General features: G+C 37.1%; 1 protein-coding gene across 1 annotated transcript in view; it reads right to left on the reverse strand.

Annotated features, from left to right (window-relative positions):
• Positions 1–84, reverse strand: part of LOC145102180 (pyrophosphate--fructose 6-phosphate 1-phosphotransferase subunit beta-like) — a 4,601-nt gene extending 4,517 nt beyond the window's left edge. Inside the window, exon 1 of the mRNA XM_079039559.1 lies at positions 1–84. This exon is cut by the window's left edge and continues 225 nt beyond it. The gene's annotated coding sequence lies outside the window, so the exon portion shown is untranslated.
• Between the last annotated feature and the right edge of the window lie 72,005 nt (positions 85–72,089).

Raw genomic sequence — 72,089 nt, forward strand, 5'->3', positions numbered from 1 at the left:
GAAAGAGAGAAAATCACAGATCTTTCGGCGCTGTGTTTTTCGGTTGTTGTGCCTCAAATATAGTGAGAGAGGAGTTGGTGGAGATGAAGAAGGGCAAACATGTCTTTGGACTTGGAGTCTCCGCCCCCCTACGAAAAGAACGCGAGGGGTATCTTTAGAATATTCTAGAACTCGAAGGGTAACAAGTGTATTTTCTTTGAATATCCATGTGCGTGAATGTATCTTGATTTTAGTTATTAGATTCTACATTTGTGTATTATATAAAGAATGTCAATGTTAATGCCTTTTTAAATATCATTTTAGGTATTAGGTGGGGTTAGGTGTGAGAACTATGTATTATTTAAAAAAGTTAAATATTAAGGCATAAATAGGCATAAATTTTTATATTTTTTTTAAATGAGTAAATTATACAAATAGTCTTTATGCCTACAAATATTTCTACTTATTAACATTAGGACACGTGTTATCATTCAAATATTCAATTTAATCAGATTTGATACTAATATACTTTTAATGAGATAGTTAAAAAAATATGGAAATATACATTTGTAATAATGTTAGTGGGTAGAAATATTTATAGGCATAAAAAAGTATGAAGCAGTTTAATTTATCTAAATATAATATAAATGATTAATAAGTGAATAATTTAATCTATAATAACAAACAACATAAAGACTATGAAAATCGTAATTAAGTAATTATCGATCATAAAGCTACAAACTACAAACAGTTGTTTTTAAAATATATGGATTGTTTTGTCCTTAAATTTATCATTGTTATTTTAAATTAATATGTAAAATAATTTTAAAGCATGTGTAATGTTCTTTAACCCAAGATTAACGATAAAATAATCATAGTGTATGATGAAATATAAAATTTAATATACTAGAAAAAAAATACAATCATAAATGACAATTTTATTGTTTTATTTAAAATCTGAAAGCAAGATAACATAAGACATACATCAATGGTTTTTGTGTTAAAAAATATTTCTAAACAATATGTGTTTATAGGATTAGCATGTTTATGGGATTTTGTTTGGGCTAGCCATATGTTGAAGGTTCCAGGGGTTATTATCTTAGATCTAACCCCTTCATTATTTTTCATGGCTGAAAGTTGCAAAATTTTCTTAGTTCCAAGCCCCATTCATGCAATAAGTCCCTCATTAAGTCCTTATTAAGCTCTAGAGGACAGTTGTAGCTTGCATGGACATAAAGTTGGAAACTTTAAATGATTATCCAACCTTTGGACATTTGATCTGTGTTTTGGGGCTATATTGGGAGAGTTCAAGGGCTTTATGGATTAAGACTCTCTCTAAAGAGTCTAGGGTTTGGGTTTGCTTCTATTTGGATGGTTTTTAAGGGTAAAGTGGGAAACTTTACCCTTCTAGACATCATTTTGGATGAGATCTGAGATTTGGAGTCCCTAGATTCGATGGTATCAACTTAATGCATTAAGAGGTTGGATTTTTGGCCAAATCGACGAGTTCATTAGTGAACTCGACGAGTTGATGGGATTTTTCTCAATCTGTTCGGGTGATAGAGAAACTCGACGAGTTGAGGGACAAATCAACGATTTGGGTCAACTCAGGACGTTGAATTTGACCTTTGACCTTAGTATTTGACCAAGTTTGGCCTTTGAGGGGATTTGGGGCATTTTGAGTTGTATTTAAGAACTTGTTTCTGTTTTAGGATTGTGTAGAGCGGATATTGGAGCCCCGACCTAGTCAGCTTCCGTGCAATATTGAGGTGAGTCTTCTCACCACACGCATGGGTCGAAAGTACCAAGGCCGACCCATTAATTGATATGAGATGTTTTGTTTTGGAATGTGTAATTGTTTGCTATTTCATTTATGTATGGGTTCATGTAAAGACCATGGGGGAACCCATGGCACTTGGTAAGACCATGGGGGAGCCCATGGCATGAGGATATAAAACCATGGGGGGAGCCCATGGCATTCCATTGAAGACCATGGAGGAAGTCCATGGCAAACTTGTTGTATATGTATGAGCAATTGAGCATGACATTATGTGATTATATGATTTATGTGATTAGGATACTCACTAAGCTTGTGCTTACAGTTTTATTGAATGTTTTAGGTACTTCTATTAATAAGGGTAGGGGCCCGGCTTGATGATGTGGCATGCATTCTCCAGTGTTTTCACATTTAGCTCTTTTTACTATGAATTCAAAAATAATATGGATATGTATTGGGATTTTTGTACTTCTTATGAATGATGTTTATGGAATTAAAAGTTTAAAAAATTTCTAAAAATTAGGATGTTAGAAGTTGGTATCGAAGCCTTAGTTTGAGAGATTCAGGTACACGTCTGAGTGTGTCAGAACTCAAACTGAGAAATGATAACAATTGTTTTTATTTTTAAAAAGAAACCAAAATTAAATTTCTTGAAAACAATCTTTGTAAGAAAAAGGAGAATACAATGCGCATAATCGGCCTAGCTCAAGTAAGTATTCCCAATGTTTTAGTCATGCTATGGTATATATGGAAATATGATTGTATGGATTATTTGCTAAGTGTATGCTTTCAAAGTTGTACATGTTTATAATTGTACAGCCCTTGAATGAGGGAATCTGCCTTATTCATGTTCCTTGTTTAGTTGTGGTTTAGGGTAGAAGCTTTATTTGACAGTCTATGTGATTCTCTTTGTGTATAACTTGCATGCATAGGGCAACCTGCTATGATTAATCTGGATTCTTGGTTTTGTGAGAGTTGAGAATCCTAGGGCAGTCTAGGATCAGAGTTAGTGTTGTGTTTATGAGTTATGATTTGTGATTTGATGACTTAGGGATATTAGGTATGGCCTTGGGGAAGGTACAAGTAGGTATGGAAAGTAGTATTGGGCTCGTACTACTGAAAGCACAGGACTTGTACCCGAAGCAATGACATACCTGGTCGTTCTTAGAATTCCGGTGAGGAGGAATCTCTTTCGAATTCCTTATCTTGGTTTCGGTTGTGGATGGTGATGATCACGCAAGGTTCAGGATCAGGTTCAGGCTCCGGTGCAGAGCCCGTGAACGAGAGGTTGCACGATCTTATCGTAGTCGAGGTTACTCATGGCATCCTTGACGCTACACTGGCGATTTTCGGTACCGTCAAGGAGGGCATCATAGAGATCATGGAGGAGAGGCTCAGGTCCTTCCGAGATGAGATTGCTGCAAGCCAGGATTGGGGCCCGAGCTCCCTCGTTCAGGGAGTTCGAAGTGTGCGGAGCGCCTGAGTTCTTCGGGGTTAGGGATCTCATCTCTAGCCGACGTTGGGTGGAATACATGGAGAATGCCCATCGCACGAGTTTTTGCCCTGATGCGGTAAAGGTGGGATTCGCATCTTGTATGTTGAAGGATCGAGCACGAGACTGGTGGGAGGAGGTGACATGTGAGGTGGGATCAGCATGGGTGGATGCGATGACTTGGGATGAGTTTGTGAGGAGGTTTGATCAGGAGTTTTCACCATCCATCGAGGTGCAGCGTTTGGTGAGAGAGTTCCAGGATTTACAGCAAACTATCGAGACTGTGGCAGAGATCACCGCCAAGTTTCAAGAGATGGCACTTTTGGTTCCGCAGTACGTTGCGGATGAGGAGATGAAGAAGAGTAGGTATCATTCCATGCTGAGAGATGATATCTGGGAGTTTGTGAGTTTCTCCGGGTGCAAGACCCTGATTGAGATGGTGGAGAAGGCCCATGAATGGGATATTGAGTTAGAGCTCCGCACGAAGCGAAAGCCGGAGTAAGTCCAGGTAGTAGTAGGTCAAGCCAAGAAGCCTAAGACCTCCAATCCTCCCAGAAGGGTCATGGACATTGTGCCAAGTGTGGTAAGTCGTACAATGGAGCATGTCGATCAGCGGGCTCAGGATGTTATGCATGTCGCCAGCCGGATCGCATGATTCGGGATTGCCCCATGTAACGCCCGTGTTTCTAGGCTAAGCATTAATGATGATGTAATAGTCTAGGTCAACTATTGTATCTCGTTTTGAAGTAATAAAGATGAATTACTTGAATATTATGTGAATTATATGTTTTTGTGTAATTATATTCTTGTTTGTAAAAATATAATAAAATGTTAGATAAACCTGATATCTATGAAGAAAGTTGTAGTGGTCGAGACAAGGATTCTGGAGATATAAAGAACGCTGAAATTCGAGTTATAACGAAGAAGTTATGACCTGCCGAAGTTTCACGACAAAACCGGCACGACATTGTGAGACGTAAATAGTGAATTTATGATAGAATGCTTTTTAGCCTTAGCGATCTAAACAAAAGTCGTAGTGTTCGTTAAACGAGAGCGTGCATAAAAAGAACGCCCAAATCCGACTTCGTATGAGGAAGTTATAATTTTTCTAAGTTTCGGCTTAGCAGTATGCAGTCCGGAATTCGAATATTAGATCGAACGATTTCTAGCCGACACAACCTAAACGAGAATCGAAGATCTCATTAATAGTAGCGCAACGATAAAAAGACAGATGAAAACGGACGTCGGATGAATGAGTTATGAATTTTTAACGGATTTTTCCTGTCCTGGCCTGTTAAAAATATTTTAAAAATAAATCAAAATTAATCGATGGAGTCTAAACAAAAGTTGTAAAGTGCAGTCCCGCCTACGCGTGGATATAAAGAACGTTGAAAACAGAGCTCGTATGCGAAAGTTATGAATTTTTGAAGTCGGGATGCGAATCTACGAGAGTGATAACGTGGCATGATATCGGCCCTCCCTTGCTCCCCACGGTCTCTTCTTCGGATGGTGAGAACTGGCTTCACATATGCCTCGCGTACAAGGAAACGCCCAGTGTCCGAGGAACGCCCCGCGTACGAATGGAATGTTGCACGAACTCTTTTCTCATGCGGTTCCGAAGCGACCACGTATCCCCACCGAGACTCTGACACGTGTTGTACGAAACACGCAGTACGCACCGCGTAGAGCTATTGTACGCGCAGCGTAGACCTCGGCCTCGACTTATAAAAAGGATGCGAGGGCAACCTCCAAAAATCACACCTTTCCCATTTTCTTTCTCTCTCTACTTTCTCTACTCTCTATTCTTTCTCTAGCCTTCCAAAATAGTTATGTAGTCATATTGGGGATAGATATAGCCTGATCAACAATATTTATTCAAAATATGACCAACATGTGTTTGGGAGTAATCAATGAGGGAAATGGCTCTATAAGGTTACCTCATGTGTTTGGGAGTAATCAATGAGGGAAATGGCTCTAGAAGGTTACCTCGTATCCAAAACTCCTAAGGAACTCAAACATAAATAATAAAAATACTATAGGAGTATTTTTCGAGGACTATCTGAGGTTTACCAAAGATTGGTTGCTCATGGACAATTGGAAGTATAGTGTTAATTTTAGAAGGACCATATTGACATATTCTGAAAGGAGACAACTCTTGTTCAGAAGTGATAGTCAAAATGGGAATGTGTAAATATTTCCATAGGTGGAAGTTATTCATTAAATCTATGTAAGATTAGAAAACTTAATGTAAGAAGGATGTTCAAAGGAATGTACTTTGAATTTGAGACTCCGTTTCCATGGAATTGCTCTCCATCGGAATACTTTGTAACTGTCTATTGCCAAGTCTTTGTGACTTTTGTGCATAGTCATTACAAAAGGATCAATGCATATAAGTTTATAATCTAACAGATTTTCAGTAAATGGCAAAGAATATTGTATTCTTACATTTGCGGTAAGGATTTGGGATTGTGAAATGAGCATCATTGGAATCATGTTCAATTGGTCTATTTCACAAAGTAAGGATCATAGACAAACATAGTGTTCATACTTGGAGTATGGCATAACTATTGTTAGGACAAACGTAGTTTCCATGCTTGGAGCATGACATGACTATTGTTTCAGTTCAAGGATTAAGTTGATTATTTAAAATATTATACAATGAATAATGAGTAATCAATATGGTGTTTAAATAAAAGTTGTTATTACTCTCAAAGGTGCTTGGGGCCATATAGGATTAGTATTATTCTTGTGTTTCACTTTGCATGTTTTGACTTCCCGAATAATTAGGTTATTCAAACTCTCCACAGTCAATCATACTTTGGAAGTAGGTATGAATTAAGACTGTCATGAATTGGGCTTGTAGATGTCTAAAGTGTTTAGACATAGCAAAAGTTGCTGCAACATTCATGAATGCTCCTGGAATGAGATTCGAGTATTGGATTAAACCCCCGCTCATTTGAATCACTTCATGGATTTTATCATGAGTGATCATGAGATGATAATATCTTATATTCTTCAAATCTAGAGATATGATTTATTGACTATGAGTTGGTTATACATTGATTGTACGAAAACGCATCAGTAACTTGATGTTATAAAACGTGCCTTTGTGTATGATTCAACAAGTAGTTAGTACAAGCATATGAGTCGAAGTTTATCCATTTCTTTTTCCATTGGAGGGATAAAAGCGATATATGTGGGCACTTTGATGATTTAGTGTTGACAAACGTAAGTGCTCGGCCGGGCCTGGAATGATTTGAATTTGTTCAATTAGTCGGTCGTCATAAATCGAAAATCAGGAAACAACAAATGGACAGAGAGAATGATTATAATCCATGTCTCAGTCCATATGATATCTAGAATGGAGGAATATATGATCCCTTATCTAATGGACATGTCATTGACTAGGTCAGAGTTCGACAACGGCTTTTAAGAGCTCCGATTGCTAGTCAGGTTTTGGAGTCATACTTGCAATAATATTTTTAGACTTATCCAAGTGGAAGACTGTTGGATTAGATGTCTAAGCCCATAACTATTATTAGTATGTACTCGAACTGAGAGTAGCATGATCCATTTTGGTTGCATATCATCAAGACAATTTGTTAGGATGGACTTTTGGGAGAAAAGGTTATTTATGATTTATTAATATATATTATAAGTTATAATACATATGAAATCATATGTTTTAATTAGTATTGATCAAGAATTAATTTGGAATTAATTTAGTGATCAAAAGAGACTAATTAAATCTATGGGGATTAATTATAGTAATTAGTTATATTTATATGTGTTGGGCTTATGATTCATGTTGGACCAAGTTTATGTATGGACACATAAAGAGTTGGGCCACATGAACCATGGATCATAAAACCCATGGGTGTGGTTTTGGGTTAAACCCATGACCCTTGGAATCCACTATATAAATATGTTGCTTCATGACCAAAAACGTATGCTTCTTTTCTTAGAGAAAAATGGAAGTGTTTTGGTGCATGGAATTCTCTCTCAAATGACTACCTTTGTCCATGATGTGTTGTGACTTCATTTGAGGCTTCCACACTATTGGGGCTAAGCTCTTAAGGCCAAATACATCAAGACTTCAAGCTACATAAAAGGTATGTTACCCTAACTAGTATCTTATATGGTTTATATGAAAATACATGCTAGTTATATGTTTAATGCCTTGGAAACCATTTACATGTATAATTAGTGAAAACATACATCCAAGGTATTTACGGTTGTATGTGCACCATAGGATGCTGTAGTATACATAACCCATCAAGATCATCAATTGCCAAACTTCAAGGATCAATATTGCATGAAAACTTTGCTCCAAATCCACCAAAAAGTCTTAAAAAATGGATGAAAAACCTTTCTTGGTCACGTTATGACACCCTCAGTGTCACGTTGTGGCCTCAATCTAAAGCAATAATTCAAAGATTCGAGTCCTTAATCCAGTAAGTCTCTGTGACAACCCGAAATTTCTACCTTGTACAGTCGAGCACTTCAATAAAAGTCAAACTTACTTCTGCTAACTTTTAGCATAGTTTAGCGTCCGTTTGAGCATTCTGAGCCTTAATACATCAAAGGATTAAGTGAATGAGTGTGTGCGTTGAGCTTGTAACCGGTCAAACAAACCTTGGACCATCAAAAGAGGAGTTCATGGCCAAGCACTTGGGTTTACGGCCGTAAACTCCAAGTGGTCGTGAACCCCCTTGCATATATATGACTTTTGGTCATTTTTCCTTTCATTCTACACATTCTAAGCTAGAGAATTCGAAATTATCTCCCAAGGATCTTCAAGTTTTTCTTCTAATCATCACAAGTGTAAGTAAAATCCTTCCATTCTTTGATTTGTTACATCATTTCTACTTGATTCACCTTTGAATCCACCCACAATTCCATCTTTTATGCTTAGATCTTCAAGATCCTCAAGAACACCAAGAACACTTGTGTGTTTTGGGCCAAAAACTCCCCTTCTTAGCCTTCAAACTGTAAGTCCTTGCCTCCCTTTCATGTTTATAAGTTAGTGTTATGATTTAGGGGCTTGAAAACATCAAAAAATCAAACAACCAAGGGAGTTTACGGCCAAGGCAATCTCCCTTGGTCGTAAACTCTAATAAAGGGTGCATTGTTGCCCACATTCCTTCCTAAGGTTTGGAACTTGGCCTAGAACACCTTCCCCTTGAGCTAAGGACCTTAAACATCGATTTGGCACAAGTCACCATGGGTTTACGGCTGTAAACCCATTAGGGCCGCAAACCCTATGTCGTAAAGTCATGGATAGTTGGTCCTTGGTCCGTAAACTCTAAAACAAAACCATACAACCCTTAGATGCAACCCTATGATCTTATAACACTTGAATCAAGGTGTTTTCCATATTTTAGGGTGTCTTTACTTGTTTAATTAGTGTTATAATCACTAATTAGATACATATATGTGTCTTTATATGTTAAATAGGATCAGTGTGTGTGTGTGTGTTCAAGTCTTCACTTGACATCTAGCACCTTATCCAACACTTTTATCCAAACCACTCACTACAGGTGAGTTCATACCCCTTAATCAACCTTTTAAATGCTTTTATGCGGGGGGGGGGGGGGGGGATACAAGTTGAACATTATAGTTATTAAATCAATCACATGTGATTAATAACTATACAAAATATGGATTTAATATGCTTTAACTATTTTATCAAACAAATGACTTCAAACTGCTTATCAAACTCTTTTACATGTTAAACTCTTTATCAAATTTACTCTTTTATATCAAACCTTTTCTTTTACAGTTTTCAAACTTATAAATTGTTAAAACCATGTCTAATGCATATATAGTTATATAAGTAAGGTTTGAAGGACTTAGGACTGATAACTCACTTTATTTCAGGTCCCTTGTTTGTTTGTGGACTTAGAGTACCTTGTTATTTGTCCGAGTGTTGTTTGATCCTTAGTTATATATTATGTATATATGGATAGATATAAAGTCTTTTATCTCAACTCAATACATTCAGTCATACAAACAAGCCTACTAGTAAACTATAATAGGTATAGTTTAGGGTTATACTGCTCATTTCTTCTAAGTTCAATGAAGCATACAAAGGGTAAGTTCATACATGAGTCAATATATACTTAATATTATGAGAAACTATACAACTATACTATGATGAGAAACCAAGAGAACTTACTATTATGATAAACATTACATATACATTTACAAGTAAACAGAAGGAACATACAACAACATAACAATTAGAATATGAGATTTACTTCTACATGACATGGATTCCACCATTGTCATGTTGGTAACCAGAGTCTCCTGGAGGGAGAGCGGACATTGTGTGTATAGATCTATACGAGACAGACCATCCCGCACCCCGATTGTTAGCTACAGTCCCCAGCCGACCAAGCCAAGGGGTGACAAATGTCATATTTATTTCGACGTCTTTCATCGTCATGTATTACAGTCGTCAATCAGTTTGGTTACAAATCTCACCTTATCTTATAATTCATTGGCTTTAAGATAAGTAGTACTACAGTAGTTTTCACATACAAAACTATAGTTCTATAAAGTTTTCCCTAATACATTTACTTTTAAACGTTTTCACATTTAACGATAATGTATAACCTATGTTTGATAACAATAGTTGGACTTGGGAAAATACATACTATTACAAACAAACAAACCGAACGTTAGGGTCTTGGTAGAAGACTACAATTTATTAGAAAAGATGGGATTTTCTAGGAAGATACGAACATTGTACAAACGGTTTACAAACATTTACATCGAGCACTTTACTATAAGAAAACACTTACAAACTTATACGTTCAAACATTTACAAATATTTTCATACAATCAATGACACTAAATAATTATGAACTCACCAACATTTTATGCTGATACTCTCTTTCAAAATAACTTGTATTCTCAGGGAACCAGTAAGACAGATACACTCATGCAGCTTTTGAAGGACAGAGTGGATTCCAAGACTCGTATTTATTTTTTATTGTACATTTTTGGTGTCATTTAAACTTTACAAAGGAACACACATGTATTTAACTATTATATTAATGCAATGGATGTTGTTGCTTGTTTTACTATTATGCATTGTTATGATACTGTACATGACGTCCTCCACCCTTGAATGTTTCCGCCAATTCGGTTTGGGGGTGTTACAGTCTCCAACTTCAACTTTTCTAGAAGCTTAATGGGACTCCTAAGGTGCATAAAAGTGATTAATTTATAGATATGCATGCCTCATACATGTCCTCAATCCATTCTCGGTCAAAATGGGAATGAAATGGGTCAAAATCCCATGCATGACATCAAAACTATTTATGAGTTCAGATCTGAAATATACAATGTTATTGGCACCTTGGAGAGTAATAAAGTTGCAAACTTTATTCCCAACTCTCATTCAAAACTCATTAAAATGGATGAAAACACCAAATACCATTGGATCCAAAGATGAAATGAAATAAAGCTTGGAACTTTATAACTTACAAATGTCTAGAAGGTAGATGAAAGTTGAGATCATCAATTGCCAAACTTCAAGGATCAATCTTGCATGAAAACTTTGCTCCAAATCCACCAAAAACTCTAAAAAATGGATGACATAGGAGAGAGGAGGCTCAAATCTTGAAAATAGAGGCTAGGTTTTCTCCTAATGGGTTCTAGATATGATGGAGGCTAAGAAAATACACTAATACATGAATCCTTACCTTTAAGTACCTTGAAAACCCTAAAATTTTCGTGAGTTTGGGCTGCACAGTTTTCACCTCAAAACAGCCTGCTTCTCACCTCGTGAGGGCTCTCACATCGTGAGAATATGCTCCTCACCTCATGAGAACGAGTTTTCACCCAAATCTATCCCAGCTTCAAACAATCATAACTTGTTCGTTTCAACTCTGTTTTAGACGATCTTTATATGCACAGAAATGTATTGACGAGCATCACAACCTTATCTAATTACTTTTTACTTAATACATGTCAAACTAAAACCATAATTAATGCAAGAAGCCTGGAATATTACTTTTCCCATTTTACATTTTTTCTTTAAAGCACAAATCGAAGGCTTTAATCACTTAACCAACATTATCAACATCCAATAGGGTCTAAACCCTATTCCCTTGAAGCTCAAGGCCTTTACTTTATCCATTTACTGACCACAATCCCGAAATGAGAAACATCTCGAAATATGATGTTACAACTCTCCCCCATTTAAACTGTATTTCGTCCTCGAAATCCATCTTGGTTGGGATGCTACATGGTTTTCATAGGTATCATTAATAACTTTTTGTATAACGTTTTCATAGTTATTGTTTATAACTAACAACGTTAATGAGAAGTTTCGTAATTCAAAATTAAAAGGTTTATCTTATCTTGCTGGGAGTTAGAATCAAGTTCGAAAATTCAAGTCCATCATGGAAGAAATTGGGAAGCTAAATTCACAAGCTCGACACTGGCTAAAGAGACATCCACTTGATAGATGGATACCTGCACATGATGGTGGAAGGAGATATGGGCTACTCACAACAAATTTGTCATACATTTTTAACAATGCTCTTAAAGGTGCTCATTTTTTTACTAATCACAACTTGTGTCCAACTTACTTTCTATAGATTGGTGCACTATTTTGGGGTGATGCGTCTTTTAGGATCTACCACCTGAGCTAATGGAGATACATATACTCCTCATGTTGTTGCAAAACAAGTAGCTTGATGTAAAAAACAAGTGTACACTCCTTGAGATCTTTTAATCGATAGAAAGGTATATTTGAGTTGATAACTCAAAGAGGAAAAAAATGTGCAAGTAGTTAATTTGAAAAAAAAAACTTACACATGTGGTAAGTAAGAGATATTTAAATTTTGTTGTTCTCATGTTTTGAGTGCATGTGTCAAACTTTCCTTGAATAGTTGACAATATGTTCATAAATGCTACTTAACTATATACTATGGTTCTACTTGAATATCCGAGTTTTTCCCACTTCATGAAACGACCCAAAAATTTCATTTTTCAATATAACCAAAAACCATAATCTGAGTATCATATCATAAAACCATACGTGATGTATCTCAAACATAATAAAAACACTGTGAGGAAAACTGTATCAGATCTATATCATAACAAAATCAAGAACTGAATCAACTCCCAGGATGAAAACTGAAGCTGTGGTGTGTGCGATGCCATCATCCCGAGCTCTTCCCTTTGCTTGCGGAAGTACCTGAAACCAAAACTGAAACTGTAAGCACGAAGCTTAGTGAGCTCCCCCAAACTACCACATACCATACAATGACATATAAAGCACATACTGGGGCCTTGTCCCCTCCATCGGACCGAAGTACGAAGCTGACTGACTGGGACCGTGTCCCCTCCATCGGACCGAAGTCCGAAGCTGACTGACTGGGACCTTGTCCCCTCCATCGGACCGAAGTCCGAAGCTAACTGACTGGGACCTTGTCCCCTCCATCGGACCGAAGTCCGAAGCTAACTGACTAAACATAGCATAAACACATACATCCTGTCTGGGCCACGAAGGCGTCAAACATACTAACTACTGCATTGGACCGGAGTCCTGAAACTACTACTAACTGAACGGGCCGGCATTGTGGCCTTAGACCCTGATCCTACTGGAAGGAAACTCACCTCGTGAACTGGCTGCTGTGTGTATGGCTCTGGAAGCTATCTGCTGCTGCTCCGGTATCTCTCCGGCTACAAGTCCATAAACACACTCAATCAATGCTAAACACTGCACTGGGGTAAAATGACTCTTTTACCCTTGGTCAAAGTCAACTCTCTTGGTCAAAGTCAACCCTCAGTTGACCTGACTCGCCGAGTTGGGCCGCCAACTCGCCGAGTCCCTATTCTCACTCCTCGACCCTACTCGCTGCTACTCGTCGAGTATGGCATCAACTCGACGAGTTCCCTTTTGAATCAAAAACTTAGGCAATCTGCATCCGACTCGCCGAGTCATATGAACAACTCGACGAGTTGTTCTTCGAGCTAAGAAGATTGCCTTGGACTCGCCGAGTTGTATGAACAACTCACCGAGTCCCTCCATTACTGAGTCTAACCTCAACTCGCTGAGTCCACTCTACCACTCACTGGTCCTACTCGGCATCACTCGAAAAGGGAAAATCGGGGACTCTCGACTCGACTCGCCGAGTCGTTCTTCAGACTCGCCGAGTCGCTTGCATGCAACAACTCAAAACTCAATTCTGCTTGAATCCAGTGCATAAAACTTATACATCTGGACTCCCTTAACTCGATTAGCACGTAAAGATTCTATCTTTACGTGCCCATATGCATCCATGAAGATAAAATAGCTCAAAATCATAAAGAGAAGGCTAGATCTAGGGTTTTCATACAAGGAATCAACAAAAGACAATAGATCCGGGCTCTACAACTCCTAAATGAACAGATCTAAGGATATCTCGACCTAATAGGGCATCCATACCATCATAAGGCTTGAGAAAAGCATCAAACTAGATCTAGAAAAGTTCTAATGGGGTTTGAAAGCATAAAAGGGAAGGAAATCCGAAGAGTACCTCAAGGAACTCTGATTTTCCCTTGAATCTTTGCTCTACACCTCTTCTCCTTGCTCCTTTCTTCTTCTCCTTCTTCAAGCCTTCACAAATGCACACAAGATCACTTAAATCACTCAAGAACGAATTAGGGTTTTCTCACAGCTCTCTGAGGGTGAAGGAGGCGAGATTGGGGGCTATAAGGTGGCTTAAATAGTGGGCAACCCGGGGATTTAGGGTTTCTTTCAGACAGACATACAGACTCGCCGAGTCCAGAATATGGACTCGCCGAGTCTCCAGCTAACACGTGCTCGAAATCCCGTCCCTACTCGGCGAGTCAGGCTATGAACTCGTCGAGTCCCTCTTGCAAACTTCAAAATAAATACCATGGAATCATCATACCGGAGACGGGTCGTTACACTTCATCATGAAGCGTATTGGCCATAGTCGTCATTTTGAGAATTTCTTCCAAATTTATAGCTTTTACAGATGGTCATCATCGCTCAACGAGACTACGAAAATGAATGCAATTCAAAGAAGGGGAAAATGGATATCTTTGTGAAATTTGTAGGCAAAATGGTCAAAATCGGAAAAAATATCCGTCTAAGCCAATGTAAATGAAAAGACATTAAAACGAATTGGCTTAAACAATAGAAATTTTCTTTTTTCCTTTATGTTTTTTTAGGACAATTATTGAGATGCAATGAATTTCTTGTAATGACATAATGAAATATAATAAGTTTGTAATTTTTTTTTTATAAAAGTTAATAAAAAAAGGTTTAAAAAGATCAAAAATTATTTTAATGAAAATTTTAAAAAGGTAAAAAAAAAATATTTTGATTGCTACATTATTTTGGTTAATATGTTTGAAATTACATCTATTTGGTAAATATTTTTGATTAGTACACTATTTTGATAAATATATTTGAAATTACATCAATTTTCGGTAATCGTTTTTGGAAACACCTCAAAAACTCATTTATCCGTCAAAATGAAATCTAAGTATTTCAAATAACTTAATTGTTCGATTTGACTAATTTTCATATGAATTTTTGTTTAATCCATCTGTAATAGTTACAATGGAAACGCTCGTTGTCTACGTGACCATGAGCAACTACCGTGCACACTATCCCACCGGTTCGTGGTGGCTCGTTGTCGTTGTCGATTGTGGTGGGGAGGACGGACCACCACAACCTATAAGAGAACGGGTCTCTCTCAGCCTTCTACTTCTTCTCTCCCTCTCTCTCTTTCTTCGTTCTTCTCTTCATGGTCGTGAAATGTATACTGGAGTTGGTTCGTGGTTCGTGAAGGCGAGGTGGTTTCGTGGTCCGTGATAAGTGTTACGGATGGCCTTATAGTTCTTTATCATCATTTATGTGTTAGCCCAATAATGTTATATTTCACATTGCTTTTGTAACATTGATTCCGTTTTACATTGTTTTATTTCATGGCTTAATCAAAACGCATTTGACAAGAGTCAAGGCTATTCTTTTCCATAAAAAATGTGATGTTTTTAATTAGAACTTAACTGTGTATTGAAGTAAAGTAGTTAAAATGGATATTTTTGTAGAAGCCAATTTCGTAGATCATGAAAACATTTATACGCAAAGAACTTTGAAAACATGAGGGGTTCGATGTTAAATACATTGACAAGAAGGTTTAAACTGCTATGGCAGTAAACTTACGAGATCTCCATTGCAATTGTCTTATTTAATATCGTTCTGATAGATTATACACATGAGCTTAGCCGTAGATAGTAGATATGAAAGGAAAGTCGGTCTAGATTGATTCCTAAAAAAGATCAAGACCGAATCCATATAAAACGAGAGTTGATCGAAAAAAGATTGGTCCTAAAAGACCAAAAAAGTCCCACCCTAGACCAATCGAAACTGGTCTAAAAAAAGAATTATTCTGAAATTTGTCTAAAATATAATTGGACGGTCCAAGTCCTAATAAAAAAAAGACTTGAAGCCAAAGTTTAAATATGCATAACATTTTTGTATTAATTATACGTTTTCTAATAATACATTACCAAAATTTTATCTTCTTTCTTTTATTAAACTTTAGTTTATAACTTTTAGTAGATTTTAATGTATCATTTTTTTGTTAATCATATATTTGTTAATGGAAAAATTCGAAACCGAAAGAAAAAAAATACTGAAACTGAACTGAAAATCTGCATGTGAAGACCGTAAGACTAGACTGAAAAAGATCGAGAGCAGTCCGAAAAAAGATTTGCTTGAGACCGTCGGAACCGGTCCAAAAAAAGTTTGGCTTGAGATTGTCCAGAACTATTCAAAAAAAAAAAACCGTTATGAAACATATCCCGAAAAAAATACCGTTTTGAGACCTATCCGAAACCGTCAATTTGGATAGTAACCTAGGTGATTAGATGTTGCGAACTTTGAAAATCAAAGGTTTAAACTTAAATGTAACTAAACTTTTGGCGCCTCTATTAAAATTAGCCCACTTTAGTGATTCAGCTTCGATGTTGACTTGTTGTTTAAACTTTAAAGCAACACGACAGTGAAGTGGTATTGGTGAGGAGTGATGCTTCTTTGAATTTTGATGACTTAACCCAAGGCTTTTTCTTTTTCTTTTTTCTTTTTTTCAAAGAATATTTATTTTTTGCTCTATTAAAAAATATCCATTTCTTTCTATATTACATATAATTATATATATAATTAAAGATTACGAACAATAACTTTTTTGAGCCTAACTTGAATCTGGAGCTGTACAATTTTAATCAATCTTTTTTGTCATTTACCCAATCTGATCCTTGAAGTGGGAACTTTAATCTATCTCTTTTTTGTCATTTACGAATGTGATCCTTGAAATGGTAACATAGCTTTTTGTTGTTGATTAAGAATGATTAGGATGCGCCATATGTTGCCGATGGGCATAAGTTTGAAACAAAAACATACGCTCGTATCACTGCTAGAGAGAAAGGCTACGAAATTTTCCTAGCAACTTTTTTCCTTGGAAGTTCCTACGTATTTCCGAAGGATTTTCTAGAAATCACATAAAATAATTTTCCTCGAAAATTCCTTGGAATTTCTTACGCATTTCCTAAGACATTCCTAAAAAAGCAAAAAAAAATAACGGTTCCTTAGAAATCCCTAGGAAGTTCCTTAGAAATCCCTTGGAAGTTCCTAAACATTTCTGAAGAAAACATTTATTTTAGGTGTTTCATTGCAAATTCCAAGCAAATGTTAGGCTGTATTTTTCTTGTATAATAAAGAAATTACATCCATCTGTAAATCACGGAACTTGACAATGAGAAAATTGTATTATGATTTTCTGTATATCTTCAATGTACAACAATTAGAATACATATACAACCAGCTTCCTATAATACAACCTACAATCAAGGGCAATTAAGGACTATTAAGGGTAATACAATAAAACTCTAAAAATACATCCGATATTGACAGCTCATGTCAACACTCCCCCTCAAACCGGAGAATGTATGTCTATCATTCCAAGCTTGCTGATAGAGCTGTGAAAAACTCTTCCGCATACTGCTTTTGTTAACATCTCTGCAAGTTGATCTTTCGAATTGACGTGAGGTAGCTCCATAGTTTTTCGTTCCAGATGGCCTTTAATAAAGTGGCGATCGATCTCTACACGTTTGGTTCTATCATGTTGAACGAGATTGTAAGCTATCTTCACAGCCGCTTAATTATCACAATATAGTTGTATGGGAGAAATTACTCTAATGCCTAGATCCCTCAATATTCGTTTAATCCACAATAATTCGCACACCCCATGTACCATTCCTCTAAATTCTGCCTCAGCACTTGATCTAGAAACTAACTTTTGCTTCTTACTCCTCCATGTGACAAGATTACCACCAACAAACGTGAAATATCCCGAGGTGGACTTCCCATCATTTCGATCTCCTGCCCAGTCAGCATCAGTGTACCCACTGACATGATGGCCTGGGTTCTTACCAAAGAACAACCCTTTACCTGGAGATGATTTAAGGTACCTTAAAATTTGTTATACCGCACTCATGTGATCTTCGCTAAGAGCATGCATGAATCGACTTAAAACACTCACATCATAGGCTATATCCGGTCGAGTATGAGATAGATAGATAAGTTTTCCGACTAGCCTTTGGTACCTTTCTCGATTTGCTGGGACCTGATCACTTTTAATTGACAACCCATGGTTTGTTTCGATTGGAGTTTTCGCGGGTTTAAAATCAATCATACCTGTCTCTGATAACAAATCTAGAACATATTTCCGTTGGCACATAGTGATTCCAGTTTTTGACCTAGCCACCTCGATACCCAAGAAATACTTCAGATGTCCAAGATCTTTCAGTTCAAACTCCGTTGCCACGATAACTTGCAGACTCTTTATTTCTTCAGGATCATTTCCAGTTACCACCATATCGTCAACATATATAATCAATGCCGTCACTTTTCCATTATTCTTCACAAAGCGTGTGTGATCTGCATCACTTTGTTTATATCCAATCTTTTTTTGATGAATGCTGAAAAACAACCAAACCAAGCATGTGGGGACTGTTTTAAACCATATAAAGCTTTCTTTAATCTACACACCTTACCATTACAATCAACACCTGGAGGGAATGCATTTTTAACATCAAACAGCTTTAATGGTCAGCCTTCATTTGCAGTAATCGAGATCAGAATTTGTATTGTATTGATTTTAGCAACCGGCGCAAAAGTGTCTCCATAATCAATCCCATACTTTTGTGTATAACCCTTGGCTACTAGCCTTGCTTTATACCAGTCTATGTTTCCTTTGGAGTCAAGCTTAATTGTAAAGATCCATCTACATCCGACAATCTTCTTTCCCGGAGGAAGGATAGCTTCATCCCACGTCTGATTCTTACTTAGTGCATTTATTTCTTCGTGTATCGCCTTTCTCCACTTTTCATCCTTTAAAGCCTCTTCTACACTGGTTGGTACAGTCACGAAGGATAATGCATCTATTAACAATGCTTGTGAGTTAGCCAAACGGTGCCGAGACACATAATTGCTACTTGTATATTTTGTTTTTGCCTTTAGGGCTGACTCATACTGTTTCTTCGGAATTCCATGAGTGCTCCTTGTCGGTTACCTGGATTCAGTTGGGTTCTCCGCTTCCTACAAAACAGAACCAGATGCATAATCTGGTATATCAAATGCGTCAGTTGAGTTAGTGGTTTCTGAACTTGGCACGGAATTGGTACCGACATCGACATCGGCGGTATCAGGTTCAGCGGTGATGGTGGTATCTGTTGGATTAATGTCTAAGTCCATAACTATAATTGGTAAGACTTGACCCGACCCGGCATGGTCCATTTGGGTTGCATACCATCATGCACTTGGATAGACTATAATGAGAGAAATAAGACACTTATGGTTATTAATATATTATAAGTTCTAGTATATTAATAATAAGAATAATAAGATTATTTAATTAGTATTGATCAAGAATTAATCTAGGATTAATTAAGTGATCAAAAGAAGACTAATTAAATATATGGGTTGATTGTGTAAATCATCCATACTTGTATAGTGGGATAATGCTCCATGGATAATCAAGTTGGGCTAAAACCCATAGGATGGCCCATGGATGCTCCATGGTGTATTTGTACCCATGGATCATGGAAATGAAAGGCCATGTCAATTAGGGTTTACATGGTGTAACCCTAACTATATAAGCATCTTATTCTTGACCAAATCGGCCACTAGAGTGAAAGTAAGAAAGGGCTAGCCGATTTCATGAGTTGTAGAATTCTCTCAAGTTATTCTAAGTGTTTTGGTGATTGTGATTCCATTTGAAGCTTCCACACTATTGGGGCTAGGCACTCAAGCTTCATGAAGACTTTCTACATCAAAGAGGTATGTATTCTATCTTGTTACACTCATTGTTTTTGTATGCTAGATTTGGATTATACCTTGGATGTTCTTATTTGCATGTATAATAGAGAAAACATAGATCCAAGGTATTTAGGGTTTCATGTACACTAAGGAGTGTTAGAATGCTCATAACCCGACAGTGGTATCAGAGCCTAGGCTTGTTTTCTATTATACTTGATGCAAATTGCTAAAAAATGTTGAAAAACTTGATTTTCTGGCTTTCTGGGCACTGGACTCGCCGAGTCCACTGATGAACTCGCCGAGTCCATGAGTAAAATCATCCTACTCGCCGAGTAGGTTCATGCACTCGACGAGTAGGAGCCCCAGACAGCATATATTCGACTTTTTTGGCTAGAAATGGACTAGGAACATTACCCTAAGTTGTTTTTGAACTTATAAACTTGTTTTTGATGTGGTAATGTTCATGCTAATCCAATTTCAAAGATAATTATCAATAGATTCATGTTTTGAATTAGTTTAGTGATTAGGCTAATTACATGAAAAAGTTTGATTTGGATTATCTTGTTCTTATGAGTTGCTTAGATTAATAGAAAAGTTAATTGATTATGTGTTTTCAATCCAAATTAATCTAAGAGTTGATTCTAAAATGTGTTTTTGTAACTTGTCCTCAAGTTATATGAAAAGTCACATTTAAGTTTCATAAAACTCATAAAAGTTGGCAATGGTTACAAAAGATGAAAAGTCTTGTCCTTTAGTTATGGAGGTTCAAGAGTCACTTCATTAATAAATAAATAAATAAAGTGTAACCTTAATTAATTCCATAAGTTACAAAATAAAGAAAAAGTTACATTCTTTAATAATTTAAAGTCTTCCATAACTTGTCCTCAAGTTATGGAACTTGAAGAGTTTTTGGATTAAAACTACTTTAAACACATAAGTTATGGAATTAATTAGTTTTGAATAGTTTCAAAACTTGCCCTCAAGTTTTTGGAATTTGTAAAGTTTTCACTTATGAACACTTTAATTCCAAGTTAGCCCTTAGAATTTTAAAAGTTAAAATTCAACCCTTATACTTTATAATATTATAAGTTAATATATATATATATATATATATATATATATATATATATATATATATATATATATATATATGTATAAGAGTAAAGTCAGTCTTACCGCTAGTACGCCTCATTCACGAAGCCGGTCTATAAGGTGAGTATAAGGTTGTTGCCTATAAAATGGCAACTTAATGGGTGTCCACTCTCACCCACCGCTTGCTTGACCGGTGGAGGGTCGTTAGCCGAACGGGTTTGACAGGACTATAATTCTCCCTTCATTAAAAGTATTAATGATAAATACTAAGTAACTAAACTCTTAATAATACCCAATCTTAGTTACTTAGGAAAAATGTGAATAAGGTGCTAATCCATGAAATTACACTTTGCACTTTGTTTAAGTCGGTTAGTGGAGCGTGTGTGGTTAACCGGCACACTAACGCGTATTTAACAAGGTAGGCAAAGGGTAACTTAATGTTTATCATAGTATCGATGGAGCGTGTGTGGTTAACCGGCACATCGATTAAGGGGTAAACACTTAAGGGTACCAAGTAATTTGCATGGTTACTTCACACCTTGTTTTGTGATCCTCGGCGTCCCAGTCACAAAACCTGAAGGGCACACTCGAGATTGAAACATGCCTTTGAACAGTTCAATGAATCTCAAAGATCTAGGAGTTTCAAATCCAATTAAAACCTAATAATACATTTCGTTTATCTTGGTGGAAATTGGTGAATCGTCATTCACCTACCTTCAAAATATTTTATAGCTTGGATTACATCATACCTCTTCTAAGTTATAAAATAGTTTGTTGGGTCCTAGCCTTAATATTTCATATTGGGTGTCATATTAAGGTCTTTAAATCAACTATCTTGAATATCTCCCAAAAGTTGTATGGTTTAGGCACCTATGATCTTCTCAAATCTTTTGAAACAAGGTTTCCTAAATGAAGATGATGTCCTTTGGAAATCATACTTCTTTCACCTCCTCCAATTATTCTCCCCAACCCACAAGTTCTTGAAAAGTTTAAGGTCACTCAAGCCCTATTGGCAAGGCAAGGTCTAGGTGTGATCACATCTTGGAGATGTAGTCACATATTGACAAGCCGGGAGAGTTGGGTGTCAAAGTCTTGAGAAAGTTGGTGGTTCAATCACTTTCTAAGTCACATAGTGAGTTCCTTTGGGACACCTATGAAACAGACTATGACAAGACCCTTAATGATCTTATCTATTTGTTAAGATCAACTTCCTTAAAACTTGATGGACATTGACAATAGTGACACAGGAAATCCAGAAAAGCATTCTCTTCCCAATGGAAAGGGATCGGCCATAGTCAACTCGGTTGACCAAATGGTAAAGAGAAAAACTAAGTCTGTGATAGTCTCGTGTACCATTGTCAAAGGGTCCATATGTTTATATTGCCAAAGGAAGGGGCATTGGTTACGAAGCTGCCAGATTTACCTAAGGATGTTAAAGTCAATGAGTTTGACTCTACTTCAGGTAAAGTCCACTATCTAACTCTGTTAAGTTTCTATTCTGAGATTCTTGATACATGATGTGACTGGGTCACATGGTGATGTATTAAGAATCAAAGAAAAGTGAAGAAACTTAAAGAAAGAATATGCTGAATCTGATCGCATAGATGAATTCCTATCGCATAGTTTGAAAAATCGGATTCTTGAGCTACTTCTTAGGAGTTATGAGATATTGCTTAGGAATAGATAACAACAAGTTTTCATATGGATTGTAAGGATAAGTTTTTCCACAAAGTTTTAAAATAAAAGGAAAATTTTTGATTTTATTTATTTTAAAATATCCTTACAATGGCATTTGAGGAAAAATTGTTGCTTATATGATTCCATTAATAGCAAGAGTGGAAATATGAAATTGATTCTTTCATTTGTGGAAATGTCTAAATTTACCAAATAAGGAAAGATTCTCATCACCCAAGTTTCAGTTGGACCGGAACTTGGAATCATGCAAGTTGTATAGCATGATGAATGAGAACTTTCAAGTATTGGAAAATTAAGACTAATTACTTGTTCACATGGATGTGTGAGTCAAGTGAAGGATTAAGGGATCGAGTACACATTCTTGTGCACTGGTCAAGTCCACCACAAAAGATTGATAAAACTATTCGTCATAGTTTACTAAAGCTCAGTAAATATGATTATACTTACAAGCTTAAGTGTAATTCTGAGACATTGGAAAGAGGTTCCAATGTAGGGCAGAGCGAATAAGAAGAATCAAATTAGGCAGAAGGATAAAAGTTTCTCAAATCTGAAAAGATGGGAGAGTACTTTAGTATCAGTTTTTGTGATCATCTTAATGATTAAGAAACCATATCAAAATTAGTTCTCTAAGGAAATCTTAGTGCATTCTTATGACTAAGAAGAGGAACTTGAATTGTTGAAATGGTTAAATCAAGAAGATGAGTCATACTTCGTTCCAATACAAGTCTTAGAGTCATACTCCAAGATTGTAACTTGAGTGACATGTCTCAAAGAAGGTTTAAAACACTTGTCAAATGTAAGAGTAAAAGTTTTCTACTCTTGTACATTTGAAATTGGTAAGTTGTGATGTTTTGGATAAAACAAAGACCAACTAAGGCCAATTGTGTGAAGTGTTTGTCTTGATTAGAATCCGCACTATCTCTTGGAAGTTTGACAAGGGAGTCTTATAGGTCAAGAGGACAGTGGGAGTCTTAAAGGTCTTGAAAGTCTCAAGAACTAATCAAGAATAGAACCTGAAGTTCTTCACTAGCACACGACTTAAGGTTTATAACCTATCGTGGTGACATATTCTGTGCCCATTCCAGTTAAAGTTGGCTTTGCATACGAGTTCTTAGAGTTCTCAATGTGTTGCACAACAACTTGGAAGCAATGGCAGGCCCTTGAGCTGCCAGGTGGCAAGAAGTTAAGATTGAGTTCAATCCATATGAGTTTGGATTTGTCATTACCCTTGTCCTATGACTAAGGTTTTGACAATTCACATGGATAAGAACACATACACCAGTAAATCTAAGTGTCATAAGGTTTCTCTCCGATTCATGAAAATGATGGTGAGGAAACACTTTCACTAAGTAGATTTTAGCTAGATAGCAATTGTGATATTTGCATTCTCAAAGTCGTTAGTGGAGCGTGTGTGGTTAACCGGCATACTAACCTGGACTTGTGAGAAGTGGCAAAAAGGTCTAACCATTATGATTACGGCATCCCTCTTCATAATTGTTTAGAAACACAAGTGTGCTATCTAAGGGAAGGTGTATGATTTTGATAAAGTCTTATCAAAACAATCTAGTATCAGAAATCTGAACTTTGGTAAGAAAGTCAATGAAGTATTGATTTCTAGAAGTCCAGCTGATTTCTGAGTACATGTCAAAGCTAGTGGGAGCATAAGTGTTATGCTAATAATCATCATGTTAGTGGGAGCATGATAATTATGATAAGTTTTGCAAGATAGCAATGTTAATTATAGAAAACAAAAGGTTCCAATTGGGAAAAGTTGTTTTGCTATAATTAAGGGAGAGGAAATTATACTTCATCTCAAATCTATAAGCTTAGATCGTGAGGTTTTAATCATTTAGTCAAGGATATATATATGAATTTCATGTTGGAATGGCTCAACATAAGGAAATTCTGTATATGGGACCATTATTTGCGTTCTAAAATTCGATTATGATTACGGCATCCATTTTCATAATCTGAATTATGAGAACTTGGCAAATAGAAATGGACATGTTATAGCAAAAGACTGGTCTAGTCTTTATGTGAGACATCATGAATCATGTCCCATATGCTTCGGATATAGGATCGATTACATGTGCTATATTCATCCTTTCTAAAATTTTCAAATGCCTGGGGCATTAAGAAGGGAAAAGGTTTAGAACTGGATATGACTAAAAGGATTAAACAATTGTCGAGGACAATCTAAGGTTTACCAAAGATTGGTTGCTCAAGGACAGTTGGAAGTATAGTGATAATTCTGGAAGGACCATATTGACATAGTCTGTAAGGAGGCAACTCTTGTTCAGAAGTGATAGTCAAAATGGAATCTGGAAATGTTTCAAAGTTAGAATTTTCAATCTGTTTAAGATTAGGAAACTTAATGCAAGAAGGATGTTTCCAAGGAGCTGATCTCCTTTGGAATACTCTGTAATGATTGTTGTCAAGTCTTTCTGATTTTGTACATAATCATTACAAGAAGATCAATGCATATAAGTTTAGAATCTAACAGATTTCAGTAAGTGGCATGAATTTGGAATTCTTGCATTTGCAGTAAGGATTTGGGAGTGTGAAGAGAATCATTGGAGGTATGTTCAATTGATTTATTTCACAAAGTAAAGATCATAGACAAACATAGTATGCATACTTGGTGTGTGGCATGACTAGTGTTTAGAAAACATAGTGTACATGCTTGGAGCATGGGACAACTATTGTTTTAAATTCAAGAATAAAGTTGATAGCTGAAACAGTATACAATGAATAATGTGTAATCATATGGTGATAAATAAAAGGTGTTTTATTTATGTTCAAAGGGTTGATACCATATTGGATTCAATTATTATTGTGTTTCATTTTGCATGTTTTGACTTCCCGAATAAACTGGGTTATTCTTCCGGAATGACTAAGTTATTCAAACCATCCACAGTCGGTCATATGTTGGAAGTAGATATGAATTAAGACTGTCATGGGTTGGCTTGTATAGGTCTAAGGTGTTGGACAAAGGGCTACAACACTCATGAGTGCTCATAAGTTCTGAGTATTGGATTCAACCCGCGCTCATTGGAATCACTTCATGGATTTTATCACGAGTGATCATGAGACGATAATATCTTATATTCTTCAAACCTAGAGATATGAGTTGTTACTATGAGTTGATAGTACATTGATTGCACGAAAACGCATTTGGTAACTCGGTGCTATAAAACGTGCCTTTGTGTATGATTCAACAAGTAGTAGAACAAGCCATATGAGTCGAAGTTTATCCGTTCCTTTTACCTTCGGGATAAAAGCGATATCTGTGGGCCCCTCGATGATTTGATGATGACAAATGGAAGTGCTCGGCCGGGCCAGGACTGATTTGATTTGTTCAATTAGTCAGTCGTCATAAATCGGAAATCGGGAAACAACAAATGGACAGAGAGAATGATTATAATCTATGTCTCAGTCCATATGATATCTAGAATGGAGGAATATATGATCCCTTATCTAATGGACAAGTCATTGACAAAGGTCAGAGTTCATCTACAAGGTCAGAGTTCGACAGAAGCTTTTGAGAGCTACGATTGCCAGTTGGTTCCTGAAGTCATACGCAATAATAGTTTTAGACTTATCCAAGTGGGAGACTGTTGGATTAATGTCTAAGTCCATAACTATAATTGGTAAGACTTGACCCGACCCGGCATGGTCCATTTGGGTTGCATACCATCATGCACTTGGATAGACTATAATGAGAGAAATAAGACACTTATGGTTATTAATATATTATAAGTTCTAGTATATTAATAATAAGAATAATAAGATTATTTAATTAGTATTGATCAAGAATTAATCTAGGATTAATTAAGTGATCAAAAGAAGACTAATTAAATATATGGGTTGATTGTGTAAATCATCCATACTTGTATAGTGGGATAATGCTCCATGGATAATCAAGTTGGGCTAAAACCCATAGGATGGTCCATGGATGCTCCATGGTGTATTTGTACCCATGGATCATGGAAATGAAAGGCCATGTCAATTAGGGTTTACATGGTGTAACCCTAACTATATAAGCATCTTATTCTTGACCAAATCGGCCACTAGAGTGAAAGTAAGAAAGGGCTAGCCGATTTCATGAGTTGTAGAATTCTCTCAAGTTATTCTAAGTGTTTTGGTGATTGTGATTCCATTTGAGGCTTCCACACTATTGGGGCTAGGCACTCAAGCTTCATGAAGACTTTCTACATCAAAGAGGTATGTATTCTATCTTGTTACACTCATTGTTTTTGTATGCTAGATTTGGATTATACCTTGGATGTTCTTATTTGCATGTATAATAGAGAAAACATAGATCCAAGGTATTTAGGGTTGCATGTACACTTAGGAGTGTTAGCATGATCATAACCCGACAGTATCGGGTTCAACGACACCGGCATCGGCGGTATCAGGTTTAGCGGAGGTGGTGGTATCGGGTTCAGCGGCGACAGTTGTTGTACTATCATCTACCGTTGTTGCCTGACCTTCATCATTATTTCCCACTTCATTAGTTTCTTCGTTTTTGTCAATAGGAGTTTCAAAAACTTCTATATCAGGAATATGGGAGTTCGCTTCATCGTTCCTTTCCCCCTGAAGTGTAACACCCAAAAGTTTTGAAGGCCAAGAAAGGAAAGAAAACCTTAATGTTAAGGGGCGACTCGGCGAGTCGAAGGAGGAACTCGGCGAGTCCGAGCAGGATCCGGGTCGAGGAGTTAGTGACCGACTCGGCGAGTCGGCCAAGGTGACTCGGCGAGTTTGGTTTGTGCGTGGAAAACCCTAAATTCGGGTCTTGGAGCCTATATAAACGTCTTAATCTCCTTCCTTGGGTTCCTTACTGCCTCTTAAGCCCTGGATATCAAACCCTAGCCGCCATATCCTCTATTTGAGCCATTTATTGCCTTCAAGAGTGCATTAAGCTTGGAGAAAGAAGAGGAATCTTGAGAGTGCAAGAAGGGGGCTATAGATCCGGGATTGGGAAGACATTTCTGAGCTTTTGGAGGTATAAACTAGTTCCTGGACCCTTTTTGCATCTAGATTTATGTGTGGTTGTTGGCTCTTTAGCCATAATGATATTATCTTGAGTTAGGAGCCGGATCTGGAGTTGCTATTTCAGATCCAAGTGTGTTATGGACTGGAGAAGCATAAAGTATCAGCCCTTGAGTCGATTTTGAAGCCCCTTGGCCTTAAACCTTAGTTTATGGTGCTTCTTGCCTAGATCTCCCTCTCTACACGTAAAGTTTGCAACTTTACGTGGGGGATAGGCTTAGGAAGGGTAGATCTACAGTTTGGAGTCCATGCATGACTCGAAAGTCCTCTGCATGTATGTAGATCTGAATGGACTCGGCGAGTCCTTCGAGTGGACTCGGCGAGTAGCTTGAAGATGAGGAGGAACTCGACGAGTGGGATGAACAACTCGTCGAGTCGGATGAAGATGGGCATGAACTCGACGAGTTGGATGAACAACTCGGCGAGTTGGATGAAGATTGCCTTGTGCTCGGCGAGTCTTCTCTTGGACTCGACGAGTCAGGTCGCGTAGCCCCAAACCCTTCGAGTTGAGATTCGAATCAGTGAGTCGGGTGGAGACTCAGCGAGGTGGTCAGTTCAGGACTCGGAAATCGTGGGACTCAGCGAGTCATGGACTGACTCGGCGAGTCATGTCGCGAATGGAAGGACCCTGAGTATGTGAGCTCGGCGAGTCAGTAAATGGACTCGGCGAGTAGGGTTGACCTGGAAGGGTTGACTTTGACCAGGACTTTGACTTGACCAGAGTTGACTTGGTTGTCTGTCAGGGGTCAGTTTGACTTAGTGTTGTATTGATATTGGTAGCTCGGGGAGCTAGTGGAGCAGCAGTTTGGATTTAGTGGTCAGGTAGCGGTCAAAGGGATTAGCAGCAACAGTTCAGCAGTATCAGGTGAGTTTCCCATTGTATGAATGGGTCTACGGCCACAATACCGGCCCATGTAGTTATGAGTAGAAGACCCGGGGGTTAGCCCTAGGCACAGTATGCCAGTATGATACTCGGGACGAGGTCCAATGACAAAGGGCGGGTGCCCAAGGAATGGTTTATGTGATAGTTTATACTTGTTGTCTGTGTGATACTTGTATGTGCCTGGTAGGGAGGTGAGTGTGGGCGAGGTCCCGTATCTCACCAATAGCAGAGTGTGGATGGTGTTCTACATCTCAGTAGCAGTAGAGCAGGGGCGAGGCCCAAGTCAGGAAAGGAGTGAGTGTGGGCCGGGACCGTATCTCACTACCAGTAGGAGCATGGACGGGGTTCCGTGACTCATCAGTAGTAGGTCAGGGGCGGGGCCCAGAGATAGGCGAGGCCTTAGGACAAGATCCGTTAGTATATGTTTAGCTTATGTGAGATGTTTATGTGCTATTATATGTTAGTGGGTGAGGCCCTGTGACAGGCGAGGCCTACGTGAAACAGATCTGTATCCGAGCGGGGCTCGAAGCCAGGCGGGGCCTGGAGCGGCGGGGCCGTTGTAGCGGGCGAGGCCCGAGGTAGGGGGCGAGGCCCAGGATAGCGGGCGCGGCCCAGTATGTGCAGTATGTGGTTATGCATGGTATGTGGTAGGGTGGGGAACTCACTAAGCTTCGTGCTTACGGTTTTCAGTTTTGGTTTCAGGTACTTCCGGTAGCGGATGATGGAGCTCGGGATGATCGCTTGGCACACACCATAGCTTAGACAGCCTGGGAATGTTTACTCTGATAACGAATATGTATTTTGGAAACTAATACTTTGTTTATGATTGAAAACGATGAATTTGCTTAACGTAATGTTTTATTAAATGAAATTTTTAGTCTTGAATTTTGGGACATTACAAGTTGGTATCAGAGCCTTGGTTTGAGGGATTCGGGCATACTCTCGGGTGTGCTTGAACTCAAATTGAGGGGTCGGATAAAAAGTTTCCAAAAAAAAAAATGAAAAGACAGTTTTGTAAAAAGAATTTTTGAGAACGAAAGACAGTTTTAGAAAAGCAAAAAGAATTCAGAAAGAGAAAAATTTTGAAAAGAGAAAAAGGGGTGTGGTGCATGCAATCAGCCGAGCTCAAGTAAGTACCCCAAAATACCCATACCAGTTTATGTTATGATTATCAGTTGGTAGAACAACATGCTAGAATAGGACTAAGGATCTAGGGATGATGTCTTATGTGCCTGTTATTTGTGCTTTTGAGCTGCATGATAGTGTTGATTAGACAGTAGTAGGATATCCTGTTTAGGTTATGCCTGAGTTTATGAGTTTGTGTTGCATGCTAGTTCAGATTCTTGCTATGTGGATATGATTGCTTGAGTATGTTATGGTTAGATTTTCCCTTGTCCGAATGCTACTTGCTTTGTGCATTGTGGGATTCTGAGTGATGGGAGTTAGCCATTGGGTGGATACGACATGCCACATGTGATCAGGGTTGAATAATCTCAAAGTGTTGGATTTGGTCCTATTGCGCAACTCTTGTTTGAGTCCAACCGTTGTAGGAACGAGTCTTTTACATGAAGGATTAACTGAGCCTCGTCAAATGTGACGGTATCCAGGCGATGGCTAGTTGGCATCACAAGGAGACCTTCAGCAGTTGAGGACTGGTTTGGGTTGAGTTAGAGGTTCCCTAGGGTAAGCCTAGGATGAGGTAGTGCTGGGAGCAGTAGAAGTGGTTAAGGGACCTAGTGGAGTCGAAGCAATTCCTGAGGAAAGTACGGATATATATGGAAGGTAGTATGGGCCCATACTACTGAAAGCAGAGGATCCGTACTCGATTCGGGAAAGGCCGAGACAAGACCGGGAACCTGGTGGGGTATGGTTGGTCTCGCATCAGGGATGAGTATTCTGATAGTGGTTGTGTTATATGTTTCAGCATGGTGACGTTGCGAGAGAGACCAGAGGGAGAATCAGGCGTCGGAGAGGGATCGGGCTCGGGTTCAGGGGCCGAGCAGCTCGAGGAGCGGATGAGAGAGTTGATATCAGCTGAGGTTACGCGCAGTATTCTAGCTCAGACTCCTGTGATCTTTGGCACGGTCAAGGAGGGTATACTGGAGATCTTGGATGAGAGGCTGGGAGCCTTCTGTACCGAGATGATGGCTTTGTTGGGAGTGCGTACCTTGACATTTCGAGAGTTCAGGGCTTGCGGGGCACCAGATTATCATGGGGGTAGGGACCCCATTGCTAGCAGCAGATGGTTGGCTGATGTTGCCAACGCTTTTCGTACGAGGAAGTGTCCCGAGGGGGACAAGGTTAGACTCGCCTCCTGTCTTCTGAAGGACAGAGCGAGGGATTGGTGGGAGGATATTGGTCATGCTTTGGGGGATGATGTCGCGTTGGACGCGATGACTTGGAGCGATTTCTCGGCCAGGTTCAGGGCGGAGTTTTTGCCGATTATTGAGGTGCAGCAGCTGGCACGAGAGTTTCAGGATTTGACGCAGACTACTGAGACTGTAGCGGAGATCACCGCCAAGTTCAGGGAGAGGGATCTTCTTGTACCGCAGTATGTCGCGGATGAGGAGATGAAGAAGGCTCGGTACCATGAGATGTTGAGGGATGACATCAGGGAGTTCGTGAGCAGATCCAGCTGTAAGACGCTGGAAGATATGATTTCTCGGGCTAGAGAAAGGGAAATTGATTTGGAGCAAATCCGGAAGAGGAAAGCCGGATGAGGTTCAGGTAGCTGCGGGTTCGGGCAAAAGGCCCAAGGGATCGGATTCGAGATCGAGGGATCATCAGGACCGCAGTCGGTGCGGAAAGTGTGGCAGGGCGCACGGGGGCGCGTGCAGGAGTGGTAGCGGTGGTGAGTCTGGCTGTTTCAAGTGTGGTCGGACTGGTCATTTCAGCAGGGATTGTACTGTTACCGCCGCGCAGGGATCAGACTTGATATGTTTTCACTGCAACCAGCGGGGCCACAAGAAGGCGTAGTGTCCCAGTTTGTTTTCAGCAGGACGGGTGATGGCACCCGCCCCTGCAACTTTGAGGATCACGGATGGCCGTCAGGGCTGGGTAGAGGCACCTGCGGCAGGGAGCAGGGCTTTTCAGATGACGACCTTGGAGACACGAGCAACGCCGGACGTTGCAGGTATGCAATTTCCCATTTTCAGTTCTTTTATTTGTGCATGATTTTATTGTTATGGTTCTGCATCATTATCGGTAAAAGTATTTTATTTTGAGTGGTTGATTGTGATCGAGTATATGCCATCTGCATGCCCCGGATATTGGTATGGTAGTTAGGGGATATGCTCTATTGGAGAAGGTTTTGGAGGATGCAGTAGCTGTAGCATGCTTGGGAGAGATTTGGTACGTCTCGCTAGTTCGGAATGGTACAGTGATTGTGATGGATTGGCTAAATCCCTAGCTATGGCGGGCTTGGGTTCCTCAGTATATGGGTTATGGAATGGTAGCAAAGATCGGGATCTCTTTTGAGTATTGAGCAGCAAGGGGTAAGCAGGATCGAAGTGGGGGAGAATCCTCCGGGTGTGCCCAGAGAGGAGCACGCAGACCCAGAATGAGTACGTGACCTCCGAGAAGGAAGAGAAGTAGTTCAGCGTTTCATGGATTGAGGATTTCAGGGTTGGGAGTTTGAGAAAATCCCCATCAGCTAGTGCGTGTAATGGTAATGGTTAGTTTATGGTTGAGAATTCAGGTTGTGGATCGCCCGAAGGACTCGAGGGAGTCGGAATGAGGATCTTGAGAGCTAATGGGACATGGGTGCCTTCGTACTAGCAGTCAGCAATGGATGGTGATGTAAGACTATGGGTAAGCCGTAGCATTCCTTAGTAGTTTTGTTAGCGGAGTTGGGGTGAGGCCCTTATCTCCTAGTGATCGGATAGGGATTAGGAATGGGTAGTGGATGAGAATGATAGAGGCGGGTGGGACCCGTGGGCGAGGCCCATGCGTTTTAGCAGCACAGGTGGGACCTTAGTGTCAAGTTAGGGGATCAAGAATCCCAGGTTTGTAGTGCCTGAATGGCAGAGTAGATTGAGCAGTTATAGGTAATCGAAGTCCTTTGGAAGTCGCTGGGAGCGACTAGCAGTGATGTTGGGACTAGCTACCGGTAGGAGCCGGTAATCTAGTCATTGATAGGTTGGTAGGGACCAGGCTGGTCTCAGTTCATCCGGAAGTCAGAAAAGGAACAGCAGAATTGTCAGGCAGTGGCAGTGCGAGCATGCAGCACATGGTGGAATTCAGTTAGTTGATCGTGGGGTGCTCTGCACCAAACCATAGTAGAAAGAAATGCCCAGTGGATACTGGCGATAATGACCCGTACTGGTAAGCGGGGGTGATGGACTTGGTGAAGGATAGGGCCTTCACAGCGATAGAAGGAATAGTTGGTTATGGGGTTTTGCCTTGGGAAGGCTAGGAATTGTGCAAGGAAAGAAGGGGTGAACCCCTATAGGTTCAGTGCAGTACTCGGTGAGTACCAGGCGGATTATCGGTTGAGTGAGTCGTGTTTCCAGGATGTTTAGGGTCAGGGTTGACCCGAGATGATTATCCGCAAGGTTTGATGTTAGTCAGAATGATCGGGCGGTAGGCCAGCGAAGGAAGGCAGCAAGTGTTGCGATAATTGGTTGGGTATTACAGGTAGATCGCAGGCGGTGGGCCATAGCAAACTTCGAGGACGAAGCTTAGTTTAAGTGGAGGAGAGTTGTACCACCCAACAGTTTTGAAGGCCAAGAAAGGAAAGAAAACCTTAATGTTAAGGGGCGACTCGGCGAGTCCAAGGAGGAACTCGGCGAGTCCGAGCGGGATCCGGGTCGAGGAGTAAGTGACCGACTCGGCGAGTCGGCCAAGGTGACTCGGCGAGTCTGGTTTGTGCGTGGAAAACCCTAAATTCGGGACTTGGAGCCTATATAAACGTCTTAATCTCCTTCCTAGGGTTCCTTACTACCTCTTAAGGCCCTGGATATCAAACCCTAGCCGCCATATCCTCTATTTGAGCCATTTATTGCCTTCAAGAGTGCATTAAGCTTGGAGAAAGAAGAGGAATCTTGAGAGTGCAAGAAGGGGGCTGTAGATCCGGGATTGGGAAGACATTTCTGAGCTTTTGGAGGTATAAACTAGTTCATGGACCCTTTTTGCATCTAGATTTATGTGTGGTTGTCGGCTCTTTAGCCATAATGATATTATCTTGAGTTAGGAGCCGGATCTGGAGTTGCTACTTCAGATCCAACTGTGTTATGGACTGGAGAAGCATAAAGTATCAGCCCTTGAGTCGATTTTGAAGCCCCTTGGCCTTAAACCCTAGTTTATGGTGCTTCTTGCCTAGATCTCCCTCTCTACACGTAAAGTTTGCAACTTTACGTGGGGGATAGGCTTGGGAAGGGTAGATCTACAGTTTGGAGTCCATGCATGACTCGAAAGTCCTCTGCATGTATGTAGATCTGAATGGACTCGGCGAGTCCTTCGAGTGGACTCGGCGAGTAGCTTGAAGATGAGGAGGAACTCGACGAGTGGGATGAACAACTCGTCGAGTCGGATGAAGATGGGCATGAACTCGACGAGTTGGATGAACAACTCGGCGAGTTGGATGAAGATTGCCTTGTGCTCGGCGAGTTTGCTCTTGGACGCGACGAGTCAGGTCGCATAGCCCCAAACCCTTCGAGTTGAGATTCGAATCAGTGAGTCGGGTGGAGACTCAGCGAGTTGGTCAGGTCAGGACTCGGAAATCGTGGGACTCAGCGAGTCATGGACTGACTCGGCGAGTCATGTCGCGAATGGAAGGACCCTGAGTATGTGAACTCGGCGAGTCAGTAAGTGGATTCGGCGAGTAGGGTTGACCTGGAAGGGTTGACTTTGACCAGGACTTTGACTTGACCAGAGTTGACTTGGTTGTCTGTCAGGGGTCAGTTTGACTCAGTGTTGTATTGATATTGGTAGCTCGGGGAGCTAGTGAAGCAGCAGTTCGGAGTCAGTGGTCAGGTAGCGGTCAAAGGGATTAGCAGCAGCAGTTCAGCAGTATCAGGTGAGTTTCCCATTGTATGAATGGGTCTACGGCCACAATGCCGGCCCATGTAGTTATGAGTAGAAGACCCGGGGGTTAGCCCTAGGCACAGTATGCTAGTATGATACTCAGGACGAGGTCCAATGATAGAGGGCGGGTGCCCAAGGAATGGTTTATGTGATAGTTTATACTTGTTGTCTGTGTGATACTTGTATGTGCCTGGTAGGGAGGTGAGTGTGGGCGAGGTCCCGTATCTCACCAATAGCAGAGTGTGGATGGTGTTCTACATCTCAGTAGCAGCAGAGCAGGGGCGAGGCCCAAATCAGGAAAGGAGTGAGTGTGGGCTGGGCCCGTATCTCACTACCAGTAGGAGCATGGACGGGGTTCCGTGACTCATCAGTAGCAGGTCAGGGGCGGGGCCCAGAGATAGGCGAGGCCTTAGGACAAGATCCGTTAGTATGTGTTTAGCTTATGTGAGATGTTTATGTGCTATTATATGTTAGTGGGCGAGGCCCTGTGACAGGCGAGGCCTACGTGAAACAGATCTGTATCCGAGCGGGGCTCGAAGCCAGGCGGGGCCTGGAGCGGCGGGGCTGTTGTAGCGGGCGAGGCCCGAGGTAGGGGGCGAGGCCCAGGATAGCGGGCGCGACCCAGTATGTGCAGTATGTGGTTATGCATGGTATGTGGTAGGGTGGGGAACTCACTAAGCTTCGTGCTTACGGTTTTCAGTTTTGGTTTTAGGTACTTCCGGTTGCAGATGATGGAGCTCGGGATGATCGCATGGCACACACCATAGCTTAGACAGCCTGGGAATGTTTACTCTGATAACGAATATGTATTTTGGAAACTAATACTTTGTTTATGATTGAAAACGATGAATTTGCTTAACGTAATGTTTTATTAAATGAAATTTTTAGTCTTGAATTTTGGGACGTTACATGAAGCGAACACGTGGGCTTGAAATATGGTACTGTCTCATGAAAAACTACATCCCGAGTTACATACATCTTATTTATAGTTGGGTCATAGCATCTATAACCCTTTTTTTGATCCGCGTATCCTAAGAAGATACATTTAACTGCTCTTGGCTCAAGCTTTACTACATTTTTATGCACATATGCCATGCATCCAAAAATTTTAGGTTCAAGACCATAGTTCTTCGGTAGGCTTACAATTTCATGAAGTCTTTGCAAGGGAGTTTTGAACTCAATCACACGAGATGGTGTTCTATTCATAAGATATGCAACCGACCTAACTGCTTCACCCCAGAATTTTCGCTGTACATTCATGTCAAACAATGAAGCCCTGGCTATTTCAAGGATTTTCCTATTCCTTCTTTTAGCCAATCTGTTTTGTTGGGGTGTTCCGACACATGATGTTTGTTGTAGGATTGAGTTTTCTCTACAGAATTTTTTCATCTCATCATTTATGTATTCCCCACCATTATCAGACTTAAGTATTTGAATTTCTTTCCTGCATAAAGACTTTATCAAATATTGTAATTCCTTGAAAGCATTGTAAACTTCATTTTTATTTTTCAGCAAAGATACTCAAACCATTCGTGTGCATTCATCAACAAAAGTGACAAAGTAACGTGCCCCATTAGGCGTGGCTACTCGAGCAGGACCCCATACATCTGAGTGGATAATCATAAACGGAACTGATGTTTTATTCAAGCTTGGACCATAAGATTTTTTTTTGTTTTTTAGCTAACTCACACGTACCACACTTAAAATCACTATCTTTTACATTCAGAAATACATTAGGTTTAAGCTCCCTAAGATAACTAAAAGATAGATGTCTGAGTCGATGATGCCATAACCACGCCACTGACTTATTTGCTTGAGTCATTAATCACGTATGATGAGCTTCACTTCGATGGTTCTCTTCGAGGTAGTACAACCGTCCCCGCCTAGTACCATAACCAAGAGTCCGATGTGTTGCCATATCCTGAAACGTACATTCATTTGGCCAGAAAGTTACATAGCAGTTCAGAGCCTCTGTAATTTGGCTAAAAGATAATAAGTTTGAAGATAAAGAAGGAACTACAAGGACAGAGTCAAGGTCCATAGAGTTCAAAATTTTAACTGATCCTTCACCCGTGACCTATGCTACACTCCTATTTTCCGTCTGTATATTTATTTGTTTTGGAGAATACGTTGTCATGTGGTCCTTATTATTTGTCATATGGTCTGTTGCACCTGTATCAATTATCTAATTACAATTAAGAGTGGATTTTTGATGTAACATACCAGAGTCAGTGACCGTGTGAGCAGCCAGTGGCGTGACAGGTTCTTGTGGATCAGAGGAAATTGCCATAGCAGCTTGGCTTATTTTCTTTCGTGGTTTTTTTTGTGAAGTCCTACCAATCCGGGTACCCGATTATTTCATAGCAGCGAAGTTTAGAATGCCACTCTTCCCCACAATGTGTACATGTGAAAGTAGTTCCTTTCCCTTTAGAATGTTTCTCTTTCATGGGGCGATTTCGAGAAGCCAAGTGGACCATACTATCTGGTTCGTGTTTCACTTCATCCATAGTTTGTCTTTGATTCTGGTCCTTGCGAATATACGCATAAAAAGAATCCAGATCAAGGACAGGATCCTTTCTCAAGATTTTGCTTCGGGCTTGATTAAATTCGGGGTCCAGTCTGGCAAGAAATATATGAACCCTAAGGCGTGCTATGGTTTTGTTGAGTGATACGGTTTGGGCTATAGTATTTGTATCTTCCTGTGAAGTCAATCGAGTATCTATTTCTTGAAAGATACTTACCAGTTCACTGTAATGCATGGAAAGAGATCTTCCGTTTTGACGAGTAGTGAACGACCTTCGATTCAATTCAAACAACTGCGTCTCGTCTGTTCCATCATAGAACGTCTTGCTGATAGCTTCCCAAATTTCCGCTGCTGTTTGAAGACGTATAAAGCGGCGCATCAGAGGTGGACTCATCGAGTCGATCAACCAACTTTTCACCCGATGGTTGTCGATGATCCATGCTTCGATCTTCTTCTCGTCTGTCTTGGGTTTCAGAGTGTCCCCTATGATGAAACCGGATTTGTTTCGAGCTCCGATTCGCATCTCCATTAACTGGGATCATAACGGGTAATTCGTCTCGTCAAGAATAACTCCAGATGGGAAAGGTGCATCTTGGACATTCTGTATGATCACTTGTTGCGGGTTCGATGACTCTCCCATGGTTACAAGAATGTTACAGATTTTCAACAGTATGAGCAACCAGACTCTGATACCATGTAAATCACGGAACTTGACAATGAGAAAATTGTATTATGATTTTCTGTATATCTTCAATGTGTAACAATTAGAATATATATGCAACTAGCTTCCTATAATACAACCTACAATCAAGGGCAATTAAGGACTATTAAGGGTAATGTAATAAAACTCTAAAAATACATCCGATATTGACAGCTCATGTCAAGACCATCAGCTTTTGAAATCGGATTCAACCCATTATAATTTCAATCCATATAATTATATGTTGGTTAGCTAGTTTTCCTAAAAAATTCATAAAAACATTTTAACTAATTAATACTGATTATTATATTATAAAATTGAACAAAATATTAACCGGAAAAGAAGATGTTTGAACCATGAAAAAGAAAAAAAATGTTTGTTGGAAATCCCTAGGAAATGCGTAGGAATCTCCGAGGGATTTCCTAGGGAGCTTTTTATTTTTCCGTTTTTTAATTTTTAAATATCTGACTTTTTTTGTTCCATATTTTGTCAAACTTTGTTATATCCCGAATAATTTTATCTCACCATCTTATACACACATAGACATCCATACACACATATATATATATATATATATATATATATATATATATATATATATATATATATATATATATATTTTACATAATGGGTTTCAATAGTACACACCATTTATATATGCGTATATATGGTATAAATTGGTGAAATTAGTATAATCCATTTATAATGAAATTATACAAAAAAATGAACCGAAAATGATGATGTTTTAGCCTTAGAAAACAAATTTTATTTGTTGGAAATCCCTAGGAAATGTGTAAGAATTTTGGAGGGACTTCCTACGCACAAAAAAATCCGTCACTACTCCGTAGGAAATGTGTAGGAATTTCTTAGACATTTCCTAGGGAATTTTTTATTTTTCCGTTTTTGAGGTTTAAACGTCGGCCTTTTTGTTACATATTTTGTCAAACTTTGTTATATACTAAATACTTTTATCTCACTAACTTATAAACACATAAACATACACATACACATATACATATATACATATAGATATATTATAATGAGAGAAACATGTTTTGCGTAATGAGTTCCAGTAGTGCACATGCATGTTTGTATTTGTATATAACGTATAAGTTGATGACATTGGGGTAATTAATGTATAATGAAATTGTACAAAATATGGACTGAGAAAAAGACGATGTTTGAACTTTGAAAAACGAAAAACAAATTCTATTTGTTGGAAATCCCTAGAAAATGAGTAGGAATCTGTCACACCCCCAAACCGGAATGGCAGAAACGTTCGGGGGCGGAGGACGTCATGTACAGTATCACAACAAGTGTATAATAGTAATCAAAGTAACAACAACCATTATATTGATAACATAGTATTTACATGGTGTTCAAAACACTACTTGATAAACATTAAGACTATAGCAAAAGATAAGATGTGATGCTACTATGCTCCGTCTTCTAAACGCCTGAAGAGGTGCCCGTCTACTAACTTTCCTGAGAATACAAGTGGTTTGAAAAAGTTTCAACATTAAATTTGGTGAGTTCATAAGCATTTTTTATATAAAGTATGTTATTTGTTATTTGAGAATGTTCGTGAGTTTTTCCAGAAAATCCTGTATTTTCTTAAAAAGAATTATAATCATACCAGTTCCTTCTAAGATTTCGTAGTTTATACATGTTATAAATAATCAAAAACGGACGGACAGTCGATTGTGTGGTTCTACCTTAAGTCCACAACCAAACAAGGGAAAGGAAGTAAGGCGGAAATCATACATTCCTCCGTCTATCAGTTCTTCCTTATATATAACTCTGATGTATAAGCTAAGAAATCATAGAATTAACAAATAAGAGTCCCTTATGTTATACTAGTTTATAAATAAGTGTTAAACCTTTTATGAATATGTTCTTAATTCCACATGATCTATGGTGAAGTATTGCTTTTGATAAGTAATCATATTCATTTCCAGAGAGTTGATTTGTAAACGGTTTGCTTGTAAAATAATGATGTTTATCCTGGAAAATCCTATATTTTTCATAATACCGATTTGTAGTTTTAAAGGTTCCAAAACCAAAAAGTACAAGTATAATTGTCATACTTAATTTCATGATACGTAGTTTTATTCATAAGTAAGACTAACTAAAGGTATATTTGACCTGAATAATAGATATGATGTAAATATATTTTTTTACTGTTTTAAAAGAAGTATATTACTACGTAAATGAATCGTTGTTTTCTCCATGTGAGTTTTTATAACCATACTAATATGATAGATATACCTGATGCGACGTTCTTCAGGCATCAGAATGATCTGACATTTGTCACCTTAGGCCTATTGGCCTAACTATAGCGAACAATTAAGGTGCGAGATTGTCAGTCCCGTATATATCTATACACAAATTCACGCTCTCCCTCCAGGAGATTCTGGTTAATAAGTCAGGACTTACGGTCGTACTTAGGTAAGTACACGAAGAAGTGTATCACAAATTTGTCGTTTCAACGAGATTACGAGTAATACAGTGGAAAAACCTTTTAATAAACAAAGATGTCATTTTTCCATATATACGTTTAAGATGATTGATATTGTGAATTGACCCATAAATTATACCTATTATAATTTATATGTGTGTTTTTATATCGTTGTCCTTACTTAGTAAAATAGTCCATAAGATCCATAAACTATTCATATTATAGTTTTTATATATATATATATATATATATATATATATATATATATATATATATATATATATATATATATATATATGCAAATTTCGTAATATGAATCTTTTGTATTTTAACAACCTTGAGAGTTTATAAGTTTGGTAACAAAAACGTTTAGTTAGTATTTTTATGTACAATATTTATAAAGTATATAAAAGAGTGAAATAAACAATTTGTATTTTAAACACAATACTACTTGTGTTTTTACTTGTATTCCCCCCTAAAAACATAGAAAATTTTGGAAAAGTGTAGGGGTATGAACTCACCTTATGTGCGAGTTCTCGAGTTGTTGTATCTTGGTTGCGTAGTTTTCCCCAAGTTAGAACCCGTATATAAAATCGTATCCTAAGAATTTTAATATATAATATCATATTTAAATCAAAAAGTAATAATTTAAATACTAAGATAAAGTGTTAAACAACACTTAATTATTGTAAGAAAACTTACAATAAGCCTTAGATTAGTTTCTTGGTGTTTTTGGTGAAAACTAAGGATATTGAAGTGTTTTCGGTTGAATCTAAGGAAATTTGGGTGTTTTTGGATGTGAATTAACAAGATTGGAAGATGTACTCAAAAGATGTAAAGAACACTTGAAGATTTCGGTATGATCCTAAGAAGATTCATACATATTTCGCATGATATTTAAAAAAAAAGATGAGTTTTCGGTTGTGTTTTAGAGAGGATTTGGATTGATTTCGGTTGAAAGATGAAAGAATGAGCTTATGTTTTCGGTCATGTGTATTTATAGTAAGAAAGATTTGATGTGACACTTGCATTGAAACTTGTATTTTATCCTCTTAAATTGCGTACCAAGGAGATAAGACCAAGAGATTTCGGTCCAGCCATATGCGAGTTCTCGGTCAGAACAGTTTGTGGCCAAGAGGGTTCTCGGCATGAAGGTGTTTGTGGCCGAGAATTGTTTTCGGTGCGAGGGATCAGACCAATCCGAGGGTTTTTGGTCCAGAAATTGAAGCAGCCTCGCACGTTTTCGGTGGGGAGGTTCCCTATGCGAGATTTCTCGGTTCATGACCTTTTTCCTTTAATTTTTGCACACTTTTTATTAAATGTTTATTTTTATCAAAAAACATTTCTTGGTTCTTTCTCTGTGTAGTGTTTGAATTCTTTTTTTTTTTTTTTTCTGCAAGCTTCCCGCTAGCGTTTATTTTAATGTTATTTGATTTCGTTCAAAAACATAATAATATTTATGTGTGTTTTAACATTTTTTTAGGTTTGGGAGTTGGAAGAAAGACAATCCAAATGCAAAGCCAAGTCAAGCAATTGCAAACCCAAGCCGAACGACATGCACAATTAGAAGCTCAAATGGTTGAAATCATGAGATAACTCCGTAATAACAATCCACCTAATGGTAGTTAGTTATTGGTGAAAAGTATTATATGTTTCTTAGATATTTTAGATTATATTTGTGATTTTAGATGTTTGTTTAAACTTGTTTGGTAATGAATATATTTTAAATTTATGTTTGTCTTTGTGAAATGTATTTGGGTTATTTGTATTTATAATTATTCTGCATTTTTAATAGAAAAAACAGGATTTCTATGAGCTTTTCGGGTTTTTTTACTGGTGAACATTTTCTCGCAAATTCCTAGGAAACTTTGTCACAAAATAGGTCACAAAAAACGTCATAAAAAACTGTCATTATAGAGATTCCCTCGGAAATTCCTAGGAAAACATTTCCTCGGAAATCCATTGGAAATAAATTTCCTCGGAAATCCCTAGGAATGTGCTTCCATCGGAAATTCCTCGGAAATTTTCCCAGAATAAGCGTTTGTAGGAAAGTCCTCGATATTTCCTACATAAATATTTTCTCGAAAATGTCTCGGAAAATTCCTTGGAAAGATTTCCTATGAGGGTTTTCCGGTGGAAGTATATTTCCTCGGAAAAGCCTAGGAAACATCTATTTACGAGGAATTTTCTATGGAAATTTTCGTAGAAATAACTTCCCTTTTCTAGTAGTGTATGTAAGATTTTTACATGTCATTTTCAAGATTTTAACTCATATCATCTACCCTAATAAACGAAACCATTTGGATATACGTCACTTCTTCAACATTTTTGTCGCATGTCATTATGTAAAATTCTTGAATTACTTCAATTTCACATATCATTATATGGTATTTTTATTTTTTATTAATAAAAAATTAATCAATTCCACAAATTCATACATCTATTATATATGTAAAACATTCATTGTATTAAATGTATAAATCAACACTATTGAAACATTTATTATTTAACATAAATATATATATATATATATATATATATATATATATATATATATATATATATATATATATATTTCTCCATAAAATGAATATAATACTAAATAATTTGTATTTTTCTAACACTAAAACATTTACTAATGAACCTTTTTGTTACAAAAATAATGAAATGTTATAAAACAATATTTTCAAAATTAAGATATAATAATTTTAGTGGTGGAATTTAGGATTTTAATTTTTTTTTAGCTAATTCGTCACTAGCCTATTATTATAATAATTTATTTTTGTTAAGTATTTTGTTTATGTATAATATCTATTTTTATATGTTATATGACAATTAAGTTATATATATATATATATATATATATATATATATATATATATATATATATATATATATATATAATGCAATTACAAACAAAGAAAAGAATATATGAATTTACAGATTAGGCTTAGGCTATATAAAAACACATTTTGATATATTAACATTATTTTTTATATAAATTTAAATTTATAATATCTTCATTTTGTCAATTTTGTCAATTGAACTTTTAAGATTTTATAAACTTTTTTCATTATAGTTTTATTATAAAAATTATTATTATTTTAAAGATACAAATACAACATGTATTCAAACGACTCTAAAAAGACACAAAAAGACATAAAAAATTATATTTTGAGAAAAGAAAATTTAATGTTATATCCACTATGTCAATTGACAATTGTTTATCCACAAGTCAATTTAGTTTGATTGTCATTTAGTTTTTATATTTAACGTATTATATTAAAATGTTATTATATTTCATATCACTTTTTATGTTGCATAACCAAAACATTCTTTTTATTAATTATTGTTACTACTGAATATCAAAGGTAGATAATCATCCAGGACAACATTTACCATCTTTAAATAATTCTATGTATGTTGTCCGTGTAGATCTTTTGGTACATAACCGATATATATATATATATATATATATATATATATATATATATATATATATATATATATTAACTATTGTTGTTATTGCATATCTAATGGTCGTCTTGATCATCATTGCTTTGAATTTATGTCCAATTTTAACTTGATAATCCGGTTATATATCATTTTTAATGATATCACTATGCTTATTTTATTTCTTTTTTTTCTTAATATATATGTTAAGTTACAAATACTTATATGTATAGTATAACTTACATTATCTATATTTTTCTAATTGCTTTAATTTTAGTAGCAACAGTGGAACTCGTTATCAAACAAGTGTACATATGTTGTTGGTAACAATTCAAAAGTCAACCCAAATATATCATGTGGATGTCAACATACACGTTTCTAATCTATTTCTAAATTTAATCTAAAAAGTCCATTCTCAAACAAATCTAAAGACATACAAAAACAAAAAATATATTTGGATAACAGAAAATCCAATGTTATCTATCATGTAATTTATTGATTTTTATCCATATAATGTTATTTTAAATACTTTATTAATATATTCCTTAATGTCTGTTTCTTGTGTCATAACCAATACATATTTCTATTAACTAATGTTGTTTTTTATTTCATAGCTAATATGGGTCTGGTCAAGAAAGTTTTGAATTTATTTCCCATTTTACTATAAGAACTACGATATCCAAAATTTCCAATGATATGACTAATTTTTTTTTTCACCGTAGTTTTTGTTACGATACATGTTAGTTAAAATAATATGAATGTATATCTTTCAAGTTATAGTTTTATCGTTTTACTTTCTAAATTAATTACTAACAATCAAACACCGACACATGAAATTGACAATATTCTATATTGTCTGATGACATAAGAGCCACGACTTCATCATCAATCAATCATATTCTTTTATCAATTTAACATGTAGAAAACAAAATTTAAAAAAGAAGATTGCAAATATATCTCGTATACTCTGTTTTGACTTAACTTCAAAAGAAGACTTAAACGATCAACAAATTTGTGAAGAATTAATTTGAGGTGTCTCAAAAGGTAATATTCATAAAACTATAACCATGTTTTTTTTTAATTTGTTATTCAAAGATGTATTTCGAAATTTGTGATTCATAACAACTATTTACAATATGTCAATAATTTTTTTTTTATTAATATAGTTTCAATTATCTACTTATTCATCAATTTGTCTCTATTTATTTCGAAAGTTTAATTTAAATTTAAATTTATTGTTTACACCTTAATTTCCAACATCATTATTTAAAATATGTTAATAGTTTTTTATTAATATAGATTGACTTACTTACTTATTCGTTATATCATTTATATTTATGTAAAAGTATTTACTTTAAAAAATATTTAATGTTTCCTCATTGACATTAAAATTTTATTTTCAATAAATTTGTGTAGTACACGGGTATCACACCTAATATGTTTGAAACAAAAACATACGTTCTCCCTCCCCCACCCTAGATCAAGAGATCACCGACCATCATTTTCTCCCATCTCCATCATCGCCTACTTTAGTACAAACCCTCGGTGCACGCACAGTCAAACCAAGAGAAACACTTTGTAGAGAATGAGAAAGGGACGTATGTATATGTGCTGAAGATTGGTGGTGCCCTAAAGCTTTTTCACACCAATAATTCATCGCCATGGATGGATAAGCATCTTACTTTTCTCTCTGATCACGTTTCACGGATGATGATACAACAACCGCTTAACTTCCATTTGAGTTTCTTGATTATCTTCAAGTTTTATATGATTTCTGAAACTAAGATTTTTTTTCATGGTTTTGATGAAAACCCAACTCACAATGTGTAATCGTTTTTTCGATTGGACATAGTGTGGTTGTCGATTGCTTGAAAACCTAACGAATCTGATGCAATTTGAGGATTCCACTTTGTTTCCATGATCAGTGAAAGATTGAAACTTAAACATATATCTTGACCATTAATGTGATCGGAGAAGTCAGACATGAGCCATCCTTACATCAAAGGGAGATCGAAGATCTACCGTTGATACTCTCCAGATTAATGAGAGTGGTTATTTAAGCTGAAATAACATTGCTTTACTTATGTGTTGTTGAACGATTCTTGCTATTTTCATTACGGTTTTCTTGTATCATGTATGAATTTTATTTGAGCCCTTCAATATTTTAAACCTCAATGATAAAATTTGTGACATTGCATTAGGATATACACAACAATATGATCAAAATTATACTCAACAAAATCAAATTATGTTAAATGTTATACATGAAATAAAACATGGGAAATTAATGTGTTCATGTTATTCTTATTTATTTTGGGATTCTTACCATTTAACATTCAAACCATTATTTTGGTGATCTATGTGACTTAAATCTTGATTTTGAACAATGGAGACCATCATGATTAGTTGACAACAACTGAATTGCATCAAAGATTAGAATCACTTCAAGTGCATGTGATCCTCGACATATTAATTGGAAAAGCAACCCCACAAAACATGCCCTAATTGCCACCATATTGTCGAAAATAATGATGTAAATTTTTATATTTTTCACTCACAAATTATCATGAGATTCTTTATTTTTTCACTTTAAAAAAGTATTTGAAAAAATGATGCCACACATGGGATTATGGAAGGAAAAAATAAATTTGTGACACTTTGTAAAAAGTCAAGACTTAATAAATGAACGACTTTATTTATTAAGTTGTTCTGTCGAAACACTTATATATAAATTACTTGATTAAGTAAAAAAGAAATAACATATTTAAACCATTTTACCAATTCTATGAAAATATTTCATGATAAGTGCATACATTACATATATGATCATCAACAAAATTTTAGCATCTTTTCAAGATTTAGGTATATTGAATTTTTTTTGTTAATAGGTTAATAAAGAATAGCTTGGGTTGCCCCGTGGGGTGAAATTTGACCCATTGGATCATGAAACTCTTTGACATTTACTTGCTAAAACTGGTGTGCGGTGTTTTCTGCCTCACCCTTTTATTAATGAGTTTATTCCAGATGTCGAGGAAGATGATGGAATCTGTTGCATTCATCCTCAAAAGTTTTCAGGTACTTACTTATACATTGAGTCCAAATTCAGTCGATCCACATATATTTAACAACTTCCATGCCTATAATTGTCTTTTATGTGTGCACATAACTGATGAAAAGTTACGCAAGGTGATAATCTGATTGAAACTTAAGGAAAATACATCTCATGATTAAGATATATAAATTATTTTCTGTTTGTAGAAAGTGAGATCACTTGAAGCTAAATGTGCTTATCTTAAACGGAAGGTACACACAAGTGTTTGTAACCTTACATTTGTTATCCACTCATGCTTACTAATAGTTGTATTTATTCATATTTCCTTTAGGGATTTTGTTGAGCACATTAAGGAAGAGTTACATGAAGACCCCAAAAGAAATATGGGTGAAAATGGGAAAATTTAAAGAGAGAAATAGTGTAAAAATGAATGGATTTTGTTTGGTTTTATACATTCAAGTCTATGTTAAAAGGTGGATGATTATATTTGTTAAGCACCAGTTTCTTCATATGAGTTTAATAACCTACAATAATTTAGAAGTCATATCCTAGATTACTATTGTTACAAGTTCACATCATTAGTACTTTTTCTATATAGAAAAAAGTCCTAAATACCAACCATTATATTAATGTATATTTTAATAGCTAATGATCTTTTTCATCACTTTCGACAAGTTAGGAAGCATTACAAATACATAAAAAATTATATCGAATTATTAGGTAACCTTATATTGAAAATTAGGAAAAATGGATTCTCGAAACAAAGTCATAAAACATTAGGCAAAATACAATGAACAAATTTAGTAATGTTCTTCATGACTTTGGAATGAAATTAATGTTGGAAAAGTTAATGGAATATTTCATTCTCCATATCTGAAAAAGTATGTCCTACCATGTTACTTTTAACTATAGGGTAAATTGTAGCAAAAAACAACCTACTTTACTTTTTTTTTTCAATATAGGCAATGTAATTTATCGTTATCATAACAAAAATTAGAATCTACTTTGCTTTCCTTATACATAAGAACAAGGTACTTCAAATTTTCAATGATAATAACAATGTACTTGCATTTTCTTTAAATTTCATTACCCATAACAACAATGCACTTACATTTCTTTTTTGATAATAGTAGTTAGTAACAACTGAAGTAAAATGCCCATTTTTGTAGTGAAATGTAAACACATTGCTACTATGGGTAAACAACAAAGTATATTCGGTTACCTAGGTAAAGAAGTTTAAGTACATTTCTATTATCAGTAAAAAAAAAAGTAAATTGCTATTGCTTGTAGTTTGGACTTAAACTAAAAACATTGATAAAGAACAAATTCATGTCAAAATGTATGCATTTTTGTTTGCTGATGTTGGAGGATTTGCATTTGATTCCCATCATGGATTTGTGGTGGAATAAGAATTTGATAGAGATGTTAAATTAGGGTTCCATTTGGATGCTTCAGAGGTGACTTTAAATGTCTATTTAGGAAAGGAGTTTAGTAGTAGGGATTTTTTCAGAGGCTTTTGGTGTAGAATGCTTTTTAGGACCAATTTGATGAAGTAGGTGGTGAGACTACTTTAGTGGATCATCAAAATAGATGATCCCTGAACTCTCAGAACGGTAGTAGAAGTAATTGCAAATTTATGCATAAATGGTAATCAACTAATATCCAAATTGTATAGAATAACAACATACTTTATTTGTTACCCATAATGAGTTTTTAGGCTCCGAGTTAGATTTAGGGGCATTAGCATGGTCTTTAGACTTGGCTTATGATTTCTGAACAACTGGTATCTCAGAGGACTTTTTCTGAGATTCTTTTGGGAAAATGCAGAATGTCAGATTCTTTTCATTTATCCAAAAATGATACTCGTCCATTGGATGTTTGTGCACTGCTTTCCTTATAGGAACACTTTTCTGCGACGTTGTAGGAAAAACTATGTTCGGAGGAGTTTTAACTGAGTGTTTAGATTTTTTAATTTTCCATTCAAAATTTTGTTTTGAACCTTTAGAAGGTTTCTGAACAGCAGTGTTCCAAACATCTTTTCCTTTGTTCATTGTACTCGTAGGCACATTTAATTTCAGAAACTGTTTTGTTTTAAAAATCGCGCCATCTAATGTAGCAATAAACAAAAAAGAATATTCTTTCCAAGGAGAATAAGTTTTCATGGATGAGGTCTCAATAGTAATAGTTTTCACGTGATTTATTGTTGGGTTTTAAGCATTCTAACACTCCTAAGTGTACACGCAACCCTGAATACCTTGGATCTATGTTTTCTCTATTATACATGCAAATATGAACTTTCCAAGGTATTCATCCTAACTAGCATAATAACATTGATTCATATGAATATCTCAAGTTAGAATTACATACCTCTTTGATGTAGAATGTCTTCATGAAGCTTGAGTGCCTAGTGCCCCAAGTGTGACACCTCAAATGGTTCACACAACACCAAATACACTTGGAATAACTTTAGAGAATATACACAATTCATGAAAATCGGCTATCCCTTTCACACATACTCTAGTGGCCGATTTTTTCAACAATAAGATGCTTATATAGTTAGTGACAATTAGGGTAAACCCTAATTGTCATAGGTTTCCATTTCCTTGGATCCATGGGTTCAAATATACCATGGAGTATCCATGGAGCATCTTATGGGTTTTAGCCCAACTTGACAATCCATGGAGCATTAGCCCACTATACAAGTATGGATGATTTACACAATCAACCCATATATTTAATTAATCTTCTTTTGATCACTTAATTAATTCTAGATTAATTCTTGATCAATACTAATTAAATAATCTTATTAATATATTAGAACTTATAATATATTAACAAACCTTAAGTGTTATTTCTCTCATTTTAGTCTATCCAAATGCATGAAGCCATGCAACCCAAATGGACCATGCCGGGTCGGGTCAAGTCTTACCAATTACAGTTATGGACTTAGACATTAATCCAATAGTCTCCCACTTGGATAAGTCTAAAACTATTATTGCATATGACTTCAAGAACCAACTAGCAATCGTAGCTCTCAAAAGCTTCCGTTGAACTCTGACCTTGCCGATGATCTCTGACCTTTGTCAATGACTTGTCCATTAGATAAGGGATCATATATTCTCCCATTCTAGATATCATATGGACTGAGACATGGATTATAAATCATTCTCTCTGTCCATTTGTTGCTTCCCGATTTCTGATTCATGATGACTGACTGATTGAACAAATCAAATCAGTCCTGGCTTGGCCAAGCACTCACATGTGTTATCATTAAATCATTGAGGGGCCCATAGATATCAGTTTTATCCCGAAGGTAAAAGGAATGGATAAACTTCGACTCATATGGCTTGTTCTACTACTTGTTGAATCATACACAAAGGCACATTTTATAACATCGAGTTACTAATGCGTTTTTGTGCGATCAATGTATAACCAACTCATAGTAACAACTCATATCTCTAGGTTTGAAGAATATAAGATATTATCGTCTCATGATCACTCGTGATAAAATCCATGAAGTGATTCCAATGAGAGCGAGTTGAATCCAATACTCAGAACTTATGAGCACTCATGAGTGTTGTAGCACTACTTTGTCCAACAACTTAGACCTCTATAATCCAACCCATGACAGTCTTGATTCATATCTACTTCCAACATATGACCGACTGTGGACGGTTTGAATAACTTAGTCAATCAGGAAGAACGACCTAGTTATTCTGGAAGTCAAAACATGCAAAGTGAAACACAAGAATAATCGAATCCAATATGGTCTCAAAACTTATAAATATAAATAAAACATCTTTTATTTATCACCATATTGATTACCCATCATCCATAGCATACTGTTTCATACTGTTTCAAACTATCAACTTTATACTTGAATTAAAACAATAGTTGTCCAATGCTCCAAGCATGTACACTATGTTTTTCTAAACACTAGTCATGCTATACACCAAGTATGCACACTATGTTTGTCTATGATCTTTACATTGTGAAATAAACCAATTGAACCATGATTCTAATTTCACACTCCCAAATCCTAATTGTAAATGTAAGAATTCCAAATCCTTATCATTTATCGAAATCTGTTAGATTTTAAACTTATATGCATTGGTCCTCTTGTAACGATTATGCACAAAGTCACAAAGACTTGTCAACAAACATTACAGAGTATTCCAATGGAGATCAACTCCATGGAACCAAAGTCTCATATTCAAAGTTCATTGCCTTTGAACATTCTTCTTGCATTAAGTTTCCTAATCTTACACAGATAACTTCCACCTTCTCATATTCCCATTTTGACTATCACTTCTGAACAAGAGTTGCCTCTTTTCAGAATACGTCAATATGGTCCTTCCAAAATTAACATCATACTTCCAACTGTCCTTGAGCAACCAATCTTTGGTAAACCTTAGATTGTCCTCGACAATTGCTTAATCCTTTTAGTCATATCCAGTTCTATACCTTTTCCCTTCTTAATGCCCCAGACATTTGGAAAATTTTAGAAAGGATGAATATAGCACATGTAATCGATCCTATATCCGAAGCATATGGGACACGATTCATGATGTCTCACATAAAGACTAAACCAATCTTTTGCTATAATAATTCCATTTCAATTTGCCAAGTTCTCATAATCCAGATTATGAAAAGGGATGCCGTAATCATAATCGAATTTTAGAACACAAATAATAGACCCATATATAGAATTTTCTTATGTTGAGTCATTCCAACATAACATTAATATATATACTTGACTAAATTTGATTAAAATCTCACGATCTAAGCTTATAGATTTGAGATGAAGTATAATTTCCTCTCCCTTAATTATAGCAAAACAACTTTTTCCAAATTGAAACCTTTTTGTTTTCTATAATTAACATTGCTAACTTGCAACCTTTATCATAATTATCATGCTCCCACTACCATGATGATTATTAGCATAACACTTATGCTCCCACTAGCTTTGACATGTACTCAGAAGTCGGCTGAACTTCTAGAAAGACAATACTTTATTGACTTTTTTACCAAAGTTAAGATTTCTGATACTAGATCTCTTTGATAAAACTTTATCAATATCATACACCTTATCTTAGATAGCTCACAGGTGTGTCTAAACAATTTTAAGAACTATGAAAAGGGATGCCGTAATCATAGTCTCGATTGTTTAGACCTTTGCCACTTCTCACAAGTCCATGTTAGTGTGCTGGTTAACCACACACGCTCCACTAACGACTTTAAGAATGCAAATATCACAATTGCTATCTAGCTAAAATCTACTTAGTGAAAGTGTTTCCTCACCATCATTTTCATGAATCGGAGAGAAACCTCATGACACTTAGATTTAATGGTGTATGTGCTCTTATCCATGTGAATTTTCAAAACCCTAGTCACAAGACAAGGATAATGACAAATCCAAACTCATATGGACTGAACTCAATCTGAATTTCTTGCCATCTGGCAGCTCAAGGGTCTTCCATTGCTTCCCAGTTGTTATGCAACCAATTGAGAACTCTAAGAACTCATATGCAAAGCCAAATTTAACTCGAATGGGCACAGAATATGTCAACACGATAGGTTATAAACGTCAAGTCGTGTGCTAGTGAAGAACTTCAGGTTTTATTCTTGATTAGTTCTTGAGGCTTTCAAGACCTTTAAGACTCCCACTGTCCTCTTGACACATAAGACTTTCTTGTTAGATATAGTGTGGATTCTAATCAAGACAAACACTTCACACAATTGGCCTTAGTTGGTCTTTGTTTTATCCAAAACATCACAACTTACCAATTTCAAATGTACAAGAGTAGAAAACTTTTACTCTTACATTTGACAAGTGTTTTAAACCTTCTTTAAGACATGTCACTCAAGTTACAATCTTAGAGTATAACTCTAAGATTTTTTTTTGGAACGAAGTATGAATCATCTTCTTGATTTAAGCACTTCAACAATTCATAGCTCCTCTTCTTAGCTATCAGAATGCACTTAGAGGATGAATTGTGATAAGGTCTTTTAATCATGAAGATGATCATATAACATGATACTAAAGTACTCTCCTATCTTTTCAGATCTGAGAAACTTTTATCCTTCTGCCTAATGTGATTCTTCCCATTCGTTTTGTCATACACTAAAATCTTTTCAATGCTTCAGATTTATACATAGGCCTGTAAGTATAACCATATTTACTAGACTTAGTAAATCATGACGAATAGTCTTATAGATCTTTTGTGGTGGACTTGATCAGTTCACAAGAATGTGTACTCGATCCCTTAGTCCTTCACTTGACTCACATATACATGTGAACAAGGAACTAGTCTTAATTTTCCAAAGATGAAAAATTCTCATTCATCATGCTATACAACTTGCATGATTCCAAGTTTCGGTCCAATTGAAACTTGGGTGAGGAGGATCTTTCCTTATTTGGTAAATTTAGACATTACCACAAATGAAAGAGTTAATTTCATATTTCCACTCTTGCTATTAATGGAATCATATAAGCAACAATTTTTTTTTCCTCAAATGCCAATGTAATGATATTTTAAAATAAATAAAATCAAAAGTTTTCCTTTTATTTTAAAAACTTTGCGGAAAAACTATCCTTACAATGCAAAAGCGCATGAAAACTTTGTTGTTATCTATTCCTAAGCAATATATCATAATTCCTAAGAAGTAGCTCAAGAATCCGATCTTCAAACTATGCGATAGAAATCCATCTACGCGTTCAGATTCAACATATTCTTTCTTTAACTTTCTTCACTTTTCTTTGATTCTTAAAACATCAACATGTGACCCAGTCACATCATGTATCAAGAACCTCATAATAGAAACTTAGCAGAGTTAGATAGTGGAGTTTACCAGAAGTAGGGTCAAACTTATTGACTTTAACATCCTTAGGTAAAATTGGCAGCTTCACAACTAATGCCCATTCCTTTGGCAATATAAACATATGGACCCTTTGGTAATGGTACGCGAGACTATCACAGACTTAGCTTTTCTCTTTACCATTTGGTCAACCGAGTTGACTATGGCCGATCCCTTTCCATTGGGAAGAGAATGCTTTTTCAAGATTTCCAGTGTCATCATTGTCAATGTCCATAAAGTTTTAGGAAGTTTATCTTAGCAAATAGATAAGATCATTAAGGGTCTTGTCATAGTTTGTTTCATAGGAGTCTTAAAGGAACTCACTATGTGACTTAAAAAGTGATTGAACCACCAACTTTCTCAAGACTTTGACACCCAACTCTCCCGGCTTGTCAATATGTGACTTCATCTCCAAGATGTGATCACACCTAGACCTTGCCTTGCCAATAGGGTTTGAGTGACCTTGAACTTGTGGGTTAGGGAGAATAATTGGAGGAGGCAGAGGAAGGGAAGTTCCAAGAGATTTGGGAAGATCATAGATGTTTGAACTAGACATCTTTTGGGAGATATTCAAGATAGTTGATTTAAAGTCTATAATATAACACCCAATATGAAATATTAAGGCTAGGACCCTACAAACTATTTTATAACTTGGAAGAGGGATGCCGTAATCCAAGCTATAGAATATTTGGAGGTAGGTGAATGAAGATTCACCAATTTCCACCAAGATAAACGAAATGTATTATTAGGTTTTAATTGGTTTTTGAAACTCCTAGATCTTTGAGATTCATTGAACTTTTCAATGGCATGTTTCAATCTCGAGTGTGCCCTTCAGGTTTTGTGACTAGGATGTCGAGGATCACAAAACAAGGTGTGAAGTAACCATGCAAATTACTTGGTACCCTTAAGTGTTTACCCCTTAATCGATGTGCCGGTTAGTCACACACGCTCCACCGATACTATGATAAATATTAAGTTACCCTTTGCCTACCTTGTTAAATACGAGTTACTGTGTCGGTTAACCACACACACTCCACTAACTGACTTAAACAAAGTGCAAAGTGTAATTTCATGGATTAGCACCTTATTCACTTTTTCCTAAGTAACTAAGATTGGGTATTTATAAAAGGTTTAGTTACTTAGTATTTATTATTAATACTTTTAATGAAGGGAGAATTATAGTCCTTGTCCTACCCATTCGGCTAAAGACCCTTCACCAGTCAAGGAAGTGGTGGGTGAGAGTGGACACCCATTAAACTACCATTTTATAGGCAGTAACCTTATACCCCCCTTACAGACCGACTTCGTGAATGAGGCCTACTAACGGTAAGACTGACTTGCTCTTATACATATATAAATATTATTAACTTATAATATTATAAAGTATAAGGGTTGAATTTTAACTTTTTAAAATTCTAAGGGCTTAACTTGGAATTAAAGTATTCATAAGTGAAAACTTTTCAAATTCCAAAACTTGAGGGCAAGTTTTTGAAAATATTCAAAACTAATTAATTCCATAACTTTTGAGTTTAAAGTGCTTTTAATTAAAAACTCTTCAAGTTCCATAACTTGAGGACAAGTTATGGAAGACTTTAAACTATTAAAGAATGTAACTCTTCTTCTTTGTAACTTATGGAACTAATTAAGGTTACACATTTTAATGATTTAATGAAACGACTCTTGAACCTCCATAACTTAAAGACAAGTTATGGAGTCATAAAACCATTTAATGAGGACAATACTCTTCATTTTGTAACCATTGCCAACTTTTATGAGTTTTAAGAAACTTTAATGTGACTTTTCATGTGACTTGATGACAAGTTACACAAACACATTTTAGAATCAATTCTTAGATTAAAATGGATCAAAGACACATAATCAATCAACCTTTTCTATTAATCTAAGCAAATCATATGAACAAGATAATTGGAATCAAACTTTTTCATGTAATTAACATAACACTTAAACGAATACAAAACATGAATCTATTGATAATTATCTTTGAAATTGGATTAGTATGAACATTACCACATCAAAAATAGGTTTACAAGTCCAAAAACAGCTTTTGGTAATGTTCCTAGTCCAATTCCAGCCAAAAAGCACGAAGATATGCATTCTAGGAGACAAAATCGTCGAGTTCTTCATGGAACTCGTCGAGTTCATGCTCTAATACATGAAATCGTCGAGTTTTCCTCTAGAACTTGTCGAGTTTCAGGTCCTGACAGATTCTTGGCTTCGAAAAATCAGTTTGCATCAAGTATAATCGAAAACAACCCTAGGCTCTGATACCACTGTTGGGTTTTGAGCATTCTAACACTCCTAAGTGTACATGCAACCCTAAATACCTTGGATCTATGCTTTCTCTATTACACATGCAAATATGAACTTTCCAAGGTATTCATCCTAACTAGCATAATAACATTGATTCATATGAATATCTTAAGTTAGAATTACATACCTCTTTGATGTAGAATGTCTTCATGAAGCTTGAGTGCCTAGTGCCCCAAGTGTGACACCTCAAATGGTTCACACAACACCATATACACTTGGAATAACTTGAGAGAATATACACACTTCATGAAAATCAGCTATCCCTTTCACACATACTCTAGTGGCCGATTTTGTCAACAATAAGAGGCTTATATAGTTAGTGAAAATTAGGTTAAACCCTAATTGTCATGGCTTTCCATTTCCTTGGATCCATGGGTTCAAATATACCATAGAGCATCCATGGAGCATCTTATGGGTTTTAGCCCAACTTGACAATCCATGGAGCATTAGCCCACTATACAAGTATGGATGATTTACACAATCAACCCATATATTTAATTAGCCTTCTTTTGATCACATAATTAATTCTAGATTAATTCTTGATCAATACTAATTAAATAATCTTATTAATATATTAGAACTTATAATATATTAACAAACCTTAAGTGTTATTTCTCTCATTTTAGTCTATCCAAATGCATGATGCGATGCAATCCAAATGGACCATGCCGGGTCGGGTCAACTCTTACCAATTACAGTTATGGACTTAGACATTAATTCAACATTTATAACATATGTGTTACAAGTATCAGAGTTAACTAGAACATATGGTCTCTTAAGGATCTTTACAGACATGAAAGTATAGTGATTCCTAGTAGCAGGACTAATTGTTTGAGACACATGCTTATCGGATTTCTCAAGTAATCTAGAGCATTTGCTCGGACCTAGTTTCTTTTTCAAGGGCTTTCCTAGCTTCGGTCTTTGGATTAACAATGTCCTTCTTGTTCAACCAAGGTTTCTTTTGAGAGTCAGATGATGACTTGGAAGTTTGTCTAACCGACCGATTGTTGAAACGAGGCTTAATTGGAAATAAGGTCGATTTAGAAACGACATTAGAGTTGGAGACACAGGAATCGGACGAAGTGTCGTTATCACTCTTAAGTTCTATATCACTATCAAGAGACGCCCAAAAGGAATTGAATTGGTTCGAGTCATGTCCATTTGTCTCAGGAATGATTTCCTCAATAACATAATTATTCGGAGGGACAAAGTTCTGAATGCAAACTCCAATACTGCCTATGCTATGTAAGGGTTCCGAAGACTGATTCAGATCTAAGGATATTAGTAGCAACAATTGCATGGAATTAGGACGTGTAATAGTGATTAGTTTGAACTCAAGAATCAATGGCTGATATTTTTCCGAGATCTCATGAATGGACGGAAATGGTGAGACAGGGGTATCCGAATAAGTTTGGTTCGGAATATCTCCCATAAACATTAAGTTTTGAAGTTCCTTCAAGGAACGAACAACCGGTGTCGGAAACTCGCTTCCGAGACCAAGTGATTTGGACCAGGGATGACGCAAGTTGTGTGTCATTTTTTCATTAGCTTCAAGAATATCAATTGAATTATGCAAATCATCAAATTTTGTATTAATACGTTTGTTATTTGTACCCAAGATATTTCTTTCACTAATTGAAATTTCACATTCGTCATTCAAGATAATACCTTCATCTTTGGCCATTACAAGTTCTCTTTCTAACGATTCAATCTTAAGTTTGCAGTCTTTAAAACGTAGTCTAAGTCTAGTCAAATCACTATCTTCTATTGCATAATCATATGCTCTATGGATAACTGTCATATCAGATTGAATTTAAATTAAATAAGGTTCACAAATAGATAAATCAAAGTTATTATTAGTAATCATAGATTTTACCTGCTAGATGATGCTACGGCCAGGTGGATCATTGGTTGCCATGTAGCATTAGTGTGGCTCAAGATACTCATCATCAACTTCTGATCCTGAAGACTAGTAACCCTCATCACACTCAATAGGCTGTCTAGCCATAAGAACAAGTTTCTTCCAAATTATCCTTCTTCCTCATCACCAGATGACCAGTACCCATCAACATTTCTTGAAACTATGGTGACAACAGCCTTTTCACTTTTAGCAAGTTCTTGTGCTCTGCGAGCATATTAGGCTGAGTCTTTCATGTTTAATTTTTGAGGAACTTCAGCCAAACAATCCTCAACATAGTGGTTTTTGAGACCACATTTTTGACATACAATCTTGGGCTTGGCTGAGTTCGAAACTTCCTGAGGTTCCGAGGAGCAATTCAGAATGATGGGTTGATATGCCAGTGGATTTTCAGTAGGTATAGGGTAAGGTTGAGGATTGCTTTGGTGAGGAGCTTGAAATATGTTTTGAGAAGGTTTTTGATTGGGATTCCAAGGACGTATGTACTGTTGGATAAGGTGTCTAAGTCCATAACTATTTCGGGCTTGTACTTGACCCGACCCGGCATGGTCCATTTGGGTTGCATGGCACCATGCAATTGGATAGACTAAATGAGAGAAATAACACTTGGAGATTATTAATATATCATAAGTTCTAATATATTAATAATATTATTTGATTAGTTGATCAAAGAATTAATTTAGAATTAATTAAGTGATCAAAGGATAACTAATTAAATATATGGGTTCATATCTTGTATAGTGGGCTAAAAGGCTCCATGGATTATCAAGTTGGGTTCTACCCATAGGATGCTCCATGGATGCTCCATGGGAGTTACAAACCCATGGGTCATGGAAATGAAGAGTCATGACACATTAGGGTTTACATGGTGAACCCTAGATGTGCCAACACTATATAAGAGTCCCATTCTCCACAAAATTGGCTACACAAGTGTGACACAAGTTGAACACTAAGAAACTAGAGGGCTTGGCCGATTTTGAGAAGTGTGTGTTATCTCAAGAGTCTTTCCAAGAGCATTTGGTGTTGTGTGAAGCATTTGAGGCATCACACTTGGGGTGCTAGGCTCACAAGGTTTCAAGGAACACAAGCAACAACAAGGTAAGTTATTCTATCTATGATTAAAGTTAAAATTGTTCCCCATGTATGCTAGATAGGAATATAACCTTGGAATTCAACTTTGCATGATAATTAGACAAACATAGATCCAAGGTTATTAGGGTTGCATGTACACTTAGGAAGTGTTAGAATGCTCAAAACCCATCAGTGGTATCAGAGCCTAGGCTTGTTTGTTTGTTATTTGTGCTTGAAAGTTGAGGAAAGTCGAAAATTCTGCTGTCTGACTGATGGACTCGGCGAGTCCATGGGGAGGACTCGTCGAGTTCATGTGTATCTTCAACCTACTCGGCGAGTAGGTTTATGCACTCGGCGAGTAGAGTCGACAGAGTGCAGAATTTCGACTTGAGTTGCTGGAAATGAATTAGAATCATTACCCTAAAATGTTTTGGTACTTGAAAAACTTATTTTAGAAGGTGTAATGTCTTTTCTAATTCATTTACAACAAGTTATCAAAATTACATAGATTAAATGTGATTTTGATTCTTGAAAGTGTTCATATTCATATTCTTGTTCTTATGATGTTTAGATGATCATAGGAATTATGTGTAACCTATGTGGTAGATTAATTCATGATCATAATGTGTTTTAATGGAGTCCATAACTTGTCCTCAAGTTATGGAAAACCAAAAGTCTCTTGGATTAAAAACCATTAAAAGAACACAAGAGTTAGGAAAAATGAAAAGTCCTCATTTTATTACTCTAATAAACTCATAAGTTACAAGAAATGAAAAGTTTTGAAAGTTTACAAAACTTGCCCTCAAGTTTTGGAACAAGTAAAGTTAAGTTAAAACTTTAGTTCCAACCCCTAGAATTTTAAAAGTTAAAATTCAACCCTTATACTTATATTATTATGATTTAATAATTATATATATATATGTATAAGAACAAAGTCGTCTTACCGCTAGTACGCCTCATTCACGAAGCCGGTCTATAAGGTGGGTATAAGGTTGTTGCCTATAAAATGGTGACTTAATGGGTGTCCACTCTCACCCACCGCTTGCTTGATCGGTGGAGGGTCGTTAGCCGAACGGGTAAGACAAGGACTTGTTAATTCTCATTCAAAGTATGATGAATATTATAAAGTAACTAAATGTTTTATTAAATTACCAATCTTAGTTACTTTAGGAAAATGTGAATAAGGTGCTATTCCATGAAATTACACTTTACACTTTGATTAAGTCGTTGGTGGAGCGTGTGTGGTTAACCGGCACACTAACTTGGACTTAACAAGGTAGGTAAAGGGTGACTTAGGGTTTATTATAGTATCGATGGAGCGTGTGTGGTTAACCGGCACATCGATTGAGTGATAAACTTTAAGGGTACCAAGTGATTTGCATGGTTACTTCACACCTCGTTTTGTGATCCTCGGTATCCCAGTCACAAAACTTGGAGGGCACACTCGAGATTGAAACATGCCTTTGAAAAGTTCATTGAATCTCAAAGAATCTAGGAATTTCTAAGAACCATTCAAAAACCTAATACTAAAATATTGCGGTTTTCGTGGTGGAAATTGGTGAATCGTCATTCACCTACCTTTCAAATATGATATAGCTTAGATTACGGCATACCTCTTCTAAGTTATATTATATTGTGATTGGATCCTAGCCTTAATATTACATTTGGGTGTTTTATTAAGGACCCTCTTATCTAAACTAATCTTGTCCTCTTTCCTTCAGATGTCTTTCAACAATGCTTCTGGCTCTAATCCTAATGGCTCCTTTACCCTTATGAACTTGTGTGGGAAAGTCACCTTTGATGGATCCAACTTCAATGAGTGGATCAGAAACATCAGGATGATTACCCGCTACGAGGACAAAGAATATGTCCTTGACAAGGAGCTTAAGGAGATTGATGAGTCCACTGCAACTCCTCAGGAGATCGCTGAATTTCGGGCACATGAAAGGGATGCTACGAAAGTAGCTTGCATCATGATGGCCACGATGACAGCAGAACTCCAAAAGTCTTATGAGGATTTCTACCCTTATGACATGCACCAAGATTTGATGGAAAGATACCATCAAAGTGCAAGACAAGAGAGGTATGAAATCATCTGCTCCATGATAACAACCATGATGAAGGACGGGGAATACGTCACGAGCCACATGTAGAAAATGCAAAGGTATGTGGATCGTTTGCTGAAGCTTAATGTGAACTTCCCGGAGGATCTTGCAATAGATATTATTTTGCATTCCTTACCATCATGCTATGATCAATTCCGCATGACATATCACATGAACAAGGAAGAAGTCACCCTCAGCAAACTTCAGGGACTTCTCAAGACCGCAGAAACAGGTCTTAAGGGGAAGTCGGTTGCTATCACTCCTACTCAAAACTCTACTCCGGTTTTGGCAATCGGGAAAAGTCGAGGGAGGAAGAGAAAGAGCTCTTCTAAGGGCACCAAGGCTCGGACCCTTGATGGCTCTTCTTCAAGTGGAACCAAGAAAGGTTTCATTACTCCTTCTTCTGACCCAAAAGAGGCTGAATGCTTCTATTGCCATGAAAAAGCTCATTGGAAGCGGAACTGCCCAAAATAGCAGCAAGATGTGAAGGATGGGAAAGTTAAACCCAACCATGCAGGTATTTACACTATCATTTCTAATAACTCACCCCATTCTAATTCTTGGGTCCTTGATACCGGGTGTGGTATTCACATTTGTTGTGACTTGCAGGGACTAAGAAGAAGTGAGGATGTGGAGCAAGGAAGGATAAACTTGATCATGGGGAATAGGAAAGCTATACCTGTTACCAAGATTGGAGTTTATACTTTATCGCTAAGTAGTGGGTTTAGTTTAGATTTGAACAAGTGTTGTTATTCGCCAGGAATGGCAAGAAATATTATTTCCTTTCATGCTTTGTACAAACAAGGGTTTACCTTTTCATTTAATAATGAAGTTGGTTCTATTGATGTTTTCTTTAATAATATTCTTTATTTTAAAGCATTACCTTGTGATGGTGTGTATGAAGCTGTATCTGTTGTTGATAACTTAGGAAATAATGTTTTGTGTATTGATTCTACTAATAATAACTTGGATAAAGCATCCTTATGGCATTGTCGTCTTGGACATATAAGCAAGAAACGCATAGGCCAACTCCAAAAGGATGGAGTCTTGGAGTCGTTTGACCTAAAGTCAGATGATAGTTGCGAATCATGCTTACTTGGAAAAATGACAAAGTCACCCTTCACAGGTTCGTGTGAGAGGGGTGAAGGTTTGTTGGACCTTATACACACGGATGTGTGTGGACCATTCAAACATGCCACAAGGGATGCTAATCGTTATTATTTGACTGATGATTATAGTAGATATGGATATGTCTACTTGATCAAGCATAAGTCAGAGACTTTCGAGAGGTTTAAGGAATTTAAACAGGAAGTCGAGAATCAATTGGGCAGGAACATTAAGATGCTTGGATCCGATCATGGTGGTGAGTATCTTAGTTCAGAGTTCCTCGACTATCTAAGGGAATGTGGGATAGTCTCACAATTGACACCTCCCAGGACACCACAGTTGAATGGTGTGGCTGAGAGGCGTAATCGAACCTTGTTAGATATGGTTCGTTCCATGATGAGTCGAGCTACGCTACCAATCTCGTTCTGGGGGTATGCCTTAGAGACTGCCGCCCATATTCTTAATTTAGTCCCTACAATGAAAGTTGCCAAAACTCCTCATGAGATGTGGACAGGTAAAGTACCTAAACTAGACCACATCAAGATTTGGGGTTGCGAGGCTTTCGTGAGACGCGAGACTCATGATAAGCTCGAACCTCGAAGCGAGAGGTGTATTTTCATCAGTTACCCACAGCGATCCTTTGGTTACCTCTTCTACAGACCTAGTGACAATGTGGTCTTTGTAGCAAGAAGAGGAGTCTTTCGAGAGAGAGTTTATAAGCCAAGGAGACAGTGGGAGGCAAATTGATCTTGAAGAAATTCAAGAATCAAGCGGTGAAGGAACTTCAAACTCTAGCCCTCAACCTGAGGAGGAAACTCCTGTTGAGCCAATTGACAAATCTGTACCTCTGAGACGTTCCACGAGAGTTAGGAGTGCACCTGAGCATTACTATGGATTCCATATTACTGCAGAAGGTGAGACACTTATTAGTGATGAGACACTAGTAAGTCAAGATGACCCTAACAGCTACGAGGAAGCCATGGCAGGCCCCGAGTCTGCTAAATGGAAAGAGGCTATGGATAGCGAGATACAATCCATGTATGACAATCAAGTTTGGAACTTGGTTGAAAATGTACCAGGTCGTAAGACAGTAGGGTGCAAATGGGTCTTCAAGAAGAAGACCGACATGGATGGTAAAGTACACACTTATAAGGCTAGACTGGTTGCAAAGGGCTTCTCTCAAATTCCTGGAGTGGATTATGATGAGACCTTTTCTCCGGTAGCCAAGATTAAGTCTATTCGGGTTCTGTTAGCCATAGCTGCATTTCATGATTATGAAATATGGCAGATGGATGTCAAAACCGCTTTCCTTAATGGAAAGTTGGCTGAAGATGTTTACATGAGTCAGCCAGAGGGTTTTGTCAGCAACGAGTACCCTAATAGAGTGTGTAAGCTTGAGAAATCCATTTATGGATTGAAGCAAGCACCTCGCAGATGGAATCTTTGCTTTGATGATAAGGTCAAGGAATTTGGCTTTTCTAGGAGTGAAGATGAATCTTGTGTGTATGTCAAGGCTAGTGGGAGTATAGTTAGCTTTTTGGTATTGTATGTGGATGACATACTACTCATAGGAAACGACATTCCAACCCTGCAGGAAGGAAAGTCCTGGCTTGGGAAGTGTTTCGCTATGAAGGACCTTGGTGAAGCTGCCTATATTCTAGGGATAAGAATCTTGAGAGATCGGAGTAAAAGACTAATTGGACTTAGTCAGAGTACCTACTTGGATAAGGTGCTGAAGAGATTCAGCATGCAGGACTCCAAGAAAGGAGAGTTACCCATCCAGAGTAACACCAGATTGAGTAAGACACAAAGCCCTAGCACTGAGGCTGAGATAGCAGAAATGAGTCGAACACCTTATGCTTCGGCTGTAGGATCGATCATGTATGCTATGACGTGTACTCGACCCGATGTAGCTTTTGCCTTGAGCATGGTTAGCAGATATCAGGCGAACCCTGGCAAGGCACACTGGACTGCGGTAAAGAATATCCTCAAGTACCTACGAAGGACTAAGGACTGGGTCCTTACCCTCGGTGGGAGTGATGACTTGAGAGTTGTAGGGTATAGTGATGCTAGCTTCCAGACTGATAGGGATAATTTCCGCTCTCAGTCGGGCTGGGTCTTTACCCTAAATGGAGGAGCAATTTCTTGGAAGAGTTCCAAGCAAGAGACAGTGGCAGATTCTACTTGTGAATCAGAGTATATTGCAGCTAGTGAAGCAGCAAAGGAGGCGATATGGCTGAAGAACTTCATTGGAGACCTTGGAGTTGTACCAGCTATTAAAGAGCCAATGGAAATTTTCTGTGATAGTGAAAGTGCTGTTGCCTTAGCCAAGGAACCAAGGGATCATGGGAGATCCAGACACATCGACAGAAAATACCATTTCATAAGACATCGAATCGAAGAAGGACACCTCGTGGCAAAGAGGATATCATCAGATGAGAATCCGGCAGATCCCCTCACAAAGGGATTGACTCGGGTTAAGCATCTTCAGCATGCTCGGAGCATAGGGCTGAAGGATGATATTAGATTTAGTAGTTAGATAATCTCGAAATTTGTAAAGTGTAATTGACATTAGATGATGAATAAAACATGTTTTATTTATGAGTAAAGTGTTGCTATCTCTTGTCAATCGTTTACTATATTTCTTTTGCATGTTTTGACTTCCAGAATAATTGTGTTTGGTATAACATATTATTCAAACCTCCACAGTCGGTCATATGTTGGAAGTAGATATGAATCAATACTGTCATGTTTGGTTGTAGAGGTCTTGGACAAGGCTACAACAATCATGAGTGCTCATAAGTTCTGAGCATTGGATTCAACCCACGCTCACTGGAATCACTTCATGGAATTTTATCTCGAGTGATCGTGAGACGGTAATATCATATAAGTCTTCAAACCTAGAGATATGATTTGTTACTTACAAGTTGGTTATGCATTGACTGTACGAAACCGCATTGGTAACTCGATGTTATAAAACGTACTTTTGTGTGTAATTCAATAAGTGGTAGAACAAACATATGAGTCGAAGTTTATCTGTTCCTTCTTGGATTAGAAGCTGATATCTGGGCCCCTCGATGATTTTGTTTTGACCCATGTACCGGGCCCGGTCAGAACTAAGTTGATGTGTTCAATTAAGTTCTATGTCAAACAAATCGGAAATCTGGAAACAAATGCTGGACAATAAGCAAGACGTGTTCCATGTATTTGTCCGGCTGATATCTAGAACGGAGGATTATATGATCACTTATCTTAAATGGCGTATCATCATCTTCTCAGTTCCGAGAGACCTTGAAAGAGCTACGATTGCCGGTCGGTTCCTGAAGTACTAGAGATATAGTTATTAGACTTATCCGAGTGGGAGACTGTTGGATAAGGTGTCTAAGTCCATAACTATTTCGGGCTTGTACTTGACCCGACCCGGCATGGTCCATTTGGGTTGCATGGCACCATGCAATTGGATAGACTAAATGAGAGAAATAACACTTGGAGATTATTAATATATTATAAGTTCTAATATATTAATAATATTATTTGATTAGTTGATCAAAGAATTAATTTAGAATTAATTAAGTGATCAAAGGATAACTAATTAAATATATGGGTTCATATCTTGTATAGTGGGCTAAAAGGCTCCATGGATTATCAAGTTGGGTTCTACCCATAGGATGCTCCATGGATGCTCCATGGGAGTTACAAACCCATGGGTCATGGAAATGAAGAGTCATGACACATTAGGGTTTACATGGTGAACCCTAGATGTGCCAACACTATATAAGAGTCCCATTCTCCACAAAATTGGCTACACAAGTGTGACACAAGTTGAACACTAAGAAACTAGAGGGCTTGGCCGATTTTGAGAAGTGTGTGTTATCTCAAGAGTCTTTCCAAGAGCATTTGGTGTTGTGTGAAGCATTTGAGGCATCACACTTGGGGTGCTAGGCTCACAAGGTTTCAAGGAACACAAGCAACAACAAGGTAAGTTATTCTATCTATGATTCAAGTTAAAATTGTTCCCCATGTATGCTAGATAGGAATATAACCTTGGAATTCAACTTTGCATGATAATTAGACAAACATAGATCCAAGGTTATTAGGGTTGCATGTACACTTAGGAAGTGTTAGAATGCTCAAAACCCATCATGTACTTCATAGATAGATGTGCAAACTCTTGTTGGAAACAAAGTTTCGAATCAACGGATTATGGATCAAGGTCTTCTTCGAATGAATAGTTTAGAATTGGAGAAGCAGTTGCGGCATGTGGTGTAGGTTGAATAGGTGGGATGAATCCAAATGGATCCGAAACAAACAGTTTGAAATCAATGGATTTACCGAGCCGACTGAAGCGAGAGGACCTCCTGAAAGTTCTCTCAACATTTGAGCAATGTTGGATTCATGACCTTGCAGTTTGTCAAACAAATGATAGAGATTTAGTTTTTTCAAAGATCCATTACTCTTAAGACAAGAATTAACATTTCACCATTCTTTTCCAAGGCTGTTGATGAACTTGAGGTTGTACTCGAGTGGAGTTTGGACTACTCCATTAGCTGTCATGTTGTTCACCACGATCCTATACCAATTTGATGCAGAGGCTACAGATTCACCAATAGTTATATTGAAGGTGTTGAAGTCATTTACAACAGATGTCAAATACTTATCCTTCATGTTCTCTGATCCTTCGAGAAAATCTTCTAGTGTATCCCAAACCTCCTTAGCTGATTTGCAAAACTTAATGTGCTCAAAGAGAGATGGAGGTAAACCAGAAACCATTTCAGAGAAGTCGATTTGATCTGCATGAAGCTTCTTAATGTCTGTTGTAGTTAGTGGTACTAGTCGAGACTCTTCTTGACCTATGAGAGTGGAAACAACATCTTTAACCACTTGTCTTACCGGAACATGAGGACCTTCTTTCACTGACCTCCATATTTCTGTTGGATTAATGTCTATGTCCATAACTATAATTGGTAAGACTTGACCCGAACCGACATGGTCCATTTGGGTTGCATGGCATCATGCATTTGGATAGACTATAATGAGAGAAATAACACTTAAGGTTGGTTAATATATTATAAGTTCTAATATATTAATAAGATTATTTAATTAGTATTGATCAAGAAATAATTTAGGATTAATTAAGTGATCAAAAGAAGACTAATTAAATATATGGGTTGATTGTGTAAATCATCCATACTTATATAGTGGGCTAATGCTCCATGGATTGTCAAGTTGGGCTAAAACCCATAAGATGATCCATGGATGCTCCATGGTGTATTTGTACCCATGGATCATGCAAATGAAAGGCCATGACAATTAGGGTTTACATGGTGTAACCCTAACTATATAATGATTTTATTCTTGGAGAAAATCGGGCACTATGGATAATAGAAATGGCTAGCCAATTTCATGAAGTGTGTATGTTCTCTCAAGTCATTCCATGTGTATTTGGTGTTGTGTGAATCATTTGAGGTGTCATACTTGGGGCACTAGGCACTCAAGCTTCATGAAGACAATCTACATCAAAGAGGTATGTAATTCTAACTTGATATCTTCATATGAATCAATGTTATTATGCTAGTTAGGATGAATCCCTTGGAAAGTTCATATTTGCATGTATAATTGTAACATCCCAAAAATACGAGCCAAAAATTTCATTTTTTTAAAACATGTACTTATCAAAACGTTAGGAATAAAACATTCAACGATCATATCATTTCACAAAAGATATTGCATGTCTGGAAAACATTTTTATAAAACATAAAGTGTCAGAGTACAAATCCCCAGGTGACATCGTAATGCAGAATATAAAGCATGTGTGTGATGTACCGCTACCGCGCCAACTCCTTCCCCTTAGAAGAAGAGGTACCTGAAACCAAAACTGAAAACTGTAAGCACGAAGCTTAGTGAGTTCCCCCATAATACCTCATACCATACAAACATACAATGAACAGCTAGGAGATACGGGCCTCGCCCACACTCATGAAGATACGAACCTCGCCCACACTCTGCTAGCTGGGAGATACGGGCCTCGCCCACACTCCACTATCTGGGAGATACAGGCCTTGCCCACACTCCACTCTCAGAGAGATACGGGCCTCGTCCATACTCAAGTACTAACCCATAATATACAAGTATCACATAGACAACAAGTATAGACAACTCTATCATACTGGCATATATCATAATCAACTCAACCAAGAGATACGGGCTCGACCCACACTCTAATACTGTTGGAATAGTGTCTATGGCTACAACTATATTAGGCAAGTATTTGACCCGGTTGTGCATGGTCCTTTTGGGTTGCCTTCGCCATAGCAACTTGACAGGATGATTTATTATGAGAGAATAAATATTATTAATATATTATGAGAATAATATAAGGAATAATAATATTATTATTTGATTAATATAAGTCATAAATTAATTAAGAATTATTTTGGTGACTTAAAGAGATTAATTAAATAAAGGGGTATAAACTGTCAATTGTTTGATAGTTGCACTTTGGGATATATATCCTTTATGGATAAGGGGTGGACGACTTCTAGGGCTAAGGATAGCCATAAAATCGTCCAAGGCTTATTATGAAAGGGATTTGGATTGCTTAGGGCCTAAGTTATCCAATTAGGGTTTAAGGGTGAAACCCTAGGAGCCTTGCAAGTATAAATAGACCCTTAGGGTCAAGAGAAATCGGCACTTATGCTTAGAGAAGAAACCCTGGCCGAATTTCTCTTCCCTCCTCTCTCTCAAATCATCCTCCTTGCTAGTTGGTGTTTGTAAGCCATTAGAGGAGTGACAATTGTGACTCTAAAGCCTCAAGGACAAGAAGATCAAGCAAGTGATTCAAGGTAAACTTCTAATCTTTGATTTCATATTGTTATTATTGTATATTAGCCATTAGAAGTCTTGGATTCAATGTATGTTCAATTAGAGAAACCTAGATCCAAGCATTAGGGTTGCATGTGCACATAGGAATGTTCATATGGCTAAAACCCATCAGTGGTATCAGAGCCTAGATTGGTTTCTATTGAATTGATACTTTGATTTCTTGTTTGTTGCTGAAAAATAATTTTTTTTTGTCCTCTGCCTGATGAACTCGGCGAGTCCCATGGTGGTACTCGGCGAGTAGGCTCAACTCGACGAGTCCATCTGGGTACTCGGCGAGTTCGAGCGTCAGAAAGAGCAATATTCGGGATTTCTTGCTGTTTATCTTTGAGATACTTGCCTTAATCATATTAGATCAATATAAATCCGATTTTATGATATATATGAGTATATTCTTGACCTAATTGAAGATATTTATCAATTAATAAAATATTTGTTTCCTTATGTGATAATTGATTAATTATTTTATTAAATTGATAAATTGTTTTGCAAGAAATCATTAAATAAATCAAATATGGATAATTATGGAATTAATTGTTAATTGAGATTATTTGTTATTTGATCCTCTATGTTTTTAAAAGTTTAAAACTTGCCCTCAAGTTTTGAAATTTATGTTTTGTGATTAAAAGTTTAATTTAGACAATTTAAATTTCAAACCTTAGAATTTTACAAGTTTAAAATCCAACCCTATACTAATATAATATTACAAGATTAATATATATATATATATATATATATATATATATATATATATATGTATATATATATATATATATATATATATATATGTATATATATATATATATATATATATATATATATATATATATATATATATATATATGTATAATTAAAATGCTAGTCTTACCGTTAGTAGGCCTCATTCACGAAGCCGGTCTATAAGGTGGGTATAAGGTTGCTGCCTATAAAATGGCGCTTAATGGGTGTACACTCACACCCACCGCTTGCTTGATCGGTGGAGGGTCGTTAGCTGAACGGGTAGGATAGGGCAACCTCATCTCTTCATTAAAAGTATAATATGAAATACAAAGTAACTACATGTTTTTCAAAAAATTCCCAATCTTAGTTACTTTAGGAAAAGTGAATTAATGCAATCCCATGAAATTACACTTTGCACCCTTGCTAAGAAGTTAGTGGAGCGTGTGTGGTTTACCGGCACACTAATTGTTCTAAGCAATGGTGGCAAAGGGTGATTCATTGTTTATCATAGTTCGATGGAGCGTGTGTGGTTTACCGACACATCAAATAGGTGATCGTTACAATAAAGGCACCATGTAAATTTGCATGGTAACTCACACCCACTTTGTGATCCTCGGTATCCCAGTCACAATCGAGAGGGACATATCGAGATTTAAACATGCCATTGAAAAGTTTCAATGAATCTCATCCAAACCTAGGAATTCTCAATACATTTAGAACCTAAAGTTATGTTTTGTGGTGGAGAATTAGTGAATCGTCATTCACTTACCTTCATATTATTTGCATGTTGGATTATGGCATCCCTTTTTCTAATATGTAAATATTGTTGTTGGATCCTAGCCCTAATTTTTCTTATTGGGTGATAATTAGGGATTCATATTCTAATCTATCTTTGTCCTTTTTATTTGTAGATGTCGAACGCAAACAACGCTGCTGCTAGTTCATTCACATTGATGAGCCTTTGTCAAAAGGTCACTTTCGATGGGACGAACTTTAGCGAATGGATAAGATACATTCGCACAATTGCTCGCTATGAGGACAAGGAGTATATCCTAGATGAGAAGCTCGAGAAAATCAACCCAGAAATCGCTACTCCGACTGAAATGACCGCTTTTGAAACTCACGAGTGTGATGCAACGAAGGTGCATTGCATCATGATAGCCACCATGAATACCGAATTCCAAAAGTCCTATGAGGACATGTATTCGTACGAAATGCACCAAGACTTGTTGGAGAGATACCACCAGAACGCGAGGCAAGAGCATTACGAGATTTTCACTAACATGATTTCCGCTAAAATGGGTCATGGAGAATCTCTTACCGTGCACCTGCAAAAGATGCAAAGGTATGTCGATCGTCTTCGCAAGTTGAATGTTGACTTTGGGGAAGACTTGGCGATCGACATGGTGCTTCACTCTTTGCCTCCGTGTTACAATCAATTTAGGATGACCTATCACATGAACAAGGAAGAGGTCACCCTAAGCAAGCTCCAAGGTCTCCTTAGGGTTGCTGAAAGCAACCTAAAGGACAAGTCTGTTGCACCCACTCCCAATCCACCCGCTGCTCCTGTTTTGGCCATTGGGCAAGGAAGAGGCAAGAAGAGGAAGGCTCCGTCTAAGAGCCACCACAAGGGAAAGTCTCGAGATGGTTCCTCTTCTAGTGGGATTAAAGTTGATCCTGCTAAACCCTGTCCTAACCCTAAGGAGGCAGAGTGCCATCATTGGCATAAAATAGGGCATTGGAAGAGAAGCTACCCAGACTACCTGCAAGCCATAAGGGAAGGAAAGATCAAGCCATCTTTTGTAGGTATTTATACAATTAAATCTAACAATTCATCTCATGCTATTTCTTGGGTCCTTGATACCGGTTGTGGTTACCATATTTGTTCTGAATTGCAGGGACTAAGAAGAAATAGGGATGTGGATCCTGGAAGAATAAATCTAATCATGGGGAATAGAAGATCGTCGCCTGTGACCAAGATTGGAGTGTATTCTTTAGTGCTTAGGAATGGTTTGTGTTTAGATTTGAACAATTGTTGCTATTCGCCAGAAATGGCTAGAAACATCATTTCATTTCATGGTTTGTTTAGACAAGGTTTTAGATTTTCTTTTAATAATGAGAATGGTTCTATTCTTTCTTATCTAAATGGTGTCATATATTTTGAAGCTATACCATGTAATGGAATTTATGAAACTTTTATGATTGTAGATAACTTAGGAAATGATGTTTTATGCATGGATTCTTCCAATGGTATGGATAGAGCATCCTTGTGGCATTGTCGTCTTGGACATGTCAACAAGAAGCGCATAGCCCCACTCCAAAAGGATGGAGTGTTGGAGTCATTCGACCTTAGGGAAGATGACACTTGCGAGTCTTGTTTACTTGGAAAGATGACTAAGTCACCGTTCACAAGTACATGTGAAAGGGGTGAGGGTCTATTGGACCTCATACATACCGATGTATGTGGACCGTTTAGATCAACCACGAAGGATGGGGGCCGCTTCTATGTGACTTTTACCGATGACTATAGTAGATATGGGTAAATCTACTTAATCAAGCAAAAGT

This window comes from Lactuca serriola, chromosome 4, assembly GCF_051521515.1.
Source record: "Lactuca serriola cultivar US96UC23 chromosome 4, Lser_US96UC23_V15, whole genome shotgun sequence".
Lineage (NCBI taxonomy): Eukaryota > Viridiplantae > Streptophyta > Magnoliopsida > Asterales > Asteraceae > Lactuca > Lactuca serriola.